Raw genomic sequence first — 69,249 nt, 5'->3', positions numbered from 1 at the left:
GGCCAACTTCGAACCAGGCCTTCCTGACGTCCAAATTCGTCCAACGAGCTACTCCGACGCTCCTGGGAACCTCACAAACACAACTACGAGCTCAGAAAACCCAAAAACTTAATGTACAAACTTTGCATGAACAGTACCCAAAACGGCCATTGAAGAATCGACGTGAAAACCGAGGATTTCTCACCTGAAAATGGTATGGCTGAGCTCGCCTCGACCTCACGAGTCGAATGGTGTAGTTGGTTCCTTCGATCTGTGATGGTTTGAGTGTTTTTGATGTTTGTCCGTACGTCGAAGGAAGAAGAAGAAGAAGAAAGGGAGAGAGAGAGACACGGGACAGAGACAGAGAGAGGGTGAAGAGAGACAGTGTATGTGCAAGTGTGTATGTGGCCCAACACATGCCACCACACACAAAACAACCCCACAACGTGACGAAAAACACACTAGGGGCAAAATTGTAATTTCATACGTACGTTTCGATATTTCCGGGACGGGATGTCACACTATCGTATTCATGTTCTTCAAAATATATTTTCCCATGCTAAATCTATTATAATTAATATTTAAACAATTGAAATGAATGATTTAAAACCTAAATTTAAAGATATTCTCATATTTTCAACTTTAAAAATCAATAAAAAATAGTTTTCGAAAAAAAATTCAATGGAAAAAGAAAAAGAAAAAATGGAGGGGTAAAAATGTTACGATCGGTATTTTTCTTCCTGTTGTCCTTGAAGGGAGTTGCTAGTAAGCTAGCGATCATGTCTTTTACGATCGCTAGTTAACTAGCAATTCAACTCAAACAAAGTCGCTAATTTCATACCGATCTCCCTCTTTTCAATTTTTCTAGTTTTTTTATTTCTCATACCATCACTACAAACTATCATATTCCTGTTCTTCAAAATATATTTTCCCATGCTAAATCTATTATAATTAATATTTAAACAATTGAAATGAATGATTTAAAACCTAAATTTAAAGATATTCTCATATTTTCAACTTTAAAAATCAATAAAAAATAGTTTTCGAAAAAAAATTCCATGGAAGAAGAAAAAGAAAAAATGGAGGGGTAAAAATGTTACGATCGGTACTTTTCTTCCTATTTTCCTTGACTGGAGTTGCTAGTAAGGTAGCGATCATTTAGAAGTACGATCGCTAGCTGACTAGCAATTTAACTCAAACAAAGTCGCTAATTTCATACCGATCCCTCTCTTTTCAATTTTTTTATTTTTTTTATTTCTCTTACCATAACTACAAAATATCATATTCCTGTTCTTCAAAATATATTTTCCCATGCTAAATCTATTATAATTAATATTTAAACAATTGAAATAAATGATTTAAAACCTAAATTTAAAGATATTCTCATATTTTCAACTTTAAAAATCAATAAAAAATAGTTTTCGAAAAAAAAAATTCAATGGAAAAAGAAAAAGAAAAAATGGAGGGGTAAAAATGTTACGATCGGTACTTTTCTTCCTATTGTCCCTGAAGGGAGTTGCTAGTAAGATAGCGATCATGTAGAAGTACGATCGCTACCTAACTAGCAATTTAACTGATACAAAGTCGCTAATTTCATACCGATCCCCCTCTTTTCAATTTTTATATTTTTTTTATTTCTCTTACCATAACTACAAACTATCGTATTCATGTTCTTCAAAATATATTTTCCCATGCTAAATCTATTATAATTAATATTTAAACAATTGAAATGAATGATTTAAAACCTAAATTTAAAGATATTCTCATATTTTCAACTTTAAAAATCAATAAAAAATAGTTTTCGAAAAAAAATTCAATGGAAAAAGAAAAAGAAAAAATGGAGGGGTAAAAATGTTACGATCGGTACTTTTCTTCCTATTGTCCTTGAAGGGAGTTGCTATTAAGCTAGCGATCATGTAGAAGTAGGATCGCTAGCTAACTAGCAATTTAACTGAAACAAAGTCGCTAATTTCATACCAATCCCCCTCTTTTCAATTTTTTTTATTTTTTTTATTTCTCTTACCATAACTACAACTATCATATTCATGTTCTTCAAAATATATTTTCCCATGCTAAATCTATTATAACTACAGTGTTTTGGTGAAGTTTTTTCAATGCCCTCACAGATTGGCTTTTAACATTGGCATTATTTATGACTACACGCACACATTGTCAATTCTCATAACAGATTGAAAACTGACTTTGGGAATGCAGGATATCATATTGTCAAAATTGTGTTGTAAATTTCAAATGTAGTAATACGAGTTGCTCTATACATAGAGCACTCGACTGCAATCAAAAGATACATAAAAATATAAAAGAAGAGAACGAGAGAAAAGATCAGTAACATCATCTATTCCTCTGCCTTTTATTTGTTATCCTCTTGTGCTATAGTTTTATTGTGACATTTTACATCTGCCTCGCACCTACCATTAAAAAGGTTACCTCTCTAACTTTGATCTATTTATAACAATACATAAATTTTTGGTGGGGGTTTGAAATTTTCATTGATTTCCAAGGCAGCTGCGTGCGTGTCACACGCATGGAGCCTCAGCCACTCGACCCGACCCGACTCCGCCTCCGGAGTTCTCGGAACACAATATTTACCTCTTTACATTTCTCCAACGACTAACGGCAACCATTTTTCAGTTTCTCCCTTCTTTCTTCCTCTTCCCACTTTGACTCTTCCAGGTATCTCTGTCTCTGTCTCTCTCTCTCTGTTTGGTTGCCGAGAAAATCCCAATTCTCCACTTTCTCCTTCAATTGGATTGAAATTTGTTAACTTTTTGTTAAATTCGTTAGCTTGTAAGTTGTAACTTTGTGGTTCAATTTGTGAAGGGCATTTATGGAAATGGAAATTGATGATCTTCTGGGTCGCAACCGGCCGGTTAGTATTCCGACGAAGAGTGCGATTTACGTGTGGGGTTACAACCAGTCCGGGCAGACGGGTCGGAACGGGAAGGAGGTGCAGTTGAGGATTCCGAAACAGCTGTCGCCGGAGCTTTTTGGATGCACGGCTGGGGCTAATTCGCGGTGGCTGGACATTGCTTGCGGCCGCGAGCACACCGCCGCTGTTGCCTCCGATGGGTCGCTTTTCACTTGGGGTAATTAAGCTTTCATCTTTTTGTTTTATTGTCTTAATTAAAAAAAAAAAATTCCATTTTTGAATTGTTTGATATGGTTTTTGGTGGATTAGCTCAGATGGTTTTTTATTTTTTATTTTTTATATCTGGGGTACGATTCATCCGTACGGTTTTGTGAAAATAATCTTTCCATTTATGAGTTCAATCATTTGCTTTGTGGGAAAGGACGATTTCCCGTCTTAAATCGCCATCTTTTGGTTTGGAAAATGGTTGGTTACAATGATGGGGACTAGCCATTTGTTTGCGGTAGCTGATAGAGTAAATATGTATTGTATTTGGTTTTTGTGCACTTTGGATAACCTGGATGTGTAAGCAATTGACCAGGAGCTAATGACTTCGGCCAATTGGGAGATGGAACGGAGGAGCGAAGAAAAAATCCGAAGAAAGTGAAGCAATTACAGACAGAGTATGTGAAATCTGTGTCTTGTGGAGCACATTGTACCGCTGCTATTGCAGAACCTCGTGAAAATGATGGAACCGTCTCAACAAGAAGGCTTTGGGTGTGGGGGCAAAATCAGGTCCTACTATGAATTTCTTTAGCTTCATTCCTACTTTCATTCCCTTCTGGCAGATATAATAATTTGTTTACCTTTTCCCCTACTTCTCATACAGGGATCGAATTCTCCACGTTTGTTTTGGGGAGCCTTTACTCCAAACACGGTATGCTACACTTCCTATTCATTATGCTTTTCTTTTTAGGTTGGAATTGTTCGGTATTAGAACTACTATTTTGTTTGGATAGTCGATTTACAAATGACTTGGTATGAGCTCATCAACTTTCAGTTGTGGCTAAAATCATTTTCTTTTATCAGGTAAATTAGTTCTAATAGGAAAAAGTTGGGGCGGTAATTTTAATAACCTTGATTTTTGTCATTACCTGGGTTGGTTCATGAACAACTACTAGGGTTTTCTGTCACTGCAGGCAATGCATTTAAAAGTGAGAACTAGTCTTAGATCACAACTCTAAAACCTGCAAGAAGATAGATACGAATACCTGGCGTATTGAATGCTTAACTAAAGGAACACTATATAATGGAATCGGAATTCTTTTACTAGAGTAGAGTGGATGGTTATCAAATTTAATACCTTCTACTTACTAAAAAGTCTTTCACAGATTATCCGTCAAGTATCTTGTGGGGCAGTTCATGTGATTGCTTTATCAGAGGATGGCCTGCTACAAGCGTGGGGTAAATGCATATTCCACTTCTTAGTTTCTGATAATGTCGTACTTTTTTTTAAAGCAGCTTCAAGGTACATATGTTAGAGCTGAATCTTATTCTAGCGAAATTTTGCTAGAGTTACATGCCCCTTAGAAACTGAAAGAAACCTTAAATTCATCTTCTCCCACCTCTAATTTGTCAAACTTTAATACTGTGATGATACACCAGGATATAATGAATATGGTCAGCTTGGCAGAGGATTTACTTGTGACGGATTACAGGGGGCTTGTATAATAAATGCGTATGCAAAGTTCCTAGATGAAGCCCCTGAGCTTGTGAAGATTACCCAAGTGTCATGCGGGGAGTACCACTCGGCAGCTATATCTGAAAAAGGCGAGGTGTAAGTGATCTGAGGAATTCTTAGATGGAGATTAGGTTCTATAGTTAAGCTTAAGTATTGTGGTTATCCGCATGGCACATTTAACTCAGAAGGTTTGCGACAATCTTCGTATAGGAATCTCACATTTGAAAGGAGACAGGATGCCTAGAGTACTGGATTACATTTATATTTGTGTTTTAATCTGTGATTTGAGTTGTGTCTTCAGAATTTTTTTTACCTCAGTTGTTTTACTAACCAAGGTTCTAGATAAAGAGGTTACTCTGATATTGATACATGTTATGAACTGATATTTCAATTATACTCATATACTCTTTATCTGTTATGTAGTCTTCCCATCGAGTAAGTCGTATTCTGTTCATTTTTTTGTTTATCTTTGGTTTCTTTGCGGAATTCTTCTTCACAATAATTTTATTTGGCCCTCGTAGGTATACTTGGGGGCTAGGAAACATGGGTCAACTTGGGCATTCTTCCCTTCAATATGGGGAGAAAGAGTTATTGCCTAGGCGAGTGGTTGCACTTGATGGAATAGTCATAAAGGATGTTGCATGCGGTGGTGTACATACATGTGCTGTGACTCAGAAGGGAGCTCTTTATGCTTGGGGTGGTGGTCGAGCAGGGCAGTTAGGCCTTGGCCCTGAAACGGGATTATTTTCATGCAACCCTAATGAATCGCAGTCTTTTTTCCGTAACATTCCTGCATTGGTTGTTCCAACTAGTGTGCAACTCGTTGCGTGTGGACACTCCCACACACTTATCTCTACAAGGGATGGAAGAATTCATGGATGGGGCTACAATAGCTATGGTCAGGCATCTAACGAGAAATCAACTTATGCTTGGTATCCATCCCCGGTTGATTGGTACGGTACAGATAAATTGTTCATGATCAGGTTCTTCGTGGCTTTCTTGATTGGTACATTGATTGAAGTTTGCATCACACAGGTGCGTTGGGGAAGTGCGAAAACTTGCAGCTGGTGGTGGCCATTCAGCCGTGTTGACTGATGCATGTTCCTTGAAGGAATTGTGTGAATTTAGGCTTGCAGATAGTGTTAATCTAAAGAATGCTTCTACAATTGAAGACATTGCGTCTAGAACAGGCTCAGATGCTTTAGCACGGCTTTGTGAAAGATTAAGGTATGGATTTCTTTTCATGGCTGGTCCAAAGGTCAACAAATTTAACCTTCTTCCATGATCTGATTCCACAATTATATATTGATCGTTTATCTGCCTTGGTAAACATAGGATAAAATATTTTAGAACTCTGTTTGAATTGCATTGAAAATGTCAAGAAATAATGGTAAATTTGTTAAAATTAGAATTACAGGGACAAGATTGGAATCAGGTTTAGACTATAGTAACAAAAAGTGTAATTTAGCTTCTTTTTTTATGGAGTTATTTTAATAAAAGGGAAGAGTGGAGAGAGGTCAGAACATATGTCATACAGTCAATAGGAAATAGAAACACAGGTACTGAAACTACCTCGTAAGAGTTCTCTAGTTCATAGAGGTGCGCGTCTCCTCCTTAGAGCGTTCTATTTGTTGATCACATAATATTCCATTAACTCGTAATGCACTTGGAGCTTTGCACCATTGGTTTTGAAATGCTTCTTTTCTCGTGTTCTTTATTTTTATCTTTGATGAAGATGCCAATGTATTCGTTTCTTTTTTCTGCAGGCAGCACGTCCTCGAGGGTGGCGACTGTGAATATGAAGACAATTAGGCCAGCGGTTATAGCAAGTGAAGAAACAATTGGATTAGATTTAAAACTGACATCCATTATGTCAATTTGTGTCAATGTAATCACTTTATTTCCAATCTGGTTATGAATTAGGTATTCGGAGTTGTCGTTATCAGATTGTGAAGGGGTTAAACCCTTTGAATTTATGTCAAACTGCTATAATTTGTAACCAAAACTGAGAAGTACGGAGTTAGTTGCGTCAAGAACCATCATATTGAGATGTTGAACTTGTTTACGTAACCATTCACTATTAGTTGTATAAAAAACATGAAATAGACTTGATTATCGACCAAGATTTCTCACTATTAGCTACTAAATAATCTTATGTTCAAGCTGGAAATTACGTTTTAACTTCTGTCTGTATCGACATCAACGACATGCCAATAATACGGCACATATGATTGTTAGGTTTTCGATGTGGGATTTTACATACTTGTATCGTATGTGAACCTCAAAATTCCTTTCAAGATGATTAGAATAGTACAAGACTGAAGAAACATTGTTTTTCTTATTCTTTAATTATAATAACAAAAAACACATTAACAGTAGATGTAAATTAAATGTTGATTAGTGATATGCATCTTGGAACATTTCCACAACCCAAAACATTTTATTTGACTAGTAGGCACGGCAAAGCTTATATTTCATCCAAATGGCGAAGCATCCACAGTGGCATGTGTGTGTTTTTAGCAGCAGGCGGCCGAGGTCTTCCCTCGTAATCACCGTCATCCGTTGCTCCTCTTGCCTGGAATCCCCCACTGCATGATTTTCTATGTAGATATAATTAGTTTTGCCATGCAAACCAAATGTCATTCCACTTCTAAAACTTTATATAATTATAAGGAGGCTTTTTAGCTAAAATGATCTTTAAGATTGGTATAATTCCTCATTTTATTTATTGAGATTGAAAATCGATAAAACCCTAAGTTTGTCCACCGTCAATCATTTTGGTCATTCCGTGAAATCTTCGTTAAATTGAGGGTATTTTCGTTCAATCAAACCCTCCAATTACTCTTCCATTTAACGAAGATTTTTCAAAGAAGAACCAAATAATTAACAGTGGACAAACTCATGGACCACTTCTATCGATTTTCAAAGGGACCAAGGAGAGAAGTTATGCTAATTTCAAAGACCATTTTGGCTAAAAAGCCTTCTAAGAATACTAATTAATTATGCATGAGCATATGATCTTATGGAAACATTGCTGTGGAGAGAGAGAGAGAGAGAGAGACCTGGTGCTTCGAGAAGTAGGTAGTGATGGTGTTGATGGGGGTTGGGGTGGCGGCATTAACATGAGGGTGGATGAGTTGTGGCGGCCTTGGTTAGTTTGCTGCTGCCGCCCTACTACCTGCACCTGATCATGCTCTTCCTCAACCATCTTTCCATTCTCCTTCACCTTGAATCAATTAATATTTGCTGTTAATCCAAGATTTAATTTTATTATTATTCTAAGAAAATATTTCTCAAATAAACATATAAGGGCGCTTTTGAAATTTTTAATACCTGCTTTGCTAGCGAGTTGTTTAGTTCCCGTAGTGCCTTTTGCTGTTACAAGTCAAAGTGTGAGATGTGCGACACATGCATGCATAAACACCAGTTTCATTCATCTTGAATATGATGCTAATCCAACTAAACAAACCTAAAATATGATGCTAAAACCCACCTGAATGAAGGTATATGTGTAATTAAGGTTACAATTAAGCTAATCAACCAGAAACATATAGATTAATGTCCACACAGATGCATGAGGTATTACTTTATACCTTCTTGTGCATCTCTGAAATGGATTCATGCATGAGTTGGTTCTGAAAATGCCAGAATTATATATGGAATTAGTATTAATTAAAAATCGTTTATTAATTAGTTGCCCAGAGGTAGCATACCTGTAAATTATACATGACAGGTTTAATATTAATTGAGGTAACTTCATTACCTTTCTTGTTCGTATGCGCTTAAGAGCTGTATCAAGCTGTTGCTCCAAATTTTGAAGCTCTCTCAAGCTTAAGGGTTCTAAATCTTCTCCCGTAAAATTCCTAGATCGACGTTAAACACAACCCATGAACATTTTATCATAACATTTACAATAGCTTAAATAATTTACCTCAGCTTCCTTTGTATGACTTCAATCCTTGCCGCAAGTTTGGGGTATTCCACAGACCAGTTTTCCTATAAGAAGTATACAAGCTTTATTAACGCAATCTAAAATTCAGAAGTTATTGGAAGTGACTTTTTACCACGGTGGTGGAGAGGAGCGTTGCCCTTGCACCACGGTGTGGGTTCGGCTCTCTATTCTAACATCTAATCTAACAAATCTAATGTTTGACAAAACAAAAAATTCAGAAGTTATTGCAAGGGTTTTCAAATGCAGGAACATCTCCATTAGTGTTACAAAAATTGGTTAGGCGGCGGCTCACATTATTTCTTTGACAAGGTTCAAACCATGACAAGTTTTAAACGAGGCTGCATTTTGCACCCTTGCTTTTGTACGGTTCTTGAATATTAAAGATTATCGTACTTATCTAAAAAACAACGAGGTGAATATATAATGAAACATATAAATAACAGAAAACAATGGATTCTGCAGGATCTCAACATGAGGTGAATATATATGAAACGTATAAATAATAGAAAACTATGGATTCTGCAGGATCTTTATTAATGGCTTAACCTAATCCAATCCTATTAGAAAGACAAGTTTAGCAATCAATTAACAACCCTAAATCCTCTCTTGCCTATCAGTATTGCACTGAAGGAAACACACTCATATAAATCGGATACAGAACATGAAAGGAGAAAAATGCTCTCAATTTGTAACCAATTCTCAACTCTAAAAGCATATATACAAGAAAGAAACCTAACTGATGCAACTTGTCATCTTCTTCTACATATTAGCACTAGTACTAACTCCAGGATGCATATATAAAATACCTGTGATTCAGAATTAGTTCCGTTTAGTTGCCGTTCTGCAAAGGTATATTGTTCGTATCGATCCAGAATCCTCTCCATGCTTCACAAAAATGAAATCTTTCAGAACGACAAGCCAATGAGAAGCTTATAAATATGAAATAAGCGCACATCATACATAATTGTCCAAGAATATGCATATCAGATTCATAAAAGTAGATGAATTGTTGAAAAGCGAAATTCAGAAAAAGATCACCAAAGCACAAAACTTTTGTTATGTATAGCCTTGAATACTTATCATCTGGAAATTAAGAAAGAACCCCTAACTTGAACAATCAGCGCATATATACATGCAACCTTCCATATTTTGGCCATATAAACTTGCTCTAGACCTAATATGCTGGCAGAGAAAGAAATACGTAAGTTCCAGTTTAGTTGTAGAGTTCTCCAACTATATGTGCTGCAACTTACGTATTTCTTTCTCTGCCAGCACCACTCACTATGAAAAACCGCAGATCCAGTTCAACATTTGCGGTTGTAATCTAGTGTAATGGCTTAGACTTCAGTAGTGATTACATTATAGTATTGTGCAAGTAATTAACAGTGTGTATTATTCCTAATACGAGAAATGGAAGAGTTCACCATGCCAAGCACGTGAACGTAAATGTTTGGTTTTTAATTGCAAACCCTACAACTTAATAAGCATAGGAATCACAAGGCATATATACATTAGGTTGTGAATCTTACAATAAATTTATTGCAACAAGAAATGACCCTAGAATGAACCATTCCACTTAGGAAAATATTAGGAAGACCACATTTTTGTACCACATTGGTGAACCATTTGATGTGGCAAGTGATGTGTACATGTCATGTAAATTAATGAATTTATGTCATTGGACGTTGGCTGTATGCATTACTTGCTATATGAGATGGTACATTAATGTGGTATAAAAATGTGGTCTCTCTAGCATTACTCTTTCAAGACTAAACATTTAAAATGTAAAATATAAGATATAATTGTTGGCATATATTCAGCAAAAACATTTAAGTTTTCAAGAATAAAAACTTTATTCTTACTATCTATTTGTACCCATTCTCTAATAAAGATAGGACACATGCGTTGACGGACCCTACCTTTATTGTTCTAAAACTCCCCGCCTAGGCGCTAGTCGACTGACCACTGCTTTGATTAATGCCAAGGCGTTTGAAAATTAAGAAAGGGCGCCTAGACCTATTGAGGCGCCCGCCTAGCCCGTCCAAACGCCTAGGCACCCACCTATGTCGCGATTCACTTTGACAGAAAATAGATAACTTTATTTTGTATTCTAGTTTTTTCAATAACTTGTAAGAGACTTGTTGAATACTTAAATGAACACACATTATATGCTTGTTCCCCATGTTTTCATTATATATGTCATTTTATTTTGTAGTTTATGATGTAATTATATATATTTTAAGTATAAGTAGACACTTATTTACACGAAATATAATAGATTTACTTAAATCTGCCTAAGCCCCGCCTAGCCGCCTAGGCGTTAGGCCCCAACCCGCCGCCCGACTAGCGCCTAGTGTCTTTTAGAACCTTGCTTCTATTAGAGAGATGGTACAAGTAGATAGTAAGTGTGGCACTACTCTTTTAAAAATAATGTGTAGTAGACCAATAAAATTTGTCATATAGACATAATTCGCCCCTCCCGCTTAATTTCTTGTTATATATTTTGAACGTCGCCAATGAGAAGGAGAAGTAGGTGTATACGTTAGAAAAATAATTTGAGCATAATGTAATTGTTGACTCATGAGCTCACATCTTAATATATAGCTTGAACTGAAGTTAGGAACAGAAATTCAACTCATAGATTCTAACATACTTAGCTTGACGGTTTTAGGTAAAACTCTTGAGTCCTATTATCTTGGTTAAACATTAAGGCGAAGGGGTGGCTACAGCTCCTTAACTTGCAGAAACCCTAGACTCAGGAGATAAAATTGTAAGGTTGGAGGCCGAATAAATACAAGTGTAGAAGAGATACCAACTTGTTGGGATCCAAAAGGCCAATATTTTGAAGAAAAAGTTATTAAAAATGTTTTTGGATTGTAAAAACGCTTGAAATGTTTTTTTGTTGCTTACTTTCATGTTCTTTTTCAGAGTGCCTCTAATACAAAATACTTTTTGCAAAAATGCTTACAAGTAAAAGTGATTTCGTGAGAAGTATTTCTAAACGGGCCAGTAAACCTCAACTTTATGAGTAATGCTTTCTTGTCATCAAGTTTAGCTTGTTATATTGTTGCATGCAAGTGAAATCCTTTTTGCTGTGTTTCAATGAGGGATTTCCCAGTACTAATGAGTTTAGTCTAAATTAGTTAGAAACACACAACAAAACATTAGATAGAGGGATTGAAAATCCACTAATTAAAGTCACTAAACAATGGTTTCAAATAACTCATTTTAAGTAGTAGTATCAAATCCCTTGGTACTAATTAACAAATTCCACTAAGTGCATTACATAGTCTTCCAAATCCATATATCTTATATTTTTTTTAGTACATTTCTTGCCAATATAGCCTAAATCCCTTAGTACTTGGTAATCACTCGCTCGTCCAAACACAACATACATGTTGGGAAAAATGCAAAATTTATACTTGATGATTATATAACATTACTCATGAAATTGAGTAACTTATTTCCTTAAAACCTATTTAGTAACTTTTTAATTTTGATTTTAGTTTTCGTTGTTTTGAAACACCAAAAATATATACGGAAATGAAGGGTAAAGGAGGACGGAATGAGAATGAAGAAATGAAGGATAATAAATGAAACAAAACTTTAAAGTAGTGTTAGTTTTTAATTAGTTTTCATCTTATATAGTATTCTTCAAACATTTCTACCACCTCCCTCCTACCACTTTTCCCCCACCATTATTTACCACTCTTTTCTTTTGTATACCTCCTCTCAATCTTAAACAAAAAGAGAAATTTAAAACCAAGAAGGAAAATGTTACACAACAGGCCCTTAGATTCACATAATCTCATAGATATAAGTTTCCTAATAATATCCACACTTACATTCTATTATGTTCAATGGTATCATGCATTTTATAAAACTAATCCAAAATGAAAAGAAAGAGAATTTTTTTTATACAATGAAATATTTCCATTAAGGGGTGGGAGGAATAAATTGATATCAAATTTGTCATTCACGAGATTCGATCTTGAGACTTCTCACTAACAAGTAAACGCTAGACTGTAGTACTAATTAAGTGGTGAAAGAAAAGAAGTAGTTAATAATATAAATTTTGAAATGAGCAAATATTCATTTATGAAATCTATTAGGTAATTTCAGGCTAGTTTAAAATGTCTTCCAAAATTTTGAAAGTTCTTATCCTCCATCTGAAAGTTCTCATCCTCCGTTGTACTAATTAACTTGGATTCTGCTTAATTACAGATGTCCCTAATTCTTGTTGTCTGTCCAAATAGTTAATCACACCAAAATGAAAAATCCTTTTGGGAATCATAATTTTTGTATCACAAGTGATTGATATTCTACTCTAATTTACTTTAAAGATGAGGCTGAGAGAGTTTAAACCCGAAACACAATGAGTTCGATTCGAAAACTCTAACTACCAAGGCAACTCACTATTAGCCTTTGCAGAATCAAATATAGTAACGAACCAACATACTTTTTCCTCTCTTTTCCTTATGCAACTTTTCCACAACTTACTGTATGATTGGAGGAGTGCTTTCTCCTAAGTCCTGGGTGCACAACCAGCATTATATGGGATATGCTACATTTACAAGATGCTCAAACATATATCCTAGGTAACGCAACCTAGGAAAACACCACCCCGATCATGACACATTGCTCAATAACCCTCACCCGGGTCGAACACCTGTAAACAAATTATTATAAAAGATAACTACTAATTTGAAAAGTACAAGCAAGAGCATATCCCCCTTGGTACTGCGCTTTCTTTTGGTTCTACATGAGAGACAACCGTTTACTCGGACAGTACTCAGTAGTGGTGGTATATATTGCCTTGTAACCAGTGTCTTATATAATCTTCATACATAAAAACCACTGGATTACAGAAATGGATTAAATGTCCCTTTTAAGTACATAGATATTCATATAAAATTAGCACTTAAAAGTTAATTAATTCATTCTCCTGATTTGACCAGTAAGTACTTATTCTGACAATATATGTTATTTTAGATTTTTACTATTATTAAGGAATGAGGAGAGTGGGAACCTATTACAATAATTTAAGAGAGCGAAGAGTTTTGAATTTGCGATGTATGGGTAAAAATCTAAAACTCCATCTACTTATTCTGACAATAATCTAATTAGAAAAGAGCAAAACAAACTAAAGATAAAACAAATAAAAAAACAAGAAGTTTTGTATGCTAGTGATTTCTAGCTAGTAAGTCAAAGAGAGAACATTTATAAAAAAAAATCTGAAGTACTAATTATTTTTGCTCATAACTTTGTCATGTATATATGTAGACCCCTTAGATATGGTACCAAAAAATAGATAAAAAGGGCCGATCCAGAACAAACTAGAGGGAGAGAGAGCTTAAGTGTATACGTTGTTTAATTAAGTTTAGCTTTGTTTTCGTATTTAAGATTTCTGGAGTAACACAAGCAAAAAACACCAACAGGAAACAGGAAAAATATATTCATATATATATATATATATATATATATATATATACACACCCAGATAAATATATGAGCTTAAAAAGCTTAAGTAAACGTAAAGACCTGGAATCAGTAGAATACTCAAAGAGCTTCCCTTTGGTGGAGAAGACAATAAGTGCCACATCAGCATCACACAGAACCGAGATCTCATGAGCTTTTTTGAGCAATCCGGTCCTCCTCTTTGAGAATGTCACTTGCCTGCTTATCGTGTTCTCGATTCGCTTCAGCTGAACCTTACCTCTTCCCATTTTTTTCCTTTTTATTTTCCCTCTCTTTTTTTTTTCCTTATATATTGCTAAATATAGAAAGGAGGGAGAAGAAGAAGTAACACTTGCTTTTTTAGTGCTTAGAAACCCAAGAGATTGAAAATATACCCAATTTGAGAGAAAACCCTAATTTGGTTCATACAAGAAAGGAAAGGAAGCAGCTGGATGATGATAAAAAGCAAAAGCATGATAAGGAAGAAAGAAGGGGTTTTTTTTGTAGTGTCTTTCTATTTTTGTATTGGGGAGTGTTCTGGTTTAGTTCTGTGGAAGCAAAGGCGCTGTGCATAAATATGGAGAGAGAGAGAGAGAGAATGGTGGTTTTGGGAAACCCGGTGGTATTGGGGTAATGCGTTGTCGAATTGGTAGTGGTCCAAAAGGCCAATTCACCTGCAGTGTCTCAATTTAGTCACAGGACTGCAGACAGTCCGTACAAATATCATGTCAGGTTAAGCTCTGCGGGACCAAACGGAAGGCATCATAGGAGCATGGTATGCATTTGCCGTTGCTGACGGCACTTCTCAGCTTTATTAATTATTCCAACAAAAGATTAATTAAGTAAGAATTATAACGTTATATTTCTAACCATCCAAATTTATATGGCCTATCTCTCGATGAAAACAATATACTGATAGAATGTTAATTTTGTATTGCCCTCCTAGACACTTCGTGTTTTTCCACTTTCGTCCTTCAACCTAATTTCCTCTCCAAGTTTGTCCTTTATGTGTAAAAGTGTAATTATCAACAAAAAAAAGTTACATTCAATAAAAGAAATTAATGAAACAGCATGCGACCACTTTGTAAAGAGATTTCGATAACTCATTTTGTTAACAAAAAGCGAATTCGATAACTCATCTATATGTCTAGGACGCCCTTTCATTTGGTGGCACTTGGTAAGCAACCATTTTTCTTTAGGAGTATTATAGGCCTTTGTTCTTAAAAAAAAAAAAAAAAAAAAAAGAAGAATGAAAGCACCAAACCCAAATTGATCAGTTTAATTTGGAGCTTTTTTTTTTAAATCACTACTAAAACTAAATGAACAAAAAAAATTGTTTGTACTTTAAAAAAAATCAGTTGTGTAGTAGAATAACCGAATAATATGTTTTAATTATTATCCTTTTGTTACATATGCTCTCAATAGGAGTGTTTTTAGTGTTATATTGGTTAATAGAAAACTTTATATCAACTTATTCGGTGTCGATCTAAATATTTTTCGAGCTAACATAGTTGACCCTACGGTATGTTTAAACAAACAAAAAATTAACCGAATCGAATTGCGCTTCAGCTTTTGAAAATGAAGTCATTTTTGTCTCATTTAATACATATCTTTAAAAATTTAGAGACATGTTTGAGAACAGAAGTGGAACAACCACCAGAAATAGGGGAAAGTTCGTAATTACTCAAAATTATATTTAATATAATTGGTAGATTCACGTTGTACTAAATTTTTAACACTGATAGTGTTGTCACATTGAACAAGATTTTTTTTTCTCTATGCACAGCACCAATTTGTATCGAATCAAATCATGATAGGTTAACCAGCCAGCTCCACCAAGCTTTATTTATGTGGAAAATAAAAATCTCTACCATTTTTAGTATATTAAGAATGGCTTTTTAGCCAACATGATCTATGAGATCGGCATAACTCCTCAATTTGGTCCCTGAGATTTAAAATCGATAGAAGTGGTCCCTATGTTTGTCCACCATCAATCATTTTGGTTATTCTGTGAAAAATCTCTATTAAATAAGACCAAAATGACAAAATACCCTCAAATTTTGTCAAATCATTTTGGCTCATTATTTATTAAATGGAGGGTATTTTTGTCAATTTAGTCCTTAATTATTTAACAGAAATTTTTCTCGGAAGGTCCAAAATGATTGATGGTGGACAAACTCATTGATCACTTCTATTGATTTCAAATCTCAAGGACCAGAATGAGAAGTTATGTCAATTTTAGAAACTATTTTGGCTAAAATGTCATTAAAAATAGATATCAATTTTATAGCTTTCTTAACACACATGAGACAGGTTAGAGAAGAAAAGCTCCTAATTGTTAACCTATACCCAAAAGTCAAACAGCACACTAGATCAACATTTAGCAATTCAGTTTTATACCATTAAAGGAAAATTAGTAGACTAAGATTGAACTTCTTCTTTTAAAATTATCCAGTCAGATCAACATCACCAGCAGTTGAATTTCATACGCGAAAAATATGACGAAGATAAAGAGTATCTTCATGGGAAAGAGAAGTGAAACACAAGCATCTTCAACTTAAATTTAAACGTGTATACACATGGATTTAGTCAAGTTGGTTAGAGCAATGTGCTTACTCTTCGCATTCAAGTTCGAATTCTAATCTAAAAACTTTAGATGACTTTAATTTAATTATTTAATCGGTAACAAAATAAAAATAAAAACTTGAATTTTACTTTCTTTTTCTTTTTTTTTAACAAAAAAGGATTAAAAGATTTTTCTATCCATTTCACTCTTTTAATCTCAAGTGGCTTGTCACGTTCGCCGTTGAATCCGATGTCCCACACTTCTTCGGAATCCTTATGCGTAATTTAATGTATATTATCCTATCACTTGTCAAAAAAAGAAAAAAAAAAAAAAAAAAAACCCTTTTAATCTTTTGTCTCAAACTTAAATGATTGATTGCTTTTGTTTTTCTTTTCCGAAAAGATTTTATTTAACTTTATAAAAAGCAGAAAATATAAGATACGAACTGATGATAATTTGTGACGCCTATCTAGCACCAGGGTGCTCATCTAGTATGGCAGCTTCCAGGCCACACCCACACCGTTAAAGGGAAATGGGAAGAGTCTTCTTTTACATTTTTCTTGAAGGGCTTTATAACTAGTGAACTATTTATATGGGATTTCATTTTAATTAGCCCACATATACAATTGCATGCTTATTTATCTGAAATGTTGATTATTTTGATTTATGATTTTTGTTTGTTTACTAAAACATACGAAATAAAAAATTATGCAATTAGGTTTCATATTATAATTTGTAATTCAATACTTGAAGAAACAAGATGCATTAGAACGTAGTTGATCTCATACTCATTTATTTTCTCCTACGTTATTAACTTTCTTGTTCATGACTTCCCTTATCCATAATAACCACATAGGAAAAATACTATTAGTAGCTGCAATAAAGCCACGTTCAATTATATCGGCATATATATTTTTTATTTCTTTACTAGATTTATGCACAATAAATCTAGAAAATAAATATGTACATCCAACGATGGAATCTTAGGTCGAGCTCTTTGAGCACTGCATATATTCAATCACCTAAATATCAATAACTATAAAATGTTGTTCATATTATTAACAATACATTTATTTTAATTACATAATTATCAATATCGGGTTGATAGGTTTGTTTAAGAAAATTTGCGTAAAAAAAAAAAACAATTTTTGATGTAACATCATCGTATTAGACACAATGTCCCAAGTTTTTCTAATTATAACATAAGGGTCAAAATCCTTTTTTTTTTTTAATGTTGAAAACTGCGGATTAGTTGTTAGTCAAACTTAATCAATTGAAAAGGGAATTATGAGGTAACTGTAGAACGTGGGTGCTGCCCCAACTATATTTGGGAAAGTAGTTTGGTAACTATATATTTTTTTAGTTAAATTATAAAACAACTATATTTGGGAAAGTAGTTTGGAGACTATATATTTGCCAAGACAAAACGGAGGGATCATTATATCTCTTTTCTAATTGTTACCTGCTGCTGCTGGGTTAGTCTCTCTTGTCAAATTAATTAAAAGAAGTTTTAACGAAACACTTTTGGCACTGTTCACTTTTCGTTAGTGAGATGGCTTCTTGTGTTTGTATTTGCCTTTGGGTCTTTTGAAAAAAGAACTTTCATGCACTCTTCGGATTTGGTCTCTTCTTTTGTTTGGGAAGTCATGCGCCACAATAATGTTTCGAACCCATATGTAGAAATGAATACTTGTGTCTCGTGTGTTCCCTCATCGGAAAGATCTCCTAGAATTCAATTTTTTTTTTTTTTGAGTAATTAATTTGTTTACTTTTATGTTCCCTTTTGTGGTGGTTTGTGGCCGCAGTTGGCCACTAACTTCTTCATGCATCATGTTGACCTTGTTCATTAATTTTATATTGGGTTAACCTCACTTTACACCACAAAGTTTGAGGATCATTTGTAAAATGAGCCACGAGATTTTAATTTTCGCATATTACATTACATGATTTCTGAATTGCATCAATTTAACGTTTTCGTTAATTTTACCGTCTAATTAGACATTATGTGCTCACGTAGCATAGACTAGACCCACATTTGAATCATATGTTGACCGTCAATTTCTTAAAATTATTAAAAGAGTGAAGTACTAAACAATGAAATTGCAGTCAACGTTGCTTTAAATGTCAACATAATCTATGTCACGCAGCACTAAATGTTTAACTAGACGGTGAAACCCTGAAACTGATGAAGAGGTTAAATTAGTGCAATTCAAAAATTACGTGGTATAACATGTAGCTAAGTTAATTCTTTTTTTATTTTTTATTAAAGAGACGAGATATTGACAATTCATATTTTTAAGGAAATATAAAAAAAAAACTTTAAAATGATAGTAAAGCATGATTTTCATTTTGTGGTCTAGGCTTAGGATAAGTAATGAGAGTTTTCGTTGGTTTCAAAACTCAGACGGAATCTAGATTAGGTTCAATATCTATTTTTTCCGAGTGTTGTTTTCGGTCTCAGTGTCACAAGATGGTTTGAGAGAAAAAAAGAAAATAGGCGTGCGACTGCAGGAGGCTGCCAACAAACATTGTTTGTGTTTGACTGTGTGTGAAGTTGCGTGTTAATCTGACTTCTTAACCAAATGATTGTGCAACGAGTGGGACGCTGGTTCAGTTAAGTTCTTTTATGTGCCTCAAGTGAATGAGGACTTAAGGTTCAGTATAGTTTCGTGTATGCTTGCCTAAAAAAGTAAATAAAAGCGAAATAGAAATTAAAACGAGAAACACAATGTAATCATTTCATGATGGAGTCAATTACAAAACGTTCACAAAAGTAAAATCTAGGCAGATGAGTCGAGCTACATGACTTGACATGTAAATTGACTGGAAATATAAAGAAAGCAGAAAAAATCTAGCAAGATTTAGGCTCTGAAGAGCAAGATAATGCTTGAGAAGTCGAATGATATCACTGGTGTCAGGTTGGATTTAGTACAAAGCACCTCAGAGAGAAAATCAAGGTGGTTGAATTTGCACATCAAGAAAATCATACCACAGAGTCGCAGCGCTAACAAGTTTTAGATCTCAGGGATCATAGACAGTGTTTGCTTCGAAGGAAGCCCTTGGGATTGTAGCTGAAAAGCTACGAGAGTTTTACTGAAGAGCAATTAAGTTTGTGCTGAAAAGCAGTTGGATTGATTGAAGAATCACTCAATCAATCAAGGTTTTGTTTAAACGTAGAGGTTGAATTTAACGAGCATATCGAGCTTGAAGGCTTTTGGTTCTATTCATAGGCAGGGGAGAATGAGCAAACTCGATCATATGGCTGAGCTAGATCAGGGATATATCAGTCATTTAGCGTTGACAATGACAGTAATTCCTGGTAGGCGACCTTCAACTATGTGTTGAGACGGTTAACACGATGTAGTCGTGATCTCAGTCTGTCAAATGACGTGTGTGTTTGCATTTTAGGGGACAAGATATTCCCTAGCCCTGGATGTCTACGTGGCAAACCCGCCTCAAAGAGAACCATGTTCGAGCCCTCAGACAGGTTAAAGAGAACTGATATGGTCGTCTAAGTCTTGATTTGAGCTTCGAAGTTTGTGGGCTAAAAGTTCATTTGAGTAAATAAAAATAGATAAACCCCATAGCAAATCTTATTTTTTATTTATAGTCCAAATAGTTTTGTTGGTAATTGAGATTTAAATATATATAAGTGGATTTAAAGATGACAATATATAATCCTTTTTTTTTTTGGCAATATATAATCCTTAAGGCTCATTTTTAGGGTTGTGAGTTTGTTTTCCCATATATGTGTTTCGTTTATATCTTTTCCCTAATTTTTAACACGTACTCCTTCACTTAATTTTAAATTCAGAATGGTTACTTTGCATAAAATTTAACTAAAAATAAAAAAACTGAAAAATTAAAGAAAAACAAAAAACCACTGCATAAATTTAACAATAACCTCACCCAATCTAGCATTGCTGCCACCAACCCCAACCTCCCCACCATGCATTTCGGCCATATAGCTCTTCCTCATCGAGGCGAAGCTTCTTTCCTCTCTTTCTATATCTCTCTCTTCCTCTCTCTTGCCGGCGAAGTTGTATCGACATTCGTCATCGTCGCGTACAGGACCGTCTCTGAGATTTTGGGGGCTCTATGTAAAATTTATAAAAGTGCCCCTCCTTAAGATAGTCTTAAAAAGTGTAAGACAATGTATTGACACTAAAAACAATCACTTAAATCAAAACAAAATTTAGCACTCGCTGATTGAAAGTTTTAAAAATGTCATTAATAATAAGTAAAAAAAGCTACAAACATAACGTGCACTAAACAATCAAACAAGAAAACAAACTTCAAAAACTCTAACTTTGAAGTTTCACTTGAACATGTAACATTATTATATAATAATATTGAAAAAATAACGTCTTTTATGGTTTATTATTGGCACTCAAAATTTCTTATTGTTCTCTAAATTTTTATATGTAGAAAGGAAAAAAATTACGGTTATAAGGAGTGTAAAATGAGATTTTAAAATGCTAACAAAATCAATTTTTGAATATAGAACATTATTTCATAACAAAAATAATTTTAAATATAGAATATTATTTCATAAAAATATTAGGTGACAAAAATTTTGAGGGCCTCTTCAAATTTGGGATCCTATGTGACTGCACCTTCTGCACCCCCTCAACGTCCCCTCTGGTCCTGTAGCGTTCAATTAAATATCCCCAAATTTCAAACTTCACACATTGTTTGTTGTTTGACGGGATGGATCGATCATCATATGATCTAGTACCGGAATTTCAAGAGAAAGAAAAGAAAGGGAAGAAAGCTTTTGCCGGCTACGAGGAGCACCGTCGACAACGATAGGTTGTGTGGTTATCGACTGTTGGTTTTTACCTTTTTAATTAGTTTATAAAAAGTTCAGTATTAAATTTGGTGTTGAATTGATAAAAGGGTCAAAAAATCAAATTGGGGCATACCCCTGATCCATTTTTAGTGGTCTGGTCCCATTAGTACTAAGACCTTTATTTATTTTTTTAGCTGGACATTCACGGCATCTGCTACCATCCTACTCTTGAACTTGGAATTGGTATTTACAGCTCTTTCAAAGCACCGTATTCCATACCTTTTAATAATACAACTGACCTCGTACGGCTAGATGCATAAGAGAGGGGACCATTTGCTACAAAACAATGAAGTCCTCCTAAAATGTCAAATTAGTAGGGTGGAGAACAAGTGCGATAAAAAGGAAGACTTCTCACTTTTTTGGTGGTTGTGCACTTTATTTATTTTCTATTATTTAGTTAGTGGCATTCGCCTTCAAATTTTTAAAAGGATAATATTATGGGGATTAAATTTGTAGATAAAATTTACAAACTAAATGATGTGTCATCAATAGGAGTGAGCATGTTTATCAACGCTTAAGTCATAATTCAATAATCAACTTCTATATTATTTAGTTTACAAAATTTTACCTACAAATTTATTCTCTCTAGCATTACCCTTTCTAAAATGAACTTATGGGATTTGGGTAATGATATTAAATTCCGTTAACGAGTTTTGCATCCTCCGAGCGCTTAAAGTGCATGATAGGCCTTCAAGAGCGTCCAAAATCTATGAGGTTTTTTGTATGAACCTTTGGTATTGCTACTGTCTTGTAGGCAGAGCTTCGAGCCATAGATCATGTTGTCAATATGGCTTCGGAGAAAGGTTGACATTTTTCTTGGACTGAGTACGATTATGCTCTAACAATGCATTTTCTTTCTAATAGATCTTTTCAGGAGCTTTGGCCTAGCATGATGAGTCCAAGTTACGGCAGCTCCGGATGAAAGGAGAATAGGGGGTATTAAGAAAAGGGATTTCCCGAGGATCTAAAACCCTTTATCGTTTGATTGGTCTAATTATTAACAATTCTCTCTTCCATGGGGATTTGGCTTTCTCATATATATATATATATCGTGAAGGTAATCAAGTGACTAATTGTTTTGTAAACTTTGGCGGTCATGTTGGAATTCATTGATGAGATTCTTGTCTTCCGTGTGATGATGCAGCTTTTGTTCATGATCTTTCAAGAGTTCTGAACTTCTACTTCTTTTAAGAGTTGTTTTTAATGGATTTCTCATCTTCTAAATTTGAGTTTCGTTGTTGGTTTAAGCTGGGATCATCCCTTTCCCCGCAGTAACACTTTTTTTTTTTTTTTTTCCCAGAATAACAGAGACATGATCGTTGCTGCCATGCTTTACTTTTAGTACCAGTACCGATCTGTACTTTAAAAGGAGGAAAAAAATTATCTGCTATCACAAACACATTTCACACTATCGAGTAGCATCTAGCTGCAATACCTACCAAATTACATTCACATGGGACGTGTAGTTACATAGATATGGCAATTTTCACTTTTGAGGGAGAAACTTTCGTGTTGCAAATGCAACGTGCCAATGAACTCTTGCGTATGTGGGGAGTTAGATAGGCAGAAGGGTGCAATGCACCCATGGCAGCGTATAGCATGTGTGTCACGGAGCTAGAAATAGAAGTTATGGGGGCCTCCAAGTTATATAAAAGAAATATTGGACAAAAATAATATAATTAGTGGGAGAAAAAAGTTCATTTTTTGTAATGTAATGAAAATTTTAATAAAAAAAGAGTAATGGAGCCACAAAAAAAAAATTTGAGATATCATAAGCACTTAAGTTTTTTTTATAAATTCTTACATACAAGTTGAACAAAAATTAATAATCATGATTCATAATGCAGCTATGAAAATTGTCTTTCAAAATAAATTCTTAATGTATTCCATACATGTGAAGTTTCATTGTAAAACAAATCATGCAAAATGGTGAACTAACTAATAAGGAAGGCTAGTTCCTATAAGGCTAATTGGGAAGAAAAGCACATAAATCGAAGAATGTAGAGTATCCAACCAAAACCATACAAACAGAAGCTATAAGGTGAAGAAACTTTAGAATAGGCGCGGACCTTCCTAGTCCTCAAGTGGTTTCGCCACCGTGTGTCTCGTGAACTCTGATCATTGAATTTTCTTTCCGCGTGCAGGTAGCTATATATATCAATGAGTGCAAACTCGATCTTCTCGATCAGGAGAAGAAACTAGAGAGGTCCGTTCAGAACTAGTCTATAAATATCAATGTGAAAATAATAATCAAAATAATATCAACTATACTCTAATTATTACGTTAATCCTCGTAACATTATAATTTGTAGACCTACTCCTAGCTAGATAGGAGTATAAAGTGTTTTTTAATTTTTTTTTCCTTTTATAAATTTTGGTTTATTATATTAACATCTTACGTATTGTTGAATAAACTTCAAATACTTAATACACCCTACATTTGTTTTTTTTTAATTAAAAATTATCTTAATACACCTCATATACTTCCCTATAATACCCTCATACCCTACATTCTCAAGATACACCTCACATTTTCTTCATATACCCCACATTTTCTATACACCCCACATTTTTCAAATCTTATAACACTCATTTTTAAATGTCTTATGATTTTTTTTTCCGTTTATTTCTAAACGGCTTAGTTGGCTCATTGAACTGTGACTCGAGCTTACTGCTTCACCATCCGAATCACGCTCTAACATCTTAGAAATTAAACGTCTTATGATTTTGTTTTTCATTCTACTCTTTTGTTCAGGCAAGGGCTTGCCTATGTAGCCTATTAATTTTTTATGATGATTTTGATACATGTGAACTTTTAAGTTGTGCTTGGATGTAGTATCTTACGAAGCAATATTTGGCCTGTGTAATGAAACCAAAAGCTCTTACGAATTTGTAGGCATTTTTCATATCAAATATTATGGTTTGCTAACAAATTTTATAGCTATCGGATATATGTGTTCATCCAATTTGTAGTATTCATGCTTCCTAAATGCTCTGTACTTTCTATTCTGTTAGATAAACCTAGTTGAAAATAACCATAAAAAAATGGAGGGTGGGAGAAGTTTCGATAGTTGAAGAAGATAAATAACAAAAGTGATTTGTGGTGTATTTAGAAAATTTTTATTTTTTAAAACCTAATAAGGTCAAAATTGTCATTGCATAGTAGGATACATAAATCATTTAGTATTAAAATTTAATATGGTGTGCATTCAATATTGTGGAGTGCTAATATAAAAAGTCTAAATTTTCTAACAAAACGATTTTTTTCCAAACAAAAGGAGAACGACTAGGTTATTGGCCATGCCATTTTTTGTTGTTGCTTATTGCCTTCTATTGTTTTTTGTTTTTGTATATATCAAGATTAATATGATTGAATAATATAATAGTAGTAGTAGTAATAATAACAACAAACAACAACAACAACAATAATAATAATAATGTATTCGTGTTAAGATCTCTACTTATCAAGATTAATACGATTGATAGAACCACTTGGTGACTTGATTGAACTGTGGAGAATCTAGGGCTCTCGTTCCATGCATGCTGAATCAAATCATCGCCAATGCTGATTTTTTCAAGCTTCCTGGTCGCATCCGTCGAAGATGATGGTTTTTTTTTAGAAGGAAACGATGCGTGTGCATCTGTTGTGCACATGAGTAACCAGTGCTGGGAGGTACTCAAGAAAAAAAAGATGGGGCTGCTGCAGAGGTATCTCTCCAATAATATGGTAGATGAAGGAATATTGTAGAAAGGGGGCCGCAGAGCTTTCTATTTTCCGGAATTTGGGAGATGGTGATGGTGGGAGGTTTGGGGATGCAAATGGCAGCGGCAGGGTTGGGAAAGGCAGATGAAGGGTTAGTCAGGTGATAAGAGAGAGGTGACACTGTTAAGTTGGTTTAAGTGAGTGGTCATGTATCACAAAATTAGGCAGGTCACATCTCTTTTGGGTAGATAAGATTTGAACTCTTCCATCACATGTAGAATTTTATACAAAGATATAATGCAATTAATAGTGGATAATACTCAAGGATGTCGGAGAAAGTTGCATATTATTATTATGAGTAAATGAAGCTGAGAGACGGGGGGGCCAAAACATCATGTAATGTAATTAAGCTGGATATTTAGTACTAATTAAAGAGCAATATTCTACATATGGTAATGGAATGATTTACTCATGTAAATTAACTAACAAAAAGTGAACACGTAGTTGTAGTGATGATGCTAATCAAACATTAGTTAAATAGAGTGGTCCTTCCTTTAGCATTATCCTTATATAAGTATGTATATTTTGATTGATTTTTTATGAAAGTGGTCCTTTTTTCCACCTTTTTATTTGATTGGATGTTATGGTTTAGAAGATGCGACTATGATGCTGACGTTCAGGACAAAATGGGTGGATAAAGACATATGAAGACTTTAAAGAGACTGCAAAAAAAGATATGGAGTCACTGGAGCTACCGGAAGACTTGAAGCAAAACCGAGCGCAATGACGTTCTAAGATTTTTATAGTCGACCTCGCCTAATGGGATAAGACTTGATTGTTATTGTTGTAGTATTTGATTGGAAAAAAAAAAGGGAAAAATTACGATAATTGTAAGCAAAACTAAAGTTCCCAATGAATCAAACGTTGTTAATCAAACCTCGTAAAGATGTATCTCTAATCTCTGTGACCTAGCACATGCATATACGGGACCATATCTCATATTGCTTTGGAATATGCACCTATTTATGGGGTTTATGTATCAATGTATAGGGTGGTAGATTCAATGAAGGATCCTCAAGTAACATTACTTGAGACCACTCTTAAGAGTTCACTCCGTCTTCTATTTCCGTCATTCAAAGTATTTAGCTTTTGGTCTTCCTTCAAAAATTACCAATGTAGTAAAATATCATTTAAATACGAAGCCATTTAACCACTAATTAAACGGTTGTCATTTGGATGGTCTGTATGGTCGCCTATATAAAAGAGTTGATCAACAAAGTAATCCGTATTGTGTGTCTAAATAATATTGCCCTTTCTTAAAATATTATGTTTGTCTCAATGAAAAAAAAAAATATTGTGTTCCTCGAATTCTTTGTAAACAAAAGATTAAAAAACAAACTATTCAATTCATTGAAATAAATTTGGGAGCTAGCCCCACGTTACCTCTCTCTCAAATAAGGTGATTTAAGGAATTTTTCAATAGAGCTCCATGATCTCTTAGTCCTCTAATATATCCACATACTTTTTTTTTTTTTTTAATAAACGATATTATCTACCTACTTCTTTGAAAAAAATAATTTAAAAAAAAATAATTTATTCATACCTATCTATTAATAAAAAAATTTGTTGATTAAAAAAGTCTAAAAAGACAATTTAGCTATATATTCACAATTCAATAAAATAATAGAAAAGAAAAACCATGGGCTTAAAGTGATTTCATACAAAAAGACATCTCACCCACTTCTATCCATACCCCCATCTCTCTCTCCCTCTCTCTCTCTCTCTCTCTCTCAATAAAACCAAATCAACCCACATTGGCTCCCATAAAATTTAATTTTTTTTTTTTAAATTGGGCTCAAGTTGTAATTCTCTCTCTCTCTCTCTCTCTCTCAATAAAACCAAATCAACCCACATTGGCTCCCATAAAATTTAATTTTTTTTTTTTTAAATTGGGCTCAAGTTGTAACCAAATTACATCGGCTTATAGTAAAGAAAACGTTGTAAACCCAAGGACAGCACAAACATATAGGCCCAACTTTTGTTTTTCAAAAACTGACTGGTCTTAGCATAATTCAGAGACCTTTGATTCAACTAAGGTCCAACAAAAGCAAACGACAAACTAAGACTTTTCTAAGATTTTTCTCGTGTCTCAATTTCGAATCCTCCTACAAGGTCTACCATCTTTATGTACAATATTTAATGTGCATGAGAATAATAATAATATATATATATATATATGAGTTAGGATTCGAAGAAACACACTTTGACACTTTTGTATGACCCACTTCGTAGTGTATTTCAATGATCCGAACTGTGAATGTCAAAATATGTCACAAGCGTATCCCCCAATCCTACCATATATAACCATATTCTTCTTTTGAAAAAGAGGAAAACATTTTATAACCATAGTCTCAAAGCAAGAAATGAGTTCTCAATATTGTGAATTTCTGCTAAGCCCTCTGTAACTAACGTTAAAAGGACTTTAGGCCTTTGAAAGGTCCCCTTGAAATTCAGTCACTGCTGAATTTATGTGAAAATAAGTTACATGCATATTATATATTGCCAGGAAAAAAAGCATAAACTTGGGCACGCATTCTTATGAGTGATTAGAGGCACTGATCAGATTCATCAGCACAATCTCAAAGCATCCATCCAGGGATGAAACAGTTCACTTGCTGGGCATTAGTTGTAGCACTCATCTGCTCTGACCCCGCTGCAGAGTACCTGTAAATTAATCAAAGTAATTAGCATCTAATTAAGCTATTAATGTTGTTTAACATAACTTATTCAGATGAATAATTAAAAATTAAATACTAGTATAATTACCCCATTTGCAAAGTGGGATTGCAATCTAAAGGCTGGAAGAATCCTTGGGATTGAGCATGGTGATGCTGGGTTGCATATGCCATACCCTGGTCACCACCTTCCCATGATTGTCTAAGTTGATTTCTTGAACTAATTTCATCCAACTGCAATATATTCATATGGTAATATTATTTCATGTCATATATTCTAAATTAATAAAAAGCGCATATTGGACCGTCGTGAGACTTGTTAGTTTTTTCATACTAATGACAGCATTGCAATTAAAAGAGCACATTAATAATTTAACAGTGAGCCATGAGACAGAAATTTACCTTCATTGTCAAATCCCTGTTGGCTTCTATTAACAGTTGTTCCTGTAATTAGAACAAGGTATATTATTAACTTTTAAGCACATGAAGCTGCAATGCTTTCATTTCTCAGCAAAACTGAAAGGCACGCACATACCTTGTTCTGAAGGTCAGAAAGTTGGTCCAGCATGTACTGGGTCTGCAAAGCAAGATGAGATGAACGATTAATGCCACATCTCCTAAAAGAGCTGAAGGGGATAGTTCAAGCCAATACTTCATTAAAGTCTGAAGGGTTTGCTTGAGAACGCTTTCTGAATGGCTAAATGCGCTTCCAAATAACGAAAAGTGGTTATGGCTATGCTAGGCATAACTTAAAGTTGTTTGAATCCTCAAAGCACTTTTACTAAAAGATTTGTTGTGTTTCTATTGAATCACTTCGAGCAGAAGCACTAAAGAGAAAAAGTGTTTTGGACATAAGGAATCTCAAACGGGCCCTAAAAATGCATGATAAAATCTGCCATATGGTGAATGCATAACTCATTTGATTTTAAACTGGTGTTACCTTAGTGGACCTAACTTGCTTCAAGGAGCCCTCAAGTTGACGCTCAAGCTGCTCAAGCTCCTTTGTGTTTAATGGACCCAAGTCCTCACCAAGAAGGTTTCTATATGATTCATCATAAGTTGAAATTATTCTTCAAAAATGTTAACTTCTAAGCGGTAAACAATTCCATGAAGACCACTGTCCATTGTGCTTAATTTATAATTCACAAATGATTCTTTACCTCTGAGTTCGTTGTAGGGACTCATATCTACCTTTGAGTTTCATGTACTCACGATAGCTGCTCTGCTATATATACATGCATGGCAACAAAAATGTATTAGCCACATTCTGTTTCTTCTACGCGAGAGGAATCTATAAGCCAAACATTCTAAAGGCCGAGTAAAAGGTTTTAAATTTATACACAGTACAGAAAACTAGCAATTTGTTAAGTGTTACCTCAAGTTCCTTTGCAGGTCTGTTAACTTGATCCACTGCACCATAACTGCATTTTTGGTACCTGTCTAGTGTTTTGAGAATGCTAAAGAAAGGAGGAGAAAAGGAGGAAAAGAAAACGACCAGTTAATTAGGATAATAAAAGATCCAAAATTTTAGGTATGAGAAGAAACCATGGCATGCATGGTAAATCCATGTTGTAGAACTATTTCCTTCCCCACAAAAGACATCTAGCCAAAAACTTCCTACTCAATTGACTTAAACCTGTTCAGAGAAACTGATATACTTCTGTGAATCTTTCCGGCTCTCAAAATAGTGGACTACCGTAACGAAACCACCTATATGTCTTTTTTTTTTTAAAATTTTTTTTATAAAAAGATTGATATAAACTTGGCACGTTTCAAGTGATTGCTTAGGCTTAGCTAGTTGTATATATTCACTCATCATACAAACGTAGATACGATTTATAGTTACAAGAAAATAGGAACATCAAATATAATATCTTATTACTTGAAGTATTATAAATCAAAAGTTTAATATATGATGATAGTATAAGAACAAACTTGTTAATTTCTAATTTTCCATGCATAATTCTGATACAGAAAATTAATTCTACAAAGTATAAATTAATGCATTTATGACAGAATAGTCATCTTAACTAATGTATTTAGCATATCAATATGCCGTGTATTCTTTTATCGTTGCATTTTTGTTCATCACCCTCAAGTGCTCAAGTGGTAGTAACTCATCACTCTATTTATCATTGTTGGATTAGTTTAAATTTTGAGATTTATGTCTATCCACTAACAGATTCCGAAAATTAAACTCATCTAACGATAATACATAGGGTGATGAGCATCATCATTACTTGAGGGTGGTGAGCAAAAATATTCCGTGATAAAATCTTCTACACCCAAAATAGGTGTGGCCTCTCTGTGGCCCCAATCATTGTTTGACATATATTAAGTTTATGACAATAAAACTAAGAAAAGTTAAGTTTATAATATGTGCCAGTCAACAATTAAAGTCACTGCACTATTTTGACAGCAGAAGATTTGGTCTCAAATATTCCCATTCTTTCATGCTAGCAACCAATAGTGACATAGTCAGTTACCCAAATATAACTCCATTACAATTTACAATAAAGCAAGGAGTTGCTCATTTTACTAAAGAAGGGTTAACTAACAATATATTAATACTTACATAGTTATATGTATATTAATTCTCATACGGGACAACTTTGCGTATTGTGTTGTCAAACTTTAAAATTGGACAACTGGTTCAAACAAAAAGGTACATGATCGACAATTGAAATTGACAACATAATACAACTACATCCTTATAGTTAGTATTAACAACAAATATACTAGTTTTTTTCTTTCACGGCATGAGAACATAAACACAAGAATTTTATTTCAAAACGTAAAGGGCTTTCTGTTTGAAATAAATTATATTAAAAGAAAAAGATAATGACACAAACCAAATTCATCATAAGATAATGTTAGAGACACCAAAATTTTAAACCAAATGATCTGTTACATTTGGAAATAAACATGTTAATCAATACTTAAGTAATAATCCAATTATTAACAATTTACAAAATTTAGTCTTTCAAACATCACCCTTTATCAAATATCTTCGTCAAGATTCCAAAAATACCTTTGTTGAAACTTTTTACTTAAACCAAATGTATGGTTCTGATTGGACATCTTTTCATATTAGAAAGTACGTATATACCAAACTAATTAGTTCGAAAACTTGCCTCTCATTCCTTGCATTGGATTTGAACCAAATTTTCTTTTCAATTTTGTATACTATCTGTTTCAATGGATATGGCCATCCACTTCTTGGTTAAATCTGTTTGGTTTATGAATATCCTACACATACCTGAAAATATAATAAATCCTGAACCCCCACACGGCAAAACCCTAAATATTTTCTCAAGAACACAATGGAAAACTATAATTTCCACTGTTAAAACTTAACAAACATGATTTGCATGCACAACAGACATACATATATAATCACAAAGAATGCTAAAGAGAAATAAAAAAATACAGTCTTTAAGAAGTGGTGAAGCAAAAAGAAGAAAAACTTTAATTTCTCTTTAACTCATGATTTGAAAGATGTCACACAGCTTATAATCCACTGTGCAATAGATAGAGTTCTTTACTGATAGATGTGTCAAAATATACGGATTTCAGAACAAAAACAATCGCAACGAACTTTCTCAAGGCCATGCCAGATAACTGTGAGTCCCAAATTCTATAGGGAAAGAAATATAGGATAATCATGATCTCGGGCGTTTGATACTCACACCTCCGGAGCCAATCCGCCATCCTCTCTTTCACTCAATCAAGTCACACGAGGAGACTAGCTAGAACAAGATAGTGCAAAAGATGAACTTTAATTTTATCTAATTAAATAAGTCTATATGAATTTTAATTATAGAATAACGATCTTTACACTCTCGTTTTCTGCTTTTGCACTTCTCCCTTTGGTATTTTTTCCCCCCTTTAAAACCCCTTAATTTGTTCAGCCCTAAGGATAGAAAAAGAGAGATGAATGAAATGAGAGAAAATTGGAGTGCAAAAATTACTTTTTTATTATAGGGAAATTTTTTGAAATGTCATATGAACTTATACACATATTTCAATATGTCATGTGAACTAAAATTTTAAGTGATTTGTCATACTAACTTTCCGAAATCATTAATTTGTCATTTCTTCTTCTCTAAGCTTCTATCTCTTTGAGCTTCTCTCTCTACTTTCTCTGTCAGTTTCTTTGCTTCTCACACTTGGTTAACAAAGGATGAGATGAGAAATTAATAATTTCAAAAAGTTTGTATGACAAATTGTTTAAAACTTTAGTTCATATGACAAATTTAATTAAAAAGGTGTATAAATTTTCAACTAAAAAAAAAAGTGTAAAAGTTTATATGACATTTAAAAAATATTTCCCTTAATTATATATATTTCACAACTAGATTCTAGACATGGAAAGGGAAGAACTTAATTGCAAAGAAATATAAAGACAATTTTTTTTTTTTCATTCAACAAAAAAAAGGAGACAGTCCTTTCTTGCAAAGAAGAAATCAAGTTAGAAGAAAAAACTCCAGAGATCAAGTAAAATGGGAATGTTTATGCTTCAGATCCAGTAATACAAGAACTAGTACCCAAAAAACTAACAAAATATCAGTTTGTGCAATCTGCAGGTATATGAGATTAGATGAAAAACAAGAACCTTAATTAGCTATGCAACAATTAGTATCCCAAAAATGCAAGAGTTCGCCCCAAAAATTGAACAAAATATCATTTGGTGCAATCAGATAGATGGAAGTAGATGAAAACCCAACACCTTAAACATCTAATGCAAGAATTAGTATCCGAAAAAATGAAAAAAAAATATATCACTCTGTGAAACCAGATACATGAATTAAATGAAAACTTAACACCTTAATTAGCTAAACAGCACACACACACACATATATAGCACAAAAATTAATTTTAGAAAAGGATAAGAAAATTAATCTTTTCTGGTAATCGAACTTAAAATTAATATCATCAGCCTTTTGAGACTGTATAATTAAAATTTTCAATATATATAGCACTAAAAATTGATTTCAAGAAAAAGAAAAAATTTAGAAATAGATGCTTATGAAATTAATCAATTAAGCATAAAAGAGAGAAAATTATGAAAGAGGCCTTCACTTGTTGAAGCAATTAAAATCATATATATGGATCCAAATGAAACCATGAAGAAATCAACATTTGTATCATCAGCTATATGAAAAATAATTAATTAAACAATTAAAAAGAGAGAATCTTTGTGAAAGGCTTGCACTAATAGAGCCTAGAAGCAATTAAAATCGTATTATATTGATCCCAATGAAACCCACGAAGAAATCAAAGAAACTAGAGAGAGCAATTAACAGATCCCAACTCAAATCCAGAAATTAAAGAAGCAAATGAAAAAAATGATCAGACCATATAATTATACATAAGGAATTACCTAGAGCTGCTGCAAAACTCATAGAGCTTGCCACGGTTGGAGAAGATGATGAGAGCAACCTCAGCATCACAGAGAACGGAGAGCTCATAAGCTTTCTTCAGAAGCCCATTTCTTCTCTTTGCAAATGTGACTTGCCTGTTTATCTTGTTCTCTATCCTCTTGAGCTCCACTCTTCCTCTCCCCATGTCCTTAATTAATTACCAAAAATATTATTTTGTGTATCTAATCTCCAAAAGTTTTGATCTTGACAATATTTTCTTTCCCTTTCTTGTTCTTCTCTCTCTCTTTGGTACAAACTGATCCTCCTTTTCTAGGTCAGTACCAAACTGTAACCAAATTTGTGAAACGCAAGAGAAACTTAGATACTCACTCAGTTGGAAAACCCTACAGAGAGAGAGAGAGAGAGAGAGAGAGAGACTGGAAGAGAGAGAGAGAGATTAGAGCTGGTTGTCTTGTAGTTCTGTCTCTTGAGTGATGGCTTATCTTCTTAACCTCAGGTTCCAATCCTGATTTTTCTTTTGGGTCAATAACCTCAGGTTCCAATCTACACCCAGAAACTCTGAAATGAAATTTAGGGTTGTGTTCTTTCTAGTTTTATATAAAGTCTCCTTTTTTATTTTATTTTTGTTTTGTACTATTTCTTCTGTGTGAGAGAATTCCACAACCAATCACAGTTTGAGCGCGTTTGGCTGTCTCTGTATGTCTCCATACTTACCATATATCTTTGAAAGAAAAGATTTTTGTGTCACATGTACTGTTCTGAAATTATGTCATTTACTAATTTGACCATTACAATTTTGCAACATGAAATCATTATTTTGGTTGTCCGTCGTCACCTTCCTGACGAGTTTGAATCAAATTATTATGGTTGGCCATTGTATATGGTTTAGTCTAATTTCCACCCCTTATTTCCTGTTTAGGGTGATTACAAAATCGTGGCTTTCAACGACGTCCTAAGAATGGATATTTTTAGATATTAGTAGTTGTATAGAAGAATGGGTATGATATAGATATTGATATTAAAATTACATCATGAGGTTTTGAAATTGTATCAATCTATATTTTGACTCCATGGATGGTTTGTTAATTGAGATTTTGTCACGGTTGGTCCTTGAAATTAAAAATCAAAAAATAATTGGTCCCTAAAAATGAGTGTGACAAATCAATTTGGTTATTTCATTGCCTTTCCGAAATTTTTAGTTTCATGAACCATTTTGATCCGTGTGATTTCAGGAACGTATCGTGATTAACACCCCTGTTAGTTTGATGTCGGGATAGATGATGTAACATTTCTGGGGTGTAAAAGCCACACTTGAAACATTATAGCAAACTATGTAACTAGTTGTCGTTTTGGGATACAAATTTAGCATGGGTTAAGAAGAAGAAGAAGAAGCTTCGTGATGACTATTTTAGGTCCATGTAATGAAGCACCAAAATGCTTAAAAGTCCACAATGCATAGACTAATATGATTTCAAAACATTTGAATGTCATGTGAGAAAATAAAAACTTTGTGGCCCCATTTTGAAGAACTACCCTAATCACGTCAAGACGCTTGTCAACAAACATTATTTTAAAAATAAAAAAAAAATTCTCTAAAGGACATTAGCAATGAGCATGTCATTTTGTTAGTTAAGAGCATTATCTTGCTGTAAATGTACTAAGTTCGAATCTCCCATCCTCGAGATTCATAATATAAAAATAAGCATTAAGAAAAAGGAAAAGAGAGATCATATTTCACAAATGATTTGGGAGGTGGTACTACACGCAATATGGCGCGTGGTCATTTGTACCTGTTCGAGTTAAAAATGGCCCGTATAATATCTATTATTCTCACAAGTAGTAGAACGTCGGTCACTTTGTGAATTTTTTTTTCAGTGTTTAAAGAACACGGTTAGGTATACTAAGTATTATAATACAATAGTTGAAATTTCTTTTTAAGTATCCCACCACTTTATATTATAATACTTGGTGTATCGATCCATGTTTTCGGTACACTGAAAAATCTCTCATCACGTACCTTGAAACAGGTCTGTTTGTTCCTCACTAGCTTTATCTTTCTTTTTTAAAATAGAAAATAAAATTGGTGACCAAAAAATGCACCCTGCAACATAGCAACCTCTATCAAGTTTTTGCCAAATTAGAGATGTGAAAAAGAATTTGAGACACATCAAATCCTAATTATAAATTTATTAGCCGCAAGAGTAAATAATATTGTTACAAGCGTTACAGTTATTGGTTACGTTGTAAGAGTTAGTTTAGTTGTATTTTTCTTCCCGCACCGAATGAATTCTCATTCAAAATTTATTTTCTTTCAATACCTTAATTTTTGAGAATGTAGTACCCCAAACAATGTATTACCATAACCACAATAATGTAAGAGACAAGAACCAATGAACCACCAACTTTAGAATGAAAGAACCATTTCAAGAACAAAAGGGTTACGAAAGCGTCCTTAACCTTTAACTTTGACATGGCTAGCTAACCAACCTTATATAGAAGATAAACTTTGTTTGATAGAGTTACATCGTTACCACAATTCTCACACAGCGTGAAACCATCATGAGGCAGTGTGAGACCAAAATATAGAGTTTTATGCTTGTTACTAGATCATGCATATCCAGTTAAGCATTTTTTGTAGGGATGACTTTAGAATGAGGTCGTGCGAAATCAAAATACGGAGATTCTCATGCTTGTGACCAGGTCATCATCCAACGGCTGACATTCACAGTAGGAAAGTAAATAACATCCATTGCATATAGTGGGGCCTTCAGCACTGTCAAAAGTCTAACCAGACGCATAAATAGGATGCCAAGGATTGGTATTTCTACAAAGCCAGAAATGGTACGTTGCTTCGACCGGAGGGCAAACCAGATTTGCCGAATGCAAGAAGGGCATTCAAATTGCATGGTCAAAAAAGAAAAGGCATGTACTCGAGGATGGGTAGTTCGGTCAATTCACACACATTGCCATATGAAGACAGCCCACGTGGGTGCAGGATAATCCAATACCCAAAATGGAAAAAGATGTGTGATTTTCTTTCAAGTTGCAACAACTGATGGAACGTATATGGCATATGTGACAATTCCAGGCAATTTTTTGCGGCCACAAAAATAAATAAATAAATAAATATATATATATATATATATATATATATATATATATATATATAACGCAGGTAGGTTTCTTCATAAATAATTGAATACAAAATAAACGGTTGAAATATTTTATTTAAACCCATTTATTTATTTTACATCTGCATTGAACCTAAAAACTTTTTTAATAAAATTCCAACTTTACCCTGAAATAAATAAAAAGGATTTGAAAACAATTAGAACTTGTATATGCTCCAGCCACCATCGAGAAAAACACATTTGGAGGTTTCACGCTGCCCAGCAAACCAGGACACCGCTCCCTTTTTTTTTTCTTTTTTTTTTTTTTTTTTTCCGGTAAACACAATTGAAACTCCGACGAACCCAATCGATGCTCTCCTTTCTCTCTTTCTTGCTTCTTTATGCGAACTCGGATTCGATCAATTAGGAAAGAGAGAGGCAGCTGAAAATTGGTGTTGATGGAGAATGGTGTGGAGCCATGACAATGCATGGTGGTTCACATTCTTCTCAAGCTTATGTGAAGAGCGAGGAAAAGAAAAAGAAGAAAAAGAATGGAAGGAATTAACCATCGTCGACGACCTCGATCAGGATAAAATTTTGCCATTGTTTGGTTTGGGTTCGTATGAAAAGATGGTGAGGTGCAGTGGTGCGGTGAGTTTAAGGTTATTGGTGTAGAGAGAATTCACCATCTTTATTTAGAACTCGTTTGGATATGTTTTTAAAATGATTGAAGGCGCTTTTGATGAAAATATTTTTTAAAACAATCCTTAGTAAAAATGCTAATAAATCCTAGAAAATCACTTAAAGTGTTTCCTGGAAGAAGCACATAACTGATGCTTTTCGTAGAAAACACTTAAAATGCTTTAGGAATCTAAAAATATTTTCTCTAAAAACACTTTCAGTCATTTTAAAAGTACATACAAACGAGCTCTTATTTATTTTTCTTATTTATTAAGGGCAAATTTGTAAGTTTGGTGGAAAAAAATTATTTTAGTTTGGTGTAGATAGAAATAAAACAAATGAATCCAAATAAAACTTCCCTAAAAGATTTCAGAAATTAAAGGAATGAAAGAATATTACAATACCAACCTCCTCAGGTTTTGAGGTCCTTTGCGTCCCCACAACTCGCTAGCACTCGATTCCCAGACAAGGGGTAATAATGTCATTGGAAGAAATTTTTCTCTTCCCTCGACAAAATTATTAGGGTTTCTTCATTTTTCTTCCTTCATTTATTGACAAACACACACACACACACACACATATATATATAACATTTTTTTTTTATAAAAATTTGTTATATATATGTGAGAGATCTTAGATTTGATTCTCGTCAAAGATAAAATTTGAGGCTAAAGATACCCCTCCCTTTAATGTAGATAATATCGTTTATTCAATTTTTATTTTTATTTTAATAACACATACATTATCTCTAAAATGTCGATTTATTAAATTATATACGGTAAAATACTAAAATATGCATGCGATTCGTATGAGCATATATACGTGATCTTTCACGTAATGTATCTTCGTGGTTTAGGGTTTAGCTGTTAGGTATCAAAATATAATAATTAAGAAGAAAATGAAAAAAATTAAGGCTAGTTTGATAGTTATTTTAAAATAGCTGAAAACGTTTTTGGTGAAATATTTTTAGAACCAATTCTCAGTAAAATGCAAGTTAATTCTGGAAATGCACTTGAAGTCAAGTGCTTTCTGCAAAAAAAGCATAATTGATACTTCTTGCAGAAAATATTTCAAACATTTTTGGAACTCAAAAATATTTACACTAAAAGTGTTTTCGGTCACCTTAAAAATATTTCCAAACAAACCCTTATCTTCTAAAATATCAACAACATAATTATTTCTACAATTTTTTTTGGTGACATGAGAAGTGACTGAATGGCGTTTCTTTGATAGGAATATTAGAATCCATGGTACATTGCATATGGAATTAAAGTGATGTTTGGTACGTACGACAGTTTTTTTAAGTTATGAACCACAACCATGCATGGGCATGATGTTAAAGATGCATGAGTACAATTATTCAGTGTGTGGAACCCACCTAAATTATTCCTCTTCAGATTAGACTTCAGAATTGTATATCTACGACAGATATTTTAGTATACTTTGTGTTACGAGTATGCATAAAAATTTATGAAACATGTATATGTATTAGAGCAACTCCACCATTGCAAATGCCCCTAGGGTAAGTAACTATTGAATAGCCTCTAATGAATAGTAACTGTCTTTTGCATCTCTACCCCTACACTGAATAGTCATGGCAATAGACAATAGGCAATAAAATATTAGTTTTTTTTATTTTATAAAATAATATAAAATAATTTTATTTGTAATTTGGATAAGATTTTTAATCGTTCTCGTTGCCCCACATGTCATTATCCGAGAAGACAAATTTTGGTGATAGAATTCGATAAGATATTTATCCAATGCCCTCGTGCCACGTGTCGTTACCTTTTCAGAATCATTGAGGATAGATTTCCGATAAGATTTTTAACCAATCATGTCGCGCCACGTGTCACAATCTGAAGACAATCTTTGAGGATAGATTTCAATTAGATTTTTAACGAATCACGGCATGCCACGTGGCATTATCTACAACATAATCCTTTCTTTTTCCTCCATATAACCCACCATCCAAAACCAGAAATCACACACCAAATTCAAAATCTCTATCATTATTCATACTTTCTGTTTCCTTCTTACAATGTCTTCTTCTTCAAGGATGTTGTGGAAAATCAAGGAGCAAGAGAAATAATTGTTTAAGCAAGGCGAAGAAATGTTCAATCTCCAGGTGACCCAAAATGAGATGGAAGACGAAGAGGATGAGGAGTGTAGAATGAAAGATGACGAAGCAAGAAGCCAAAGAGCCTCACATTCCTGTCGAGTCTTCTAAGCTGTGGCTCAGATCTGCAGGCCCAACTGTTTTGCAAACCTTGATAGAAGCAGGCAACGACGAGGTACGAATCTCTTGGATGATTATTTTGTCTGTAATAGTGCATTTCCTGATACGTACTTTAAACATCGTTTTAGAATGGATCGACATTTGTTCAATAAAATCATGATTGTTCTTTGCAACCATGATTCTTACTTTGTGCAAAAGAATGATGTTTTTGGTGTTATGTTATGGGTCTCATTCTTGAGCAAAAAATTCATGCTGCCTTGCAGATGCTTGCATATGGAGTATCTGCAGACTAAGTGGATGAGATAGCGAGGATGGGGAAATCAACCATTCTTGAGTCCCTGATGAAGTTTTGCTCCATAATCAAATCTTTCTACACTGCAGAGTACCTCTGGAAACCTTATGAGATGGACTTGCAAAGGCTTCTGAAGAAGGCTGAGATGCGAGGTTTTCCTGGGATGATTGGAAGCATCGACTGTATACACTAGACCTAGAAAAACTATCCAAGTGCATGGCAATGAGCTTATTGGAACAAAAAATGAGCAAAAAATATCATTTTGGAGGCGATGGCTTTATTTGATACATGGATTTAACACATTTTTTTGGGTGTTCTAGGGGCTCAAAATGACCTCAATGTCCTTGCCCAATCCCCAGTGTTCAATGATGTCCTGCAAGGAAAAGCACCAAGAGTCACTTATCGAGTCAACGGACATAAGTACCACGGGCCATACTACCTAGCTGACAGCATTTACCCAAGGTGGTCATCGCTTGTCAAAACAATGCCATGTCCCGTGAAGTGCAAAGGAAAAACACTTTGCAAGTTGTCAAGAGGGGTGTAGGAAGGATGTGAAGCGTTGTTTTGGTATCCTCCAAGCTCGTTGGGCGATTGTCAGGGGTGCTGCCAGAATGTTTGATTTAGAGTCACTTCGATCCATCATGATGACGTGCATAATTCTTCACAACATGATTGTGGAAGACGAGTACGATTATGATGTCATTGATGAATATGAGCCAGGCACGATGAACAATTCCATAACACAAATATATTGTGCTCATGACGCCACCGAAGAACCCGTGCAACACGAGTCATTACAAAGGGATGAACGTTACAATGAAAGGCTTATTCAACGATATACTGTGATTCATGACCCATATATGCACAATGCCTGACAAATTGACTTGACAGAGCACCAGTGGGAATTGAAACAAGCTCAAGATACTTAAGTTCATTTAGTGTGTTTGTTTTTATTTGGTGTGTTTATTTAATTTTATTTGGTGTGTTTTTCAAGTTCATTTAGTGAGTTTTTTTTTTTTTTTTTTGGTGTGTTTGTAATTTTATTTGGTATGTTTATGTAATTTTATTTGGTGTGTTTATGTCATTTGAATAAAGATTCTCTTAGTTTAAATAAATTACCAAATTAAATAAATATACTCTTAGTTTTAAATAAAGTACTAAATTCAATAAATTGGAAACAACATAAAGTACTCTATTCAATAAATAAGAAATTACAACCCAAAGTGATTGGAAAATTATGGGCTCCGATTAAAAACAAATTCCCTAGTCCCTTGTGAATGGAAAATCATCACCTGACCAATTTGTGGTGCTAGGATCATCTCCTCTTGTGGTGCTAGGAGCATCTCCTCTTGCTCTCGTTTCCCTTGCACGCCTCCTTCGCACAACGTCCGCTTTCTCCGAATTCCAAAAATATTTAGAATTCGGTGACTTCCCCTCTAAAGGCTCATTCATAATGTCACGATCTTGTTAAGCCCTTCTTTCTTCTTTAATCTCTTCCCTTTCTTGCCTAAGTAGCTCTCTTTCTTTCTTATTAGCTTGAAATAATCTCTCAACAGCTGCAGCTTTTGCTTCCTCTCTAACCTTATTAGCCTCAAATTTAGCCATTTCCCACGCCAAAGTCAATTCACCTTGGCGAGTAAGTTCTTCCATATTTTTGCATAATCATTCTTGGAAGCATTCCCTTTTCCCTTTGAAGCCTTCTTACCTTGAGGCCTAATTGGATAACGGGTCGACCCTGAGGCTTGTTCAGGGGGCATTTCCGGCACTTCTTATGTGTCATCTTCATGAATATGCAAGGCATGATCGGGCGTAGAGTGTAGATGAGTGTTGTTCATGACAACTTCTGGACCGACAGGCACAACTCTGAATTTAGGACAATCTTTGACAATATTCCAACATTCCCACCAGTTGAATGATTTGTTTTTGTTTTTGGTTTTGGCATTATACCAAACTTATGCTTGAAGTGTCTACACAATGCGGGAGAAGAAATAATTATAATCAACGTAGCTAATGTAAACTTGGGTATAGTACAAAGAAATAAATAATACATTGTTACCTGATCCGCTAAATTTTCCCCACTTCGAAGATTACTACTAACTTGTGCCAAGGCGTCTCTTCACATACTAAACAATTGGTTGAGTATTCTCCAACGACTGGGCATCGATTCTTTGGTTCTTTTCCCACCAATTTTCTCAAGATAATTGGTATGAATAAGACTCCACATTTCTCGCAACTGCATCTCATTACCCGTAATCGGATCATGAGTAACTTCAACCCAGTTAGAACACAACGTAACATCTTCAATAAGCGTCCAATTCGTACCTGCATCATTAGTCATTTTGTTGGAAACCAATTGGATTGAAACTTTGAGAGAAAGTTCGGACTATGGTTGAAAGTATTTGAGAAAATATGAAATTGTGGTGTAAGGTAGAAAATAATTAGAAGGTATTTATAGAAAAGTAAAATCAATTTTTTTTTCGGATTTTTTATTAATTTTTTATTCACATAATTAATTTCTGCCGTTGGATTAAAATTTTTTGAAATCCAGCCCTCCAGATTGTGCCATGTGGCACAACAGGTAAAATTTTAGATTTTTTTACTGTTTTTTCTTCTTCTTTTTTATTAATTTATAAAGGCGAATAACGTGGACCGTTGGTCTCAAATCCAACGACTGAAATTAAAGAAAGTTTGAATTTTTTTTTTTACTGTTGGAAATTCAACGGTCCACAAAAAGTAACCGTTAAAATCCAACGGACATGAAGATGCCACGTGTCCCAGCCAATGGTAACCTTTCAGAATCTGCACCGCGGGCCCCACGTCTAAAAACATGTTGGAGACGCGCCCCCAAGCGTGCTTGAAGTGCACGCGCCTAATGCAAAAAAAAATAGAAACGTGGCTGACGTCGCCCTGATGTCAGCGTTGCATCATCTCCACCTCAGGCTCTCGGGTCAGCGATTCGTGCTAGGCCTGTCGCTCAGGCCCCCTCTGGCGCTGAAGCCTGCATGGGCTGGACTTAATCGCCCCAACGATTTGGTCCTGTTTTGTCTACGGTCCATCAGGCTAAAGGCCCCACTGGACTTGCTTTTTTGTATATACATGAATGATTTAACCTTATATATAGAGAGAGCGGAAATGCGGAGATAAACGAGGGCTATATAGAGAAGAGTGGTGGAAGAATGGCGAGGGAGATGTAAGGAAAGGTATACCAAATAAAAAGTAAAAACAAAGATTGAAATTTTTTTAAATTGTTTACATTTTATTTTTATTCTCATTCATCTTTATTTATTATTTCTTCTCCCTCCTGCCACGTTTTTTTGTCTCTTGCAGTGGTTGAGTCAGAATTTTTAATAATGGAGTTGTGATTTCGACCAAAAAGATCTTTATTTGACCCTTTTGTCGAGCATATGGTAGGAACATGCCGATTCTTACCAACATTTGCTGAAGGCTTATGTCAACATGTGTTAACAACGACTATGATATATAGAGGTTTGTCAAATGTGGCTACAGCAAACTGTAGAGTAATGTTGAAGACTGCCAAAACTTTTCAACTGATGAAGCATTTCATCGAGCATTTGGTCCGCACAGTAGAGTCACACACAAAAAGAGAGAAAAGGAAGACAAATATGATAAAAAAAAATTAGAAAAAGTAGGAGGATGATGTTGTAATTTAGTTTGCCCTAACTGTTTATAGGGTCGAATACAATATACATAGGGTTTTTGAAATTGTTGAGGTCATGGACAACCAATGACACCATGCCGGTTCTGCCACTGGTCCCTTGTGTTCTTTATCATATCTCAAATAAATTAAAAATTAAATTATTTATCAAACGGACTTTTAAGTTAATGGACCATGAAATATAACTATTGTTTAGGCATAATGATATCTAGATATGTATAGCTCGAGGTGTTAAGAATGTGAAGTGTTTATTCTTATGCTCAAGGTCATATTTGAATGTCCTCTCGTCCAATCTATCTTATACATGTCGTATATGACATACGTATTGTAAAATAAATTTTGTTGTCGAAGAATTGGCTAACTTGGGCTACTAGCCAACAACGAACATTATCATTATAGAAAGAAAAAAAACAATGTTATTTATCCATCTAATAAAATTATCAAATTCATGTGTAAAACATTTGATGTTTGGAATAAATATTTTAGGAAAAAGGAAATTAAAAGACAGTGTTGGAACCAAAGAAGGCAAAACCGAGCACCCATTTGTCTGTTTTTTTTTCGGTTTGGAGGGAGATCAGAAAAACGCTAGTTTCCAAGGCCGAAGTGACTGCTGGAGTGTCTAAGCAGCACTCCTCCGACTACGTGTCGACCGCCCATTGGGGGTCAGAACAGTGCCAGGTGACGGACATGATTGATGGCAAAACCACCGTGCCGGCGTTTACCCTCCGAACTGTGAAATGCTCTGTACGTCCACATGTCTCGATATAACAGGGGTAAAAACAGAGTTACTGAGCGTTCACTTTTGGCTGTCGACGTCTTGTCGGACGCGTGCTGGAAAAAGATTGAAACTTGAGAGGAGTTCCGTTTGCCAGTTTGATGATGCTTTTTTATTATGGCAATTCACGTATCCATAAACAATAAATGATAAAAGGAAAACAGTAAATCGTAATAGTAGACCACTCTTAGATTTAGGGTAGTGCCATTACACACTCAGTGACGGATGAATATTAGGACCTAGATGGTCGTAGGATTATTTAGAGTTTAGGAAATATATATGTGAAGGACTTTCGAAGACCATCTGAATGTTTGATACCAGTCTTTTTAGTGCTTACGAAGTGTTTGACGAAATGTCTCTCGCATATTGCGCCTACAACACTTTTCAAATTATCTCAGTATCACTCATAAGATTGTTTCGGCATATGTTAATATATGTTGACATATGTGCAACTCGGTTTAGCTGACGACAACAAATTCACCAAGTGTTCGACGAAATGCCTCATTGAATAAACTGAAATTTTTTTTGTACTTTTCGCGCTCTGTTTCTATTTAAAAAACTTGAACCGTTAACACTGATAACCCCAAGATTTGAATCCTAAATCCGCCACTGCACACATCTATTTTACTTTTCACACACTCTTCTGATTTTTTGACTATTTGATCGAATGAATTAAAGAAGATCAATGACAAAAAAATAAATAAGAGTGTATGAGAGGTAAAACTATATGTGTGAATAGCAGTATCCATAAATTTATAGGGAATGAAAGAAGTATACATACACTTTAAACTTGTAAGATAGTAAAAAGTTAAACAGTTATTAGTTAAAGAGAAATATTGTAACGTACCCTTTTATTTTTCATTCAAAAAATCAATCGTAAATCAGATACGTAAATTTGAATTCGAGTGTAAACTCAAGCACTTACTCTATATATGTCACATACCTATCTCGGTGTTAAGTAGACCTAAGTGCATTTTCAGGCTGAAATGTGAATCTTAGAGAAGAAATTCAAGATAGAATGAAAAGAGATTTTTTTGATCCAAACTCAAATGCAGGTCGCAACTGAACATGACTCAAAGCTCAGTCCTACATACCCAAAATACATTTGAACTCTGGTTTCTTTAGCTTTTGTCCAATCAAGTTTGCAAGTATCTTCTTAGTTATGAGAAAGGTATAGCACCTTGCAAAGTCTGCTATCCAAGTTGAGTATTTACAACTGGGAATGGCTGTCCTCGATTGAACATCGCTGCGTTTCCATACATGATGTATGCTATTAAAACACCGGGATATACATCCGGGCGTAGGTAAGTTATTCTCTGAAAGAGGAAACACGTTCCTTATTAATCGCAATGTCATCCCAAAAATAGTGAGGGCTAATATAGCATAGGATACCCTATACTCATAGTGGCACATATCCAATTCACCACAGCAGAACTATCGTCTCAGTGACCTTAGTCAAATTGGGCTGCTCAGTGCACCAATAGGCAATAGCTGGTTCATGGTGCCTTGTCACTTCGCATCATCTCTAAGTTTATACATGGAAATATGCACAGCACAATTGAGATATGATTCCTCCCACTAACACAATAGTGCCGTGCTTTAAGCTTCACCTGTAACACATATGACTAAGCTTGGAAATCAAAGCGACATAGGCTAAATGCAAGGCCATTCTGCCACTTACAATACCTCGTTACGTATCCAAGTATAGTTTCAATAGATGAGTACTAATATAGTTCTTGCAGCAGAGAAGTGGGAGAAGTTAGAACTATCACCCCTCCCGTAACCAGATCAACATTTTTACTTCTCTGCCTACACGTAGAAGTTTCACTTAGCATGGAAGAAGGGGTGAAGCTTGTATGAGCTGTTCCAACCAAATGGAAAAGGGGTGCTTATCTGTTATCCATTAAAACAAGAACCTTCCTACCAATTTCAAAGGGTATATATACTTTCCTGTGAGCTGCTATCTTTGGCAAAAACCTTCTCTTTCCAGCTAGCAATTCACTTCCTAGCAGTTTTGCATCAATGTCCAATCTACCATTTATCTTACAACACGTTCTCGAGATCTTAATTTCCTAGCTCAAAGAAAAGAACTGTGGTGGTGGGGGGAATGAAGAAAGAACCGTTCAATGTCACTTCTAATAACAACCAAACTTTACTAGGAAACTCATTCATAAGTTAATAAGTTATAACAGTGCTTTCAAATCTGTGCAGCGGGCGCACCTTCAGATCAGTTGAGGCACTGTATAGACCTACTGACCACATAAAAGATCACTAGCAGGAGCGGACGGAAGGATAGGAGGGAAGCCGTTCATCTGACCTTGAGATGAACTTTCATATTATAGCCCCCTATGCTTCCTATTTGATTCTCTGGCTCCGCCATTAAACAGGCAGCATAAAGGCATCAACCAAATTCAAGCACAAAACATTATATCAGGTTTATCAAAGATGAATATTCCACGAAAAGGGAGAAGATTAACATAGGACCGTAAGAACATAAAACGAATTCAAGCATAAATATCACTGTCAAGGATGAATATTCCAATAAAAGGGAGAAGAATGTAGGAGTTAATACCACCGCCACTAGGAAATTCATCTAACCAGGGAAGCTAGAGTTGCACAAGTAGTACATATGCAGCCTCTAGCACTGACATGTATGGAAAACTATGAATGTACACATATCATATGAACCGCTCTTGGGAAATTATTTATTCCAAATTATAACAAGATTCACAATGTATATATGGATTATGAACCGTTATATCCCTACTGTTTAATTTGGGTACGTAAATTTCACTGCTCTATATCACCCGTACCAAACAAGTATGGTGACGGAGGACGAAGAAAGCTTTGACATTGATTAATCTTTCTAAGATAACACAAATAGCCTGATCAAGTTTTAGTTTACACAACTTCAACAAACTCAAACAGACGTTGGCTTAGAGCAATCGGGGCACGAAAAATGACCTCTAGCTTGACAATAGGTGCAAGAGATGGATCTTACTTTCGATCCTTCACCCCCAAGCGATTCATACATGTCGTCGATGAGATTTGATCCAAGCATTTCACCTTCTTTGATCAATCCAACTCCTCTACATCTTGAGCATGCTATCATCCTCAAGTTGCCACATCTCTTGCACATTCCCAAGGAACTGAACATCCAAAGGTTTCATACACACAACACATAAATCAGAACAATAATCCTCGAGACACCAAATGGTGCGTTGGTGCATGCATCAAACTCCTTACTTGTTCTTAATAAATAAGGTTTAAAGCAAACGCTAATATTAGTCAAACACTGTCGTGTCATTTAGTTAGCAAATTTGGTGCCTGTAGCAATAGCATTACTCAAATCATGAAAAACATCTAATCATACTAGGAAGTTGGGAACTTTGCATTGCTAAGTGGGTTATTTGTGAAATTCTTGGAAACTAATCAGGAGTTGGTGAAGATTATAAGCTCAAAACATTAGAAAGAAAGAATGGCGTTTAATGAGAATTAAGAAATGGGGTATTAGCAAGTGTTACCTGCGCTGACAGGCGGAGATGAAAGCGTCGATCTTTGGGGCGGCAATGGTGGCGCAGAGGAGCAGAGTTCCGACTCCGAATCCGGCCAGCTCGCTCGCCGTTATGTTATCCATTTGCTTTGGTCTCTGTCCCTGCTTTCCTTTACGAAGGGCCAGAAATTGCTGATAAGTGAAAAAGCGCCTTATCTAAAACTAAACTCTGATATAAACCATAGTCCGTTGTTATCAAACAACAGCGGCCTATTAGCTCAGCTGGTTAGAGCGTCGTGCTAATAACGCGAAGGTCGCAGGTTCGAGACCTGCATGGGCCATTTTTTTATTTTTCTTTTCTGGGCTAAATTTTAGCATTACGGGTAAATCTATCTAGCCCAAGTACATTTTGAGTCTTTGACAATTTTGACAATTGTGTTTTGCAGCCCGCGTACTTCTCTCGTTATAATTCTACGAGCCCATAACTAATTATATTGGTAGATTCAAACGTTTAATAACATGAAAAAAAGTTAAGGAGATCATCTTTTTAGATTACATATTGTAAACCACATGATATAGCGGTTGATAATTAAACTCTTTCTTTAAATCACCCTAACAACATTTTCCTTTACAACTAGTAGTCTTGCCGTCGATTTCCCTCAGTTTCTTTTCTTTTCTTTTCTACATTTATCTTTTTACCAACTCTTGTAAGGTAAACTTAAGAAGCGGTAAGATTTGAATTGCGGTAAAAATTGGGGAACGACCTGCATGCATGTATCTTAATTAGCTCTTAATTTCCATTTACTTGCAGGCTTAAATTGATTTATTACAGTATATAATTACATATAGTAGTGGTATATGACCCAACTGATCTGAGTGACTACTGACTGGAAGCCTCTGATCTTTTGCCTTCACAATCAATCAGTTGTGGCTTCTACAACCTGCCTACCTCTTGTCAATCAACTTTCAAATGATATATACTTATAAGTGGTCAACTCTAGGTCATTGACTAATTTACTGGTCAAGACTTTGTCACTTTAGAAGTCAATACCGGCCAAAGGAAGAAGGCCAAGGAAGAACATGTATGATCCATGTTTGACCTATAATCTGTTCAATAATTCTATTCAGTGGGTTCACTATATTTTCTTTTTACCAATAATATGTAGTTAAGGCGTCAAACAAGTCCATTAATTTTGATGAAATTATTAGTTTCTTCTTACAAAAGTAGATTTTATGGGATCTTAATATTGTGACGAGAAATGCTAAAGAGATTCTCTCAAAAATTGAGTTTTTTCATCAATTCTCTTTCTCCCTCATGTTTTGACACAATATTTTGTAGTGCTGGCAGGGAAATTAACGTTAAATTGTGACGTATCAAATAGTTCATAAAGAATTCTGCTCAGAAGAGTCTTCTTAGTATTTCTCTATTGTAATATAAAGCCTGATATTCTAACAAACTACAACAAAAAAGACCACTATTGATAATGATTAGTTTTTATTGTGTATATAGACAAATGACTTTGTCTATGATGAGGTTTTGATCAGTGCAGCTACTAATGCGTTTTCAGTCCTTTTGATTGGGGTTATTGTGATAAAATCAAGACTTTTTCTCGACCAATTACCATTAATTTTCCATCTAAAACTAATTATTAATTTGTTGCAAAACAAAGTTTCCAATGTTTAGAGATCAGTGCCTTTTTAAAACAAGTTTAATGCATGAAACTGTGTTTTCTTTCCGATCTTTCTAGTCTGTATGCTGATTAGAAGTCCACATGTACTGTGTTTTCTTCCTCATTTCCCACTGATCACTCGTCTAAAAAAAAGTTAAATGGATACATACGCTAGGAATATATAAAAGACCACACTACCTTTATTTATCATATATATATATGCAAATCAAAATTAACAATGGTACAATAACGCTTTCGAAACATAAACCAGCATATAGAATTTTATTGATACGCTTATAGCTAACTAGCTAGCTGGATCAGAGGTTCATCATCGATCGTGTCAGTCGGCGAGATAAAAATAATTTTAGTACCAATGTAATGAATGATCAGCATTTCTAATCAGAAGATGTGGCCTCCTACATTGGAGAAAGTGTTGGAGTGTCCTCCTCAAAATAAAGCAGGTGAACTAGTTTCGCTTCCATTCTGCAATGATATATTGCTCGATTCCCCTCCAGAAGATAAAGCTGCAGTAATTCCTTGATTATTGATCTGCATGGCTGCTTTGTTGCACTGGCTTAAGCTTGTGTGTTGCTGCAAATCCATTCGACCGCTTACGTCGTCTAAGTTCCAGAGCTTATAAAACCCTTCTTCACCTAATAAATCTGACCAAAATTCCACACTTGCTTGGTGCATCAATTTTGGCAAGCAATATTTGTCTTCCTCCATATTTTCTTGCCATGTTGCTTGTGTTTCGTGGATATCAATATTATTCATATTGCTTATTATTCCTTGGCTGCAGGCTTCCCAATGATGGTGTGGTGTAGTGGCTCTTGCTTTCATGTTTTGATCTTCCTCTAATTGTTGTTGTTTTGCTTTTAGAATCTCTGCTTTTCGTTTCTCTTGCTTCTGAGTGCATTTCTCTTTCTTTTTGAAATGGGTTCTCCAGAAGTTTTTTATCTCATTGTCGGTTCTGCCTGGCAAGTATCTTGCAATGGTGGACCATCTGTAAATTCATATAACAATTCACATTAGAAATAAAAAATACTGTGTACTTTTGATAATTATTTAATCGAGAGAGAGAGAGAGAGAGAGAGAGAGAGAGAGAGAGCATTAGTTAGCTAGGGTATTATTACTTACTTGTTACCCCATAAAGCATGCAATTCAATGATGATGCCTTCCTCCTGAGGTGTTATATGCCCTTTCTTCAGTCCTGGCCTCAGATAATTCACCCATCTGAGTCTGCAACTTTTCCCATTCCTGTTCAGACCTGAAAATAGTATTTTTGTTAAAGAAGAAAAAACCCTAAGTGAGCATGCATGCATGTCTAAGATTATCAGTTAATCCGAAATTAAAGCTCTCATAAACAATATATCACATTTAAATAATTAGAACTGGTGTAAAAAAAGTAGTTAAAAAGCAGTCAACAGACTAGTTAACTTGATTGATTACCTGTAGACCTAGGCACAGAACTCCATCTTCCATCTCCATGTAAGGTGACATATTCACTGAGCAGCTTATCCTCCTCAGGAGTCCAAGGACCTTTCCTCCATCCTTGTTCTCCAACACCACCCCAACCCATCATAGCTACCATCTTTAAGTTCGCACTTTGATCTCTTTCAACTCAACTCAATAAGTAGTACTTGTTTGTTTTCTTCGTATTCTATCGCACACCGGTTATATTGCACAATGCATGGCTAGGTTAACTTCCTGTTATATATACACATAATGCATGGTATATATCCTCCCTCTGAATCAGTGACTTGAATATTTAATTTGTTTGGTTTAATGCATTTTGATGATCTCAGTCAATATCTTTGAATCGAATCTCTGCTTCTGTCTCTCTCCATATCATAAAATCGAATTGACCCTTCCCTCTACAAACCTGAGTACACGTGTTGAGACATGGGTCTCAACCAGCTCAACACCTTTTTCCAATCACAGCAGAACAGCAGGCTCATCAAACCCTACTCCGCATATTATATGACATCACCACCAATATTCCTTGTAGCCACAAAGCTACATTTCGATAAAATAAAATTAAAAAAAAAAAAAAAAACACAAAGCCACATTGTATAAGTTGTCTGTCATTGTTATTTAAGATTAATGAAGAAGTTTCTTAATAAAGAAATGAGTAATATTAAGGAGATTAAATTTGTAAACTAAATGATATATCACAAATTAGAATAAGCATGTTATATTAACGTGTAAGTAATAAATCAATCATCAACTTCCATGTCCTTTAGTTTTCAAAACTTTGTCCACAAATTTAGTCTCCCTAACATTACTCTAAAGAAATTAAGCATAAAATCTTAACTAAGCCGAAATGAGTTAGTGGGTTGTTGATGTCTCCTTGGACAGTGGCTTTTATCCAACTAGGGTTTAACATCTGTGATAAAAGTATTTGCATACTTAAGCAGCATTAATATTGTTAATGGTTAATGACCTCTATTTTTTTAAGCACACAAAGAAGTTTCTAGGATGCTATTTAAGGTAATGGGGGGCATAAAGTATTGAAAGGAGAGGGGATTGATGAGTCACCTATCCTACACCTGGCCTTTGAACTTTGTTTAAGTAACTTATTTGGAAAGTTGAGAAGTGCTTAATTGGCTTAGCTCATTTGTTTATGCATTCTATGCCTAATATAGGTAATGATGTATATAGAAACTATATATTAGTGCTAATCTTTGAAAAGATTACATAAGAGTTTCAAGATCTTGTCATGCTTAAAGATTCACTGTATAAAATCCTCGATTGATGGGGCCGAAGAAAAGAAAATAGTTTATAAAAGCTTTTGCTCCTCCTTACCCCTTTGAGTACTATTACTTCAGCAATGACCTCGAAACCCTACTTTATGTTGGACAAAACTGGGAACTATCCCTATCAATCTAACCCATACATATCTAAACATTTTTGTCCATCAATTAACATTTAAAATTAATTGAACCTCCTTCATCTATATATGTTATATGATATTATTTCTGCTTAATTAAGTGGATGTCAATATATATATGGCTTCTCGAAGGATCTAGCTGATTACAATTTACACCATGAATTCATTTGGGGTAGCTAGGGTTTTTTGCAGATTTTATATGGTAGGGAGCATAATCATAGAAAAAGGCTTTAGAATTAGTTAGTGATTAGGTAGGTAGTGTAGCACACTTTGAACCATATAATGTTCCTAGCTAATAAGTGACATTTCTTTATTGTTAAATTTGAACGATGTAGAATAATCATGAATTCAACAGTTAAGATCCACTGCAATATGGAGGATTACCATCAACAGTGGATGCTTAAATCCATGTCTGTCGGCTGTACAACAAATAGAAAATTTGAGAAAATCCTCAAAGCCTACTCTTCGTCTTTCTATTGGGAGTAATATCAGATTTCATAAATCTGATATTATAAGTTTAGAAATGATAAAATGCATGGCTTATAAGAAAATTGTCGAGAGAATTTCTTATTGGAGATGCAAATGCATTCAAATGAACACTTTGCATTTTTGGTTAGCAGAAAAATTCTCTGATGGACGAGATGTAAAATAAATATTTTGGTCAAAAAAAAAATTGTAAATAAACATGTAATTTTACATTTTTTTAGAGGTGAATCCCGCCAGTTAGAGAGGGAAGATATATGTTTAGGTATGGTGAGGTTAATGTCACCCAAATTGGTGGTGTTGGTAGAAAGAAGCTCACCAGAATTTGGGCCATTTAGTGGACTGGTCGATTGAGGGCTTGTAATGCAATGTTTGATTCATTGGAGGCCATCATTGGGGGGCATACTATCATCATCAAGTGAGGAAAGATATGTTTTGGAGGAAATGTTTGGGCTTGGGAGGGTGTGGAAAGAGGGGAGAGGCATGAGATGCCCGGTGGGTCGGCGGGTGGTTAGCTTTTGTGGAGTTGGATTCAAGCCTGTGCTTGTTAATTGGGCTCTATACTTTTCCTTTTGTTGTTACCTTCTGTTTTCCGGTTTTTTTTTTTTTTTTTATCAAATTTTTTATTTAAACAAATGATATTATTTACACTAAGCGGATGGGATGAGTTTAACCCCACAATGAGCTAGAAATAATGTATTTAAATTTGCCTTTGGCAAAAATCAAACCTAACACTTCACACTTTACAAATGAAGAGGAATACAATTAGACTACATTGAAAATATATATAGATATATACAGATTAAGGATCCCTATAATCATATAAAAAACCGTAACCAAATAATATTCATAATTTTTCGTTACATTTAAAAATACTTGAACTTTTATTCCAAATCCAACCTTCATGCAATTATCCACAATTATCGAATTTTACGGATTAAATTGCCATTACCATATTAGCAATCTCTCTCTCTTCCGCGAACAATCTCTTAAAAAATGTTTTTGTTTCCACTTTTTTGTATTTGGAGCCCCGGATTGGGAGTTACCCGACACCCCACCCAGTCTGCGCACTACCTCCATAACTTTCTGTTCATGTTAGCGAAAACCCACCGTTATTTTCTAAAGTGTACCGGGTGAGATTTAGGGTTTAAGCCGAAAAAGGAGAAAAAGAAAGGTTTCAATTTATCCGAAAAATCAAAACTTTTATCGCGATTAGCAGGAAAAGATAGGGTTTTCAAATTAATAAGCATATTTGTTGTCTGCATATAAAAAGTCTTCAGTTTGATGCTAGTTGCACAAACTCGCAGACTCCCTGCACAAATTCGCAGACTCCACCCACAGCTTCCATAGAAGAAGAAGAAGAAGAAGAAGGGGAAGAGAAAGCCTCCTGCTTTTTACAGTTCTGCGTTTGTTCGCGGAAGGAAGAGATTCGGGGGTGGTTTTTGTTTGCATGAAAGTGAAGGAACATGACGACCGATCTCAGTGATTATGCCATCATTAAGGAAGGAGAGGCTGAGATTCTCATGCATGCTAAGAACCAAGTCTTTTACAATAAAACTCAGGTGCCAAAATCTTCTCTTTTTGTGATTTTTTGAATTGGGTTGTGAGGTTTGATGGGATTTTTAGATGCAATGTTTGTGGGTTTTTTTTGTGTTTTGAGTTATTCTGAATTGGATGTTTGCTGGGTCAGTGTTAGTTGTTCAAAAGTTGGGATTGGCTGCTGGGGAAATAGTGTAGCAATGGGAAAGATTAACGCTTAGAATTGAAGAATTTCGATATGCGAAAGGTTTTGTTTTTTTTATTAGTAATCGTTGAGGAATGTGTGTGGTGGAGCCTTGTAGTGTAAAAGTTAGTTGTGTCTCGCATTTGGGAGCATTTGGGTGGAGCATTTGTGCCAATCCATATGTTGAATTATGTATTGCTCAATTGGCTTATCATTTAGTATTTCTGCTTACGCTTTATATATGGAGCGCAAATTAAGTAAGGGCAGAACAGATAAACAAAGAGAGTATATTTGAAAGTTCAACCTAGATTGGATGTGCTTATAGACAAAGCAAGACTAGTTAACCTATAGATAAGCTTTAACTTGTCTACAGCCCTGTGGTCTTTGTTTTCGAAGAGTTAATCCCGTTTTGATTATGTTAGTAGCAATTTTCTTCGTATAGTAAATATTATGTAGGGGTGCTTTTCAACATGGGTGATTGTTCAGTTTTTAGCATGAGTATGTGCTGGTGGCATTTATTCACTTCAGTTCGCTGGCTGACTTTTAGATTTTGTAATTTAGAGGGAATGTTGATTTTTTCAGTCTGTAATTATTAGGTTAACAACAGAGACATATCAGTTGCTGTTCTGAGGACATTCATAACCAAACGCAAGGAGGAGCATGAAGCAAGATTGTCCAAGAAAGCAAAACCTGCACCGAAGGAGTCTGACAAAGATGCTTCAAATTCTGTTGTAGAAGAAGAACCTAATGAGCCTGCCATTAATGAAGAAAAAACCAATGGAGATTGTGAAATGGCAGCAGAGATATCACAAGATGAACCATGTAGCGTTTCAGAAAAACCAGACAAGGTCACTGAGGGAAAATGGCGTGGGGAACTGAAGCCACCAAGAGTTCTTGAGGTTTTTTATGAATTTTGATTCGATCAATTAATTAGTTTCTTTAGTCTTTGCTCTTTACTCTGGAAGATGTCTATTCACATTTCTGTTTTGTATCATTTTGTTCACAGGCCCTGTCAGCTTCTGGTTTAAGAGCTCTTAGGTATGCTCGTGAAGTGGAAGGAATTGGTAAAGTTGTTGCTTTAGACAATGATAAAGGTAAGTTTTAGGTTGTCTCTAACTACTGCACTTAAATGTATATGGCCATTTTTAGTGTTAACCTTTTAAAGATTACTTTGTTTGTCCTGAAAAGAAATGAAGAACTAATGGGCATTTAGACCCAAATTAGATGAGATTATGGACTTCTAGTTTCTATTTAAATACATATTGATATACATAAGTTGTAGCTGCATATGGGCTTTTCTAATTACTTGTAAGCATCATAACAGTTATCACCAATGTTTGTCTTCCTTCAGGTGCAGTTGAAGCTTGTAGGAGAAATATCAAGTTCAATGGTTCAGTTGCATGTTCAAAGGTGGAATCACATCTTGCTGATGCTCGTGTGCATATGCTCACCCATCCAAAAGAATTTGATGTGGTATGCTTATGCTGTTTTATATTCATCACTGCAGATTAATTTCTTTGGGTGGATTCCTATTATTTTGACACTTCATAAGGCAGTAACATACTCTTTGCTGGTTATTGGTGTTTCAGGTTGATCTTGATCCTTATGGTTCTCCCTCTGTCTTCTTGGACTCTGCGGTTCAATCTGTTGTTGATGGAGGATTGCTAATGTGTACAGCAACTGATATGGCAGTGCTATGTGGTGGAAATGGGGAGGTTTGCTATTCAAAGTAAGCAGTAATATCTTTCTGCTGATATACTTTGATTGAAGCATTTTATTCTGATTCTTGGACTTACTTATCACGAACTGTTTTATGGATTAGATATGGTTCCTATCCATTGAGAGGGAAGTATTGTCACGAAATGGCTTTGAGGATCCTCCTAGCTTGCATTGAGGTATTGTTATGTCCTTGATTATAGCTTTTAACTAGAACGTGCAAACCACTTGAAACTTGTTATTAACAATTTAGCCAGAAGGGAAGTAGAATTGATACTGCATTTGCCTTGGTAATATAGTTGTTGGCACGTCTTTTCTATGGCAACTATTTACAGCTTTATTGTGGGGTGTTTCGTTTGCATAATGATGATGTGGATAATAATTTTAGGTTTTCAATCAAGTTTAGATTGAAGGTAGATTGAACTTGAAGAGTACCCTTATTGGACCATAATTTATATTTCAGTTAATAAAAATTGTATATATTTCTTTTTCAGTGCACGGATAATTTCTTCTTGATAAAATGCAGAGTCATGCAAATCGTTACAAACGGTACATTGTTCCTGTGCTATCTGTTCAGATGGACTTTTATGTTCGAGTTTTCGTCCGTATCTACTCGTATGTGACCTATTTCCTTTTAATTCACTAAATGTTATCTATCTAGGCTTCTTTCTTTTGCTGTTAACTGATAGTTCAAATAATTGGTTGCAGTTCTGCAAGTGCAATGAAGAACTCTCCCCTTAAGCTATCCTATGTTTATCAGTGCATTGGCTGCGATTCATTTCATCTTCAGCCTATTGGAAGGACAGTCACAAAGGTATGGTGCTGATATACCATACCTTGGGAATTAGGTTGTGCTTATGTATTCATGACAAATATCATCTAAGAAATGTTCATTCTCTTGCTTTCCCTGAACTATATGTAAGTGCCGTCTAAATTTTATTTGTAACGAAGACTTTGAAAAGTTAAGTAGAGAGTTATGAGGGTTGATTGTTTGAAACTATCTTTTAGGAGAGTTAACCTCAATGGTAGGACACACATTGATCTTCATAGTTATTACTCTATTATTAGCAAACTTTGCCCCCCTGCAGAATATTTTCATGTGTATGTGTTGAGTATGTTTGACCACTTTGATTTTTACGGCTTTACCAAGAGTTATTTGTCTGTTGAAGTCTTGTAGCTTTAGATAATGGATTTATTTTCTCATCCTAGTTTGTATCGATTCTGATAAGGAATCCCTTTACATTTTCAGAACACCAGTGTAAGATATCTACCGGGTTTTGGTCCCGTTGTTCCTCAAGAATGCAGTGACTGTGGGAAGAAATTCAATATGGGTGGACCTATATGGTCTGCTCCTATCCATGATCAAGAATGGGTGACTTCCATACTATCTGATGTGAAATCTATGAAGGAGCGGTATCCCGCTTATGGTCGCATCTCTGCTGTACTAACAACAATTTCAGAGGTGTGCCCTATGTCTTAATATTTGTCCTAGTAGACAAAAATTAGTTGTGCTTATGCAGTTTCACTGATGTGTCTGTATTGTTTGCAGGAACTGCCTGATGTTCCTTTGTTCTTGAGTCTGCACAACCTCTGTGCCACATTAAAGTGCACTTCCCCATCTGCTGTGATTTTCCGTTCTGCTGTGATCAATGCAGGGTATCGTATATCTGGAACTCACGTAAACCCATTGGGGTTGAAATCAGATGCTCCCATGGATGTCATTTGGGACATAATGCGCTGTTGGGTGAGCAGTCTTTCAGCTCTCATTTGTTTCTCGCGTCATGCGTGTATTAATTTTTCAATAGTAGACAATCTTTTAAGATCCCTGCACGTAGATTCCTTCCTGCCCCCCTTTTAACAGTGTGGTTCTGTTGTTGCTTGCTCCGTCTCTACTCTGTAAATTATGTAGACTTTCTATGAGATTAGTGCTATTTACTATTTCGTTGCATTAGGTGTGTGATGGTATCTTATTGAGCCTTGATTTTGTGTAGGTGAAGAATCACCCGGTGAAACCTCAGCCAGCGGATCAGTCAGGAACCGTGATACTTGCCAAGGAACCCATCCTTCAAGTATGTTTCTCCCATTTTTGGATACGAATAATGATTTCCTTTTTCTTCTGATTATACTTTCCTTTTCTTCTTTTGGTATGTGCATGTAATTTCATGGACTAAATCAACCCATGTGTGAGTGCGCATTTGAGCGGGCAGAGAGAGATATCTAACTTACCACTCTTTCTGACATTTTCTCTTTTGCAGGCTAACTTTGCTCGAGCTGTTGCGTCTCTTAGCAAGGCACAAACCAAGAAGGTAGCACGCTTCCTTCCAAATCCAGAAAGGCACTGGGGGCCAAAGCTTAGGGCAGGTCGTACAATCACCAGCAAACACATCTCTCTCTTGGGTCCGGAGGCTGTCAATGGACATCTTAACCATGAAGATGGTGAGGAACATGATGCCAAGCGTCAAAAGATTGAAGACCAACCCACCCCGAAGTGAAGAAATGAGCGGTTTTAAGTTTGTCGACCAAGTTGACCTTGAGCTCCATACTCCCATTACCGAAACAACACACATAATCCTTCGTCCTATTCATTTTTACTTGGAGACAGCGGGTGGAGAGAGCGAGGCTTCTTGCAACCATTAATTAAGCCATGAGCAACTGGAGCGGCAACTTTCTATTTAATTAGAAGCCAATTTTCAGCAACTTTTGAGTTTGATACACCGTTTTTATTTATATTTGCATACCTTTTGAGTTTGTAAGCAATTTATCTTGGTCACATTGGCTTCAATTTTGATTCCATCCTTCAATTCAGTCTGATATTAAATAGTGCAGTTAAAGTTCCAGTTTCTTATCTCTTATGTTTGAGTTATTTCACATCAAACAATTCAAACATGAGTATATGGGCTCTTGGAGCTCCCTTCTTGTTTATCATAGTTACTATTGAATGAAGAGGAGCCGGCGGAAGATAAAAACTTAGATGCAATCGAGCGTATATGAATGCCAATTTATAAATTGACTCAACAGTAATTCCATTTGGACACGTAAAAGTAAAATTGACATTTCCTATCGAGATGGTAAAAACCTTGACAATGAACTACTACGTACTTTTATTGCACTAAGCTCATTGGAGAACGTTAAATAAAAATTACATCTGCCGATATGCAACTGAAAGCGATGACCAAACTGGCTCAGGAGGAGGGTAAAAAACAAAAGATTACAGTCACTAAACTAACGATAGATATAACTCCCAGAAGGTACAGTAAAAATATAAAGAGCAAAATGCAGTTAAATCAACTTTTTATTTTTATTTTTTTTCACTAGGCCTTGCCGTTGGCCACTTTGGATCCAGGTCCATTAGGGTTGAGCTCATCCCAAGCTTCAATCCATGTTACCATGGCGTCGGCGAGCTTGTCGAAGTAGGGATCCACCTTGCTGAGCTTCTCCTTGACCTGCTTGGAGAGCTCAATGTAGCATGCTTGCACGGTGGTGCAGTCTTTGGGAAGGACAGCAGATTGGAAGAATGGGATGATCTCTTCCTGCCAGAAGATGCCTTTGTACTCCTTCCTCAGGTTCACAAATGGGTTGCTGGCTTTGCTGTGGTAGATATATGGCAGCCCTGTCTTCACTCCAAGCCCCAAATGATCTGTTATCACCTGAAATTTTCATGATAATACATACTGTTAATCTTTAGTATCAAGTATGACACATTGTTCTGACCAACTGACCTAACCGATATATGCAACATAATATATTATTCACATGAAAGAAAGAACAATGGAAGAATTAGAAGACATATGGGCATATTGTATGGTTAAAACAAGAGAACAAAGGGAACCTTGGTGCACCAGCCAGCCCACATATCGTCGTAGCGTCCAATTGGCTGACCGTCACCCATTAGTCCGAAGTACATAGCAGGGCCGATGAGGTCACGGTCGAAAGCCAAGTTCATCCCACACATTGGGAATAATGTGCCCTTTGGGATTGTCAGAACAGCATCCACAAACCTAGTGAAAGCGTAAGCATATAATGTTAGGAACATATATTGCACGATGCGTACAATGCAAGATAGGTTTTTTTTTTAGGGAGTGTCTACCTTGTGTTTCTCTCAAGTGGCTTCACAAGCTGTGTTGGTGCATCATAATCCGGGATATTGAGCCAGAGACCGTGAGAGACAGCGGTCGGAACACCCTCACGGAGACTGAAAGGGTATCCACGAACAAAATCCGCACCGTCTCTGAAGGGTTCATACAGCGTGTTGAAGAAAAATGGGGTCGATGGTGCAAGGAGGTTCTTGATGTGTTGCTCCAGTGCATTGATTGGTTTGCCAGATGGGTCTGTTGCAACCTAGAAGTATATACACACAGAAAATCATGATAACTTAAAAATAAGCCAACAATTTCAGAGTTGTAGTACAAACAAATTGAAATTAAGTGCTTCAGAATTGGGAGGGGAAAGGACAGAAGTAAGTTGTACATAAAACAAATGCATATGCTATATCTATATCTAGGAACAAAACAAACAAATATAGTGATGGAAGAAGTCCAACAGAGAAGTTAAACAAGTTCAGTGTTAAAAATATTTTCCAAATTTAAAATAGTGGGATGGATGGGAACTTGGGAGGGAGGGATTTTCATGCAACAAAGATGTCTATGCAGTGGCGACATTCTAAACTAATCACATATTAATATGTATGAAAGTTTAAAGGCATGACAATGTGAAATTAGTTTGGACACTAATCACACATTAATGTGTGAAAAGTTAAAAAACATGACAGTGTTTGAGTAGTGTGAGATAACGACATAGTGTCATTGTATGCAAGTTTCTCTGTATAAGAAGAGACATATTGCTATTGAAATTGATTTAAGATAGGGATTTACCTACACACAAATCCTACTGTGGTGATGTGCAGTTTCATGTGTTTAACTTTGCAAGCATAACAAATTAACATTATTCAATCCAGATCAAACTAGATGCCATCAGTGCTATCTACATACAATCTCTAACAAATTAAGGACTCTTATTTCATTTTATATGGGACTTTACATGTATTAGGCAATAGTCATATAATTAAAATATACAAAATCAACAATTAAACATGGGCGGATCCGTGATACCATTAAGACTTATATTTGTAGGAAAGAAAATGGACGAATACGGGTTTACTAAGGAATCCTAAACTCTTAATCCAACGGTCATATGATTTCAGATTTGAATAATTTTTTGTATATAAAATCTTTAAAAGAGACCTATAAAATAAACAATTCGGATTGTTAAGATACCTTACGAAATGAACTCCACAGATTATAAAAATTGAGTTAAAAAATAGTGTCACGATCAATTAAAGAAAAGAAAAATCGATAGAGACAGAAGAACGTGCCGCATGATTTATTCAGTCACCCATATTTTACGCAAAACCATGAAATAAAAGATCAAATAAAACCAAGACCCAGACTTTAAAAACTCATAAAAAAAAATCAAAATCCAAAAACAAAACAAAGATTGGAAAAACCTAGAAAAATAAGAAAAGGAGAAGACATACAAAGCAGTCATCGTCGATGGTGAATATGTACTTCTTCTTGGAGACCATGTATCCGAAGCATCGGCAGGCAGAGTCCTTGAACGAAATGCAGGACGACCTCGGACCCAGAATCTTGTTAATGTCGTTGCGGTTATAGAGCTCGTAGTCGTAGCCGTCCGGGACTTTGATGGTCTTCGACGGATCACCGTCCTGGACGATGATGAGGTGATAGGGCTGCAAGAACGGCCTCCACATCTCCAGGAAGTCGAGGTTTCTGATGGTGGGGATCACAATGTCGAGCTCATCCGTCAAAAGGGGTGTCGCGGAAGCCATTGGAGGATCGAAATGCGCAAGGTTCACAGAGAGAGAGGGGGAGGGGGAGGACTGAGAGGCGTTTGAAAGAGGAGAGGGAGTTTGAATAGGAATATAAATGAAGGGGGACGTGGTGGCACGTGAGGAGGCGGAGGAAACGGCACGAGTGTGGGTAGGGAGGAAACGTGTACGAGATTTAAAGGTGTAAGAGAATTGTTCAACTCTTACAAAAGCAACCTGGGATTGAGAACTGCAATTGCAAAAAGACCAGATTTTGATTTTATGAGTGTTTAAAAAGGACTTGATTTTAGCTTTTTGGATTCTAATTCTAGTCATCCATTTTGAACCTTCCACGTGTTGTTTACGAATAGTTTATGGTATTCGATGCGAGATTTTTTTAGTATGATCACCGCACTATCACGTGTTGTTTACTATTAGTATAGGTTTGGTTTGAGGGAAGAAAAACTTCAATGTGGCAGTGAGTCCCTTCTTTGACCTCATTCTGTCTACAAACACACAAAAATATACAATTCTAATATTTTGGTTAATCTGACACTACTCATGTTAACATGATACATAACACCTTTATTGGCTTAGTCTACATGACCGACCACGAGGCATCCCTATCGAAGATTGTTTCTTAGTTTCATACATATACTTTGTCATTCACACATATTATAACATGTGGATTAGTAGCAAACGTAATTGTGTGATTGTCATACTTAAAATTTTCTCTATTTTTTATCACTGCATTAGCAGTATTTCAAACTTATCATACATTGTTTGAGAAGGTTAAAAGTTACGACAGGTTTTGGAATTTCTTAGTAAACTCGATGACTGAGAGTCGATCTATCCCCACAAAACATTTATCAGCTTTCACATTGGTAAAAAGGTGCCTTCTGCGTTGCTTTGAACGTTTAGGATAGATTGGTTGCTTTCATGCACAAATTTGCAAGGACGATGATAAATAGGCGCGAAGGGGAACTGTACTAATTGTGGACTTGGATTTTGACATGACACAAGAATATGCTTTGGTCCACAAGTGAGACATCACATAACTCCTTTTTGGTCGATAGAAACATAATATAACATGTAGATAGCGCTTTATTACAGTGACGGAAAATAATAATGTTTATACAATTTGGTGCATGTTAGATTCTAACAAATTTCTTTTCCTCTTCACATTTAACAATTAAACTCTCAAACGCTATCATTTGTAAAATAACATGATATAGCTTGCATTAATTACGAGTGTATTACCGTAAATTAATTGAGAATGTGTAAGTTCAAGGTTAATTATGGCAACCACTCTTCAACTTATACTCATTTTTTATTTTGGTCATTCAATTGAGTTCTTATATTTTTATGCTTTTTTCATGTAACTTCCCATTTTAATCCTCCGATGTTACGATTTCGTGACTTTCGTTACAAGTTGACCAGCCTCTAATGTAAACTGAAAAAAAATAAAAGAACCCAAATTAACCACAAGTGCTAAACCCATTGAACAAAGGAGGAGCAATTGTTGAGTACAGACAATCTGGATGGTAAAAAGAACAAATAAACAATAGATTCGGAGACGAGAAAAGTTTTTCTAGCATGCATCAGTGTAATGTACATTAGAATCTATGGCCTTCAGATTCTTCATTGTTGAATTCTTGGACAGACATCTAGCTCTCTATTCACATAAAGCATGTCGGACAGCAGTGCATGATAGAATATTCGAGGATACAAAAAGCGTGTGGGATTAGAAAGTTACACATGTAGTAGCGTAGGGGTTCGAGTTTTTCTTTGCGTCCAATTCAATTCACCTTAATTCCTGCAATTCATTTCGGGAGGCTTAATCTTCATATTAAGCAACCTATTAAGCTTCAAGAAGCTTTTACGTTTTTCTTCATCCATCAATACTCAATCGAGTTTTTCAATGACCAAGTACAAAACCCATATGGTCTAGGATTTCACTTGGGTACAACTTGGCCCATTAAACAATGGACATCTTCATTGCTTAGCCCATTAAATAAATTTTGGTTTAACCGTTTTTTCAGTGCTTCTATTAGGTTTGCAAACAATATCTTGTTAAGGTCTTAACCGGTGAATTGATATTGACTTAATTCGTTAACGGATTCTTCATGGGTGACTCGATAAAGACACGTTTTGTTAACAGGTTGTCTCGGAATCTGTTAATCTCGAGTCATCTTGTGTTGGGTTAAATGAGCCGTGCAAGAAATTATCATGACTAATTTGCAATGCAAAAATTATAATATCCAACAAAAGGAAAATGCTCAAATTCCATCAGTTTTTCTAATATGTTAGCACCTTATCATACATCATATTTCTCTCACATGCCCTATATACTATTTTCTCTATTTTTTCCATGTACATATATTAGTCAATAAGATGAAACCCTAAGGTGCAGTCCATTCGGTGCCTCTACTCTGGGAAATTTCATCAGCTTGTCTCCCCCAACTTCTTCCCACCTGCAAGCAAATAAATATTACAATCTTATCTTTAATAGTAAACAACATGTCTTTTACCTTAGGTAAAAAATCAGATCAAAAGCTACCTGTATCTAGTTACAAAGTAGTGCAGGAAAGTCGAAATTTCTGCCATTCCCAGCTCCTTTCCTGGACAAAGCCTAGTGCCCCCTCCAAATATAAAGAAATAGTTTGAAGACTCCAAGCTCTTGTCCTGCATTTTGCATTCAAACCCGGTTTAGAAATTCCGATGTTCAAATTTCAAGTTTATTTCCATCGTCGAAGCTGAGGAGTCAGACAGAAATACAAAGAGTTTCACTAACCAGCCATCTCCAAGGATTGAAGGTTAATGGTTCCGGATACAGAAGGGAGTCATAATTAATCTCTCTTGTATACACATAAATTCTCCACCCTTTTGGAATCAAATATCCTGTTTAAACATAGAAAAAAAAATGTTATAAATCTTTAAAATAACATTAAAGGACGAACTCAAGCCAACAAGACTCTCTGCTTATGTAAGATATATTTTCCTTACCATTTAGTTCCATATCTTGAGTCGTTTTCCTCAATACCCCATTCACAATGGTAGCTAATCTTGAGGTCTCAAATATAACCTGCAGGGTAAAAACATAACACGAAAGATATTAACAAACCAGAGCAAATGGTAAATCCAAAATTTTCAAGGGTGGGAAATTTCTTACCGCACGAGTAAACTTCATAGATTTCAAGTCGTTCCAGTCAATTGGGTCCTCTGGGTTTTTCTTTTCTCTAATTGCCAAATGCTCTTTCTACAAAATGTGCAGTTAAAACGTCAGAAACCGAACTCCGAAGGTAAGCAAGTTTGGGCGAGACTATTACCAAAAGCAAAAACAAACCATAAACTTACTCTGAGTTCTTCAAGCACTTTGGGATGATCATGGAGGTACTTGACAGCCATCATGGAAGTAGTGGAAACGGTCTCATAACCCGAATACAAAATCGTGACGACCATATCGATTATTTCTTCGTCGCTGAGTTTGTGTTTGTTTTCATCACTTGTCAGTAAGCAGCCAAGCATGTCTCTATGGACTTCTTTGGAAGCCCTTCTCTCTTCTATGAGTTTTTCCAACATGCTTACAATATTCTTCCTTGCCTGCATATAAAATGGTTCGCCAATCTCAATTGCTGGACCTTCCACAACAACGTCCATTGGAGATTTTGGTCACGAGAAAATAAATCAGATGCATACCTGAAAACCGCGGCAATAATTCGTGCCAGGAAGATCAATAGGCAATGAAAGAGTGCCTAGCACAAGCTTGAAGAACTCTGTCTTGAATGCTGGAGTAATTGAGCTTGATTCAATGCCTGCAATCTGCTTCAGAGATGATAATAGTGCCATCTGTATAAAACAGTTGAAGAAAAACTGATTAGACCGGTGATCAACAAAGCAATAGTATCAGAACATGTTTACTATCCGAAATCAGCGAGTAAAAACACAAGTACTCCGCAATCAGAGTCGAACGAACTGCAGTTCGACTCTGATTACGGATTACATGAAAGATGGGATGCTGTTACACAAACCTCTTTGGTTTTTTCTTGAATGTTGATGACTTGGTTGTCCCAGCCAGCGAGGTGGGATGTCATGAACTCATCAATTTTGGGCAAAATCTGGTCTCTGATCACGGTTGGGTTAATGATGGCAAGCAATGCGCCTCTCATGTACTTGTGAGTGGAGCCATGGACTGCGGCAATGTTGCATTTTCCCAAAATATCCAACATGGATTGTGGGTAGCCAGGAACCAGCCCTTTGGCTTCATTCATTAGGATGTATCTGTTCACCTCTGGATCCATGGATACCACTGTAGGGCACCCCAATATGTGGGATTTGAAGAAACTCCCATACCTGGCAAAAATTCAATCAAAATTATACAATATTTTGCCAATTTAATTTACGAAAAATGATACACACGACTTTTCACCCGTTATACACATATGTTTAATCATGACTGTTGTTTCCGTTATACTCAAAAAACCAACTAAACGTTAACAGAGGAGAACCCAAAAAAATATAATCACCTTGCTTTCTGGTTTTTCAGGAAGTTTGGGCCTTGTTTGAGAAACTCAGTAGTTTCACCAAAGACTGGCCAGCCCATTGTGCCTGGAGGGAGGCCCTTCTTTCTGTATCTAACTTCATTCCATCTGAGAAGAGCAGAGCAGATGCAGACCAAACAGAGGAAAAAGATAAGCACTATCATGAAGACAGCCATTGATGCTCTGCTCTCCTCCTAGAAGCTGCAAGGAACCCTAGACAGAGAGAGCATTCAATGGTATGGGCATGCTCTAGTTTTGTGGTGTAGCCAAAAGTGTTTCACATATACATATATAGGAACAGACCTCTCCCAAGTCTCAACTACCATACGAGAGAGAGAGAGAGAGAGAGAGAGACCATATTATAGGCCAATCCATGCACCCTATACAAAGTGAGGGACCTTATCTATGACCTCGAGCAGTAAAAGCTCACTTGAATGACTATAAAGTGTTTAGTTCTTTCACAAAGATTAGTTAAACGTCTTGTTATTGATCTCTCGACGTGCATATATCATGAAAAAAGTTGAGATTTTATCATAAAATTATTTAGCAAGGTGAAAAATGCTAAAAGAGGCTCCCTTAAAAGTTGGACTCTCTATTAATTCTCTACTACCTCATTTTTTTTCATAATGTTTTATAATTTTTGTACATAAATTAATATTAAACGGTAAGATGATAAAGAATCCTATTGAGAAACTCCCCTTTACATTTCTCTTGGCAACAAAAGTTAAATCAATCGAGAGTTGATAAAAATTGTGTGTCCACTTATTTGTGATCAAATATGAATCCACTCTTATAAATTAAAGCAGTTTAAAATATTATGTGTTAAAAAAAATAAAATTAAAATCACTCTTTCCAAAACTTTTAACTTATCTTACCGCACGACCCAACAAAAAGATTTGAATTTCCAAGCCAAAGCAATTGAATAAACAATGATTTGCTCAAAAGTGAAAAAAAGTTTTTAACTATCGTATTCATAAACTAGTTTAGATTTCGGAGGAAGGATGCTGTGGAAAATTTACTGCTGTAATATTTAATTTCGAGGGTACAAGATTTCAAGAAATGAACTAGGGTAACTCTTAACTCCAAGTAGTAAGTTTGAAAGGCACATGCAGACCACCCTCTAGGGCCTAAAAGAAAAGTGAATCCCTTTCACATGTTCGTCAACAAGATCTGGCAATGGAATTGCAAAAACCAGAAGAAGACACAGGAGCTTGGTTACCATGTGAATAAGAGAGAGAGAGAGAGAGAGAGCATGTATTCTTTTGGCTCCCTTCTAACTGCTAGTCTGAAAATTGGACTGCCCCTTGTTCTAGTTTGAAACTGTGGGCTGATTTAATCACCTTCAAGGGAAATATATATAGAGTTCCAAATAATCTCAAAATACCATAAATCTTGCCTCGTCCATGAGTATGAATTAACATATTCCCTAACTCTGACTGACAATCAGATTTTGAATCTGAATCATTAACCGAGCTGATATTTATCTAAATTTGTGATACATTTAGAGTATGACAGTAAGAGTATCCATCGTGTCTAAATTATCGTTATCATATAATGAAAGCATTCACCTTCTTGCTTCAGTGATAGATAAAAAAAAGGGCCACAAACATTTAACATCCCACCCACCATCGTTAGCTATGTTTAAATGCCGTCATTAGTAGGGAATCTTCACCATTAACAATCAGGTTAAGAAGCATATGCAGACTGAGCACAAGAACATCGATCCATACATTGTAACATTGTTTTCAATCATAATTTACAGTACAGAATCTGCAGATTATATGCATCACGAGCACTCCTTTTTCCTTATCTTTTGGTCGATGGATAACGATATATGCGAGCGTTCTTTAAAGTATTTAATGGTAGCCATTAATTATCTTTGCAAGATCTAGTACCATAGATGGTAAATTGGTTGATGAGAAGAAGATTGTCCTTTGCTATTAAAGATGGAATCAGACTTCGAAGTATGATGAAGTATATACCTTTACGTGTTCTCACTGGGGTAGGTCTAAAAGGTAAAAGAAAACTATAAGGAGTGAGGATCTTCATCGGATATTCTTTGTGGGAATTCCAGGAATCCTCAAATCACATCCGTTTATCGTATATCGTGTGGTTATAAATCATTGCAAATTTTTTTTATTTAAAATTGAATATAAACAGTACCTGACAAAAACTGACTGTACAATATACGATAAAAGGATGTGATTGAAGGATTCCCTGAATTCTCACAAAGAAAATCCGACGAGGATCCTGAGTGAACTAAAAGCACTCCTCAATAAATCAATATATTGAAACATAAACTTCAAATGTCAAATATATGAAAGAGAAGTTTGGTCACAAATACAACCATAAACCCTGGAGTGCTAACTATACCTATCTAGTAATAGAAGTTTTCCATTAACATCTTTCTACTTGTTTTTAATGAATAATTTGTTGAGAAATAACTATACCTAGCTAGTTATAGAAAATTTCCATTAATTTCTTTTAACTTGTTTTTTATGAATAATTTGTTGAGACATGCTAAGGCGACTCTCTCAAAAGTGGAGCTTTTTATGGACTCTCTGCCACTTCAAGTTTTTTTACACAATGTTTATAATATTAGCATGAGAATTGATATTAAAATGTAAGATGGCAGAAAGTCCATCAAAGTTTTACTTTGAGAGATTTTCCTTAGCATTTCTCTAATTTGTTTCAATAGAAGAAATGTATGATCACTTATTGTTGGGTATGATATTAAGGGTGTAGATTAAATCAATGTGCTATTAATGTTTCAGATTCGACGGTGAGTGACCATGTATCCTTAGTCACCAGGTGACTACGAGAACATGATTGTTTTGTTTCAATACTAACTAGGCTTTTTCTCCAAAGTCGTCCCTGAGATAGATACAACTCCTTACTTTA

At 35.3% G+C, this 69,249-nt stretch overlaps 8 protein-coding genes, 1 non-coding gene and 1 pseudogene across 13 annotated transcripts; 3 read left to right on the top strand and 7 right to left on the bottom strand.

Annotated features, from left to right (window-relative positions):
• The first annotated feature begins 2,531 nt into the window (after positions 1-2,531).
• On the top strand, positions 2,532-6,709 carry LOC137707784 (ultraviolet-B receptor UVR8). The gene is made up of 9 exons (XM_068446708.2): positions 2,532-2,670; positions 2,818-3,083; positions 3,447-3,640; positions 3,735-3,782; positions 4,237-4,309; positions 4,511-4,682; positions 5,108-5,539; positions 5,622-5,813; positions 6,353-6,709. Exons 2-9 carry the CDS (start codon positions 2,825-2,827, stop codon positions 6,396-6,398), a joined length of 1,416 nt encoding a protein of 471 aa, XP_068302809.2. The 5' UTR covers positions 2,532-2,670; positions 2,818-2,824; the 3' UTR covers positions 6,399-6,709.
• A 196-nt stretch (positions 6,710-6,905) lies between these two features.
• On the bottom strand, positions 6,906-14,545 carry LOC137707785 (agamous-like MADS-box protein FUL-L). Of its 2 annotated transcripts, none has more exons than XM_068446710.2 (8): positions 14,080-14,545; positions 9,345-9,423; positions 8,518-8,582; positions 8,350-8,449; positions 8,180-8,221; positions 7,920-7,961; positions 7,649-7,812; positions 6,906-7,174 (listed from the first exon to the last, which is right to left on the bottom strand). In XM_068446710.2, the coding sequence occupies exons 1-8, from the start codon at positions 14,262-14,264 to the stop codon at positions 7,054-7,056; spliced, it is 798 nt and encodes a 265-aa protein (XP_068302811.1). In that variant the 5' UTR covers positions 14,265-14,545; the 3' UTR covers positions 6,906-7,053. The 2 variants fall into 2 exon arrangements, with proteins under 2 accessions (XP_068302811.1, XP_068302810.1); XM_068446709.2 differs by having other exon boundaries at positions 6,906-7,186; positions 14,080-14,539.
• A 12,946-nt stretch (positions 14,546-27,491) lies between these two features.
• LOC137708136 (agamous-like MADS-box protein MADS2) lies at positions 27,492-33,941 on the bottom strand. 4 transcript variants are annotated; one of them, XM_088689607.1, is made up of 9 exons: positions 33,653-33,819; positions 33,235-33,560; positions 29,227-29,308; positions 29,012-29,076; positions 28,792-28,891; positions 28,387-28,428; positions 28,254-28,295; positions 27,943-28,085; positions 27,492-27,840 (listed from the first exon to the last, which is right to left on the bottom strand). In XM_088689607.1, exons 2-9 carry the CDS (start codon positions 33,417-33,419, stop codon positions 27,756-27,758), a joined length of 744 nt encoding a protein of 247 aa, XP_088545733.1. In that variant the 5' UTR covers positions 33,420-33,560; positions 33,653-33,819; the 3' UTR covers positions 27,492-27,755. The 4 variants fall into 4 exon arrangements, with proteins under 4 accessions (XP_088545733.1, XP_088545735.1, XP_068303239.1 ...); XM_088689609.1 differs by having other exon boundaries at positions 29,012-29,073; positions 33,653-33,795; XM_068447138.2 differs by having other exon boundaries at positions 29,012-29,073; positions 33,235-33,941.
• A 6,879-nt stretch (positions 33,942-40,820) lies between these two features.
• Positions 40,821-43,989, bottom strand: LOC148689297 (uncharacterized; annotated as a pseudogene).
• A 2,697-nt stretch (positions 43,990-46,686) lies between these two features.
• On the bottom strand, positions 46,687-47,692 carry LOC137708719 (uncharacterized). The gene is made up of 2 exons (XM_088688847.1): positions 47,533-47,692; positions 46,687-47,157 (listed from the first exon to the last, which is right to left on the bottom strand). Exons 1-2 carry the CDS (start codon positions 47,643-47,645, stop codon positions 46,929-46,931), a joined length of 342 nt encoding a protein of 113 aa, XP_088544973.1. The 5' UTR covers positions 47,646-47,692; the 3' UTR covers positions 46,687-46,928.
• A 76-nt stretch (positions 47,693-47,768) lies between these two features.
• On the top strand, positions 47,769-47,842 carry TRNAI-AAU (transfer RNA isoleucine (anticodon AAU)). Its single transcript has one exon. It is a non-coding gene; the product is annotated as a tRNA-Ile (tRNA).
• A 1,776-nt stretch (positions 47,843-49,618) lies between these two features.
• Positions 49,619-50,762, bottom strand: LOC137709229 (MYB-like transcription factor EOBII). Its single transcript, XM_068448327.2, has 3 exons — positions 50,621-50,762; positions 50,309-50,438; positions 49,619-50,174 (listed from the first exon to the last, which is right to left on the bottom strand). Exons 1-3 carry the CDS (start codon positions 50,760-50,762, stop codon positions 49,619-49,621), a joined length of 828 nt encoding a protein of 275 aa, XP_068304428.2.
• Positions 50,763-53,527: 2,765 nt separating this feature from the next.
• On the top strand, positions 53,528-58,820 carry LOC137707937 (tRNA (guanine(26)-N(2))-dimethyltransferase 2). The gene is made up of 12 exons (XM_068446880.2): positions 53,528-54,106; positions 54,864-55,166; positions 55,274-55,361; positions 55,619-55,740; positions 55,857-55,996; positions 56,090-56,162; positions 56,510-56,598; positions 56,692-56,797; positions 57,233-57,445; positions 57,533-57,727; positions 57,975-58,052; positions 58,239-58,820. Exons 1-12 carry the CDS (start codon positions 54,011-54,013, stop codon positions 58,473-58,475), a joined length of 1,740 nt encoding a protein of 579 aa, XP_068302981.2. The 5' UTR covers positions 53,528-54,010; the 3' UTR covers positions 58,476-58,820.
• Positions 58,821-59,060: 240 nt separating this feature from the next.
• On the bottom strand, positions 59,061-62,145 carry LOC137708865 (UDP-arabinopyranose mutase 1). The gene is made up of 4 exons (XM_068448025.2): positions 61,517-62,145; positions 60,071-60,321; positions 59,813-59,981; positions 59,061-59,630 (listed from the first exon to the last, which is right to left on the bottom strand). The coding sequence occupies exons 1-4, from the start codon at positions 62,141-62,143 to the stop codon at positions 59,295-59,297; spliced, it is 1,383 nt and encodes a 460-aa protein (XP_068304126.2). The 5' UTR covers positions 62,144-62,145; the 3' UTR covers positions 59,061-59,294.
• A 1,938-nt stretch (positions 62,146-64,083) lies between these two features.
• Positions 64,084-66,761, bottom strand: LOC137707948 (cytochrome P450 85A). The gene is made up of 9 exons (XM_068446894.2): positions 66,334-66,761; positions 65,839-66,160; positions 65,507-65,656; positions 65,165-65,410; positions 64,980-65,066; positions 64,814-64,892; positions 64,602-64,708; positions 64,368-64,492; positions 64,084-64,281 (listed from the first exon to the last, which is right to left on the bottom strand). The coding sequence occupies exons 1-9, from the start codon at positions 66,522-66,524 to the stop codon at positions 64,194-64,196; spliced, it is 1,395 nt and encodes a 464-aa protein (XP_068302995.1). The 5' UTR covers positions 66,525-66,761; the 3' UTR covers positions 64,084-64,193.
• Positions 66,762-69,249: the final 2,488 nt, after the last annotated feature.

The sequence above is a fragment of the Pyrus communis genome, chromosome 17 (genome assembly GCF_041283825.1).
Source record: "Pyrus communis isolate YQ-2024b chromosome 17, ASM4128382v1, whole genome shotgun sequence".
In the NCBI taxonomy this organism is placed as follows: Eukaryota; Viridiplantae; Streptophyta; class Magnoliopsida; order Rosales; family Rosaceae; genus Pyrus; species Pyrus communis.
The sequence above is the reverse complement of the archived record's forward strand: the minus strand, read 5'-3'. Positions and strand labels throughout refer to the sequence as shown.

Bases quoted from the DNA above. Each gene is read 5' to 3' on its own strand.
- LOC137708136 (XM_068447137.2), bottom strand. From the start codon at position 33,419: ATGGGGAGAGGAAGAGTGGAGCTCAAGAGGATAGAGAACAAGATAAAC. The intron at 29,077-29,226 runs GTAACACTTAAC...ATGTATATATAG, and splicing joins GACCTGCAAAGGAACTTGAG to CAGAGCAGCTATCGTGAGTA. The intron at 28,296-28,386 runs GTATGTGCGTGC...TTCTAATTACAG, and splicing joins TTTCTGACCTTCAGAACAAG to GAACAACTGTTAATAGAAGC.
- LOC137707948 (XM_068446894.2), bottom strand. From the start codon at position 66,524: ATGGCTGTCTTCATGATAGTGCTTATCTTTTTCCTCTGTTTGGTCTGC. The intron at 64,709-64,813 runs GTAAGGAAAATA...ATGTTTAAACAG, and splicing joins TCAAGATATGGAACTAAATG to GATATTTGATTCCAAAAGGG. The intron at 64,493-64,601 runs GTTAGTGAAACT...TGCAAAATGCAG, and splicing joins TCAATCCTTGGAGATGGCTG to GACAAGAGCTTGGAGTCTTC.
- LOC137707937 (XM_068446880.2), top strand. From the start codon at position 54,011: ATGACGACCGATCTCAGTGATTATGCCATCATTAAGGAAGGAGAGGCT. The intron at 56,163-56,509 runs GTATTGTTATGT...GATAAAATGCAG, and splicing joins TCCTCCTAGCTTGCATTGAG to AGTCATGCAAATCGTTACAA. The intron at 57,446-57,532 runs GTGTGCCCTATG...TATTGTTTGCAG, and splicing joins TACTAACAACAATTTCAGAG to GAACTGCCTGATGTTCCTTT.
- LOC137707784 (XM_068446708.2), top strand. From the start codon at position 2,825: ATGGAAATGGAAATTGATGATCTTCTGGGTCGCAACCGGCCGGTTAGT. The intron at 3,084-3,446 runs GTAATTAAGCTT...GCAATTGACCAG, and splicing joins TGGGTCGCTTTTCACTTGGG to GAGCTAATGACTTCGGCCAA. The intron at 3,783-4,236 runs GTATGCTACACT...AGTCTTTCACAG, and splicing joins GAGCCTTTACTCCAAACACG to ATTATCCGTCAAGTATCTTG.
- LOC137707785 (XM_068446709.2), bottom strand. From the start codon at position 14,264: ATGGGAAGAGGTAAGGTTCAGCTGAAGCGAATCGAGAACACGATAAGC. The intron at 7,962-8,179 runs GTATAAAGTAAT...GACTTGTAACAG, and splicing joins TTTCAGAGATGCACAAGAAG to CAAAAGGCACTACGGGAACT. The intron at 7,813-7,919 runs GTATTAAAAATT...AATTGATTCAAG, and splicing joins ACAACTCGCTAGCAAAGCAG to GTGAAGGAGAATGGAAAGAT.
- LOC137709229 (XM_068448327.2), bottom strand. From the start codon at position 50,762: ATGGTAGCTATGATGGGTTGGGGTGGTGTTGGAGAACAAGGATGGAGG. The intron at 50,439-50,620 runs GTAATCAATCAA...TACTATTTTCAG, and splicing joins TTCTGTGCCTAGGTCTACAG to GTCTGAACAGGAATGGGAAA. The intron at 50,175-50,308 runs GTAAGTAATAAT...ATGAATTTACAG, and splicing joins CATGCTTTATGGGGTAACAA to ATGGTCCACCATTGCAAGAT.
- LOC137708719 (XM_088688847.1), bottom strand. From the start codon at position 47,645: ATGGATAACATAACGGCGAGCGAGCTGGCCGGATTCGGAGTCGGAACT. The intron at 47,158-47,532 runs GTAACACTTGCT...TTGGATGTTCAG, and splicing joins ATCTCCGCCTGTCAGCGCAG to TTCCTTGGGAATGTGCAAGA.
- LOC137708865 (XM_068448025.2), bottom strand. From the start codon at position 62,143: ATGACTAGAATTAGAATCCAAAAAGCTAAAATCAAGTCCTTTTTAAAC. The intron at 60,322-61,516 runs GTATGTCTTCTC...ATATACTTCTAG, and splicing joins CCATCGACGATGACTGCTTT to GTTGCAACAGACCCATCTGG. The intron at 59,982-60,070 runs GTAGACACTCCC...CGCTTTCACTAG, and splicing joins CCACTTGAGAGAAACACAAG to GTTTGTGGATGCTGTTCTGA.